Genomic DNA, 72,089 nt, shown 5'->3' with positions numbered 1-72,089 from the left:
AACAAACTGGCAATTAACTGAGATTATTGGATTGGGTTTACCAGCTATTTGTCTTCCCTTTAAATGGCTGGCTAAGTACGGCAGGATATCCACTTGGAAAGGTCAGTGAGGCTTGAGTTACAACCCAGCTTGTCCCAATGGTGCTTTTCTTATTCACTCCTCAGTTTCCACTCTCTTCCTCTCTTCTCTCTTGGCAAATTTAAATAAATGGGATCTCCCCCTTCTCTGCCTCTCCTGGACCTAGGCTGGAACATGCTGGGACATAGATCTCTTCATTTGTTTACTCTTTAGCGTCTTCTCTGGAACAATCCCAGACCTTCCTTATCAACTCGGAGATTAGAATCTCTGTATCTACCGGTATGTGTCTATATTTGTCATGTTAACTAAATCAGGAAGAACTCTTGGAGCTTTACAGGCATCAAGCATTTCAGAAAGACAACTCTTCCCTATTTTGCTTTTAAAAAAGCCTTTCCACTTTTTTTAAGCCCAGGGAGTGTCAAGAACTACAGCTAACACTTAATTTCCCCCCAGACTGGAGTGTTTTGGAGAAGAATATCATCTGCATTGAACATTTGATTATGTTCCTAATAAAAGCACACATTTGCTTTAAGCATCTGTACAGATGTTTCCATTGAGCCTCAGAAGCAGGTCTTGCCTGAATATTAACTTTAGTGCAAGTGAGGAGAGGAAATGCACTATCCGCCTACCAAAGTTCATCTTTCAGTGCAATAGGATTGTCATAGGAAGGAGCTGAGGCATCTGGTTGGAAAACAGGATGTTGGAATAGATAGGCCTTGAATCTGCTCCAGCAGGGCTCCTTATGTTTTAATTCATTTTCATTTTAAATTTGTATACCATCTACATTATTTTACAACCCACAGAAATGTCAAATGGTACAAGAAGAGCAGAAACATCTGGATATCTTGTAACAATTCAAACCATAACTAACAATTATAACCTTAATTCAAGAATCAATTATATACAATATCACTAGCAAACTTGTACCTGGCATAAAAAACCACCAGTGCAGTTTTGAAACCAGTGCCACCTTGGTTCAAAATGGCATCCAAATGTTTCCAAACATAATTGAAAATATGATTCGAGCCTACCATTTACCTCTATACCTCCAACACCTACCTTGACTACCTTTCAGAATTTGACCTCAACTCCACCTTCCAGTTTCACCTCACTCTTTTGACAGACAACTCAATCAAAACATCTCTGAAAAACACCTAACCCTGCAAAGATCCAGACAATGGGTAGGCAAACTAAGGCCCTGGGGCCGGATCCAGTCCAATCGTCTTCTAAATCCGACCCGCGGACGGTCTGGGAATCAGCGTGTTTTTTACATGAGTAGAATGTGTGCTTTTATTTAAAATGCATCTCTGGGTTATTTGTGGGGCATAGGAATTCGTTAATTTCTCTCTCTCCAAAATATAGTCCGCCCCCCCACAAGGTCTGAGGGACAGTGGACCGGCACCCTGCTGAAAAAGTTTGCTGACCCCTGATCCAGACCCGTCATCACCTGGGAGGCAAAGATGCTATATATGGGGGTGGTGAGGACCCTTTTCACCTGGGCAACCAGCAGCAGCCAGTGGGGCAGCATGGGTGGAACTGTGTTGCTGTCTTGGATTTGCAACACCATGTGTCACTGCCAAGAGGAGGGCAAGGTAGTGTGGAGCTCAGCAAGTGCAGTGGCACAGCCAACCCAACACTCCTGCCGCAGTGCCCACGCTATGCCAAACTACCACTGCCTTGCACCTCCCAGTAAGAGGCAGCAACACCCAGCATTCAGAAGCCAGGAGAGCAATGCAGCTTCACTTGTGTTGCCCACCCACGATGGTGGCCAGAGGCAGAGTCAAAGGTGAGCAGAGAAATAAATGTGCATTTTATTTTTGTATAGGCGGCTAGTTTCTACACGCACTCACCTGCCCTACTATCTTGGATCCAGGCAACCCAGAAGCATTATCAGAGTTCAAGGCCACATTCCAAAACACTCAAGGAGCTGAGCTGTGTGGCCTGGTGAGAGGGTGTGTGAGGGAGGAGGAGGGATGTGGCTGGGGACAGTCCCAAGGGCCAGGCAGAGAAGCCTGCGGGGCATATTTGGCCCCTAGCCTTGTGTTTCCTCACCCCTGCCATAAAAAGTGGACACAATAGATTTTCATTTACAATTCCAGCACTGAATTGAGATAAAAGCTTGACTGTTGAATATACTCTTTGACTTAGGCACATACAGTCATACCTCAGTTTAAGTACGCTTCGGTTTGAGTACTTGGAACAGATTAATCCACTTTCCATTACTTCCAATGGGAAAATTCGCTTCAGGTTAAGTCATAGCTGCCAAGTCTCCCGTATTCTCCGGGAATTCCCCGTTTTTCCAGCTGTTCTTAGCTGAAAAAAACGGATTTTTTTGTTTCCCCCCGGTTTATTCTGGCGCAGTGGCCATTTTGGAAGTGGGCGGAGCATGTTCAGAAGCGACTTTTGATGCTGCTCTGCCCAGTTCCAAAATGGCTGCAGTGCGACTTCTGGCGCGGTGGCCATTTTGGAACTGGGCAAAGCAGCATAAAAAGTCACTTCTGAGCATGCTCCGCCCAGTTCCAAAATGGCGGCAGCGCTACTTCTGGCCTGCTACTTATTTCTCGGACAGCAACTTGGCAGGTATGGGTTAAGTATGCTTCAGGTTAAGTACAGACTTCCGGAACCAATTGTGTACTTAAACCACTGTATTGCCTTGCTTGGGAGTGAGGATTGAGGAGAAATGGTGACCTAATTCACATTTCCTTTAAAAATTTTTTGGTTGCATTTATGATAGATTTCAATACAAGCAAAAAACAACCCCCCTCCCCCCAAAAAGGTGGTGGGAAATGACAATTACAATCAAAGTAAAAAGAATATAGTCATTGATGGACTTCCCTTCTTCTCCTTCCTCTCCTTCCATGGTTCCTTTCATCTTCTACTTCCTCTCGCATTTTCTTAGTTTCCCCAATCTTTCTCTGCTCCTCCCGTTAACTCTAGTTCTAACTTAAGCTGCTGAAATTATTACCATCCTGCTAGGCTAATTGTCTGTTTATAATAATTTTTCATATAATCAATAAATGATATCCGGTCCTCCTTATATCTTTTATCCCATTTGTTTCTTATTCTAGTGGTCATACCTGCTAACCCCCCATATTCTAACAGTTTGAGATGTCGCTCTTCTTTCATTGGTACATTATCGGCTTTCCATTTTTGTGCTAATAACACACACGTGGCAGTTGTCGCATACAGGAACAAATTTATCTGTTTTGGGGGGTGGTTTTTTGGGGGGTAACTTCTGTTGTGATTATCCCGAACACAAAGGATTCTGAGTTTTGGGGAAAGTTTTTTTTTTGAACATTTAAAAAAGTTCATTATAAATAATTTCTCAGTAGTCCTTCATTATGGTATACTGCAAGACCACCACATGTGGTAGAATGTTCCTTTTGCCTCCTTACATTTCCAACAATTACCCCTTATTGATTTTGACATCTTTGCTAATCTGTTTGGTGTTAAATACCACCTATACATCATCTGCATGAAGTTTTCCTTTAGTGTGTAGCAGGCATAGGCAAACCTGGCCCTCCAGATGTTTTGGGACTACAACTCCCATCATCCCTAGCTAACAGGACCAGTGGTCAGGGATGATGGGATTTGTAGTCCCAAAACATCTGGAGGGCTGAGTTTGCCTATGCCTGGTGTGTAGCATGCAGTAAACCTTAAATTAATTTCCCACAATTGCTCCCACCCATAAAGCAAAGTCAATATTGTGTCCCACATCTCTAGCTCAAGTTTTCATCAATGATTTCACCATTTCCTGAAACAATATGCAACTGCAGCTACCCTTCAAAATTCTCACTTCTTCGAATTTTGCGGTGCATTCGCCAACCAAGAACTGTGTACAAAAGTGTACCTGTTTGGAAACAGTGTGCATATTTGGTGCATATATTAATGAAAATATCATACAGAAGCGTGATGTGTTATGGGCTTGCAAAATTGTGTATACGAAGAGAAATGCACACTAAAATGCTAACAAACTTTTCTGAGGTTTTTTTTTAAAAAAAGATATCTCAAAGTGATATGGAAATCACAGAATCATGGAACTGTAGAGTTGGAATGGACCCCAAAGGTTGAACCCCTTGCAATATGGGAATCACAGCTAAAGAATATTTGACAGATGGCCATCCAACCTCCAAAGAAGGAGAGTTCAACACCTCCTGAGGCAGTCCATTCCACATCTCTTACTGTCAGAAGGTTTTTCCTAAAGTGTAGTCAGAATCGCCTTTCTTGTCATCTGAATCCACTGGTTTGGGTCCTACCCTCTGGAGCAGCAGAAATTTGATAAACGGAACCTCAAACGGAAATGAACAGAATCGTCCATCCCTACAGGAGCTGTGTGCACAAGTGGGTGCCAAAGGAGGCTGCCCTGCCTGTCCCTTTAATAGCAGGACTCAGGTGCATAGCTGCCAAGTTATCCCTTTTTTACAGGGATTTTCCCTTATGCTGAATAGGCTTCCTCGCGAGAAAAGGGAAAACTTGGCAGCTATGCTCAGGTGTGCAACAGGTAGAATGGAGCACGTAGAGTCAGCAGGCTACTCTGATACTAAGCAGCACTGAGTGAGTGAGGCACATTTTCAGAATCTGTGGCACAACTTGTCCCACAGTCCGATAAAATATTTTCAATTCAGGACCAAACTTGGGTATGCAATTTGAAATTGCTCTTGGAAAAAGCTGGCAAACTGGGCTTGCAATGCAGGAAATAAGCACAGGCAAGTTAAGTTAGCCCCCTTTCCCCCACCCCATCACTGACTTATGAAGCCTGTGTCAAATATTTCCTCATACTCATTTCAGAGGGAAAAAATGGTATCCCAATCCACTTTTGGCTTATATTACATATTATAGCTGACACATCAGAGTAATTCACAGCCAATGCTACTGTCGTTTTTCAAGAGTGTGAATAGCAAAGTCTCAGATCTGAAAGCTACTGGCTATATTACAGAATTAGCTGCTAGATTGTCTTGGATCTGCCAAGCAATTATGGTAACTGTTTGGTTCCTTTGAAAAGGCTGCTCGACAATGTGTTTAGGACCAACAGTTGAACTGACTTGAGATTACATACTAACAAGCAAAGGAGGCCCCTTTATTTTCAACGAATACATAGCTTCTGCTTGCTTGCTTCTTTCAAGTCTACTGAACAGTAAGAAATAGAATTTAAACCACACATGTGGTTGATTAATGTCTCTGCAATGCAACCATCTGGCCAGCAAAGCAGGCACAGGCCACATTCACACCATGCATTTAAAGCAGTACAGTAGCACTTTAAAAAGCCATGGCTTCTCCCAAAGAATTCTGGGAGCTGTAGTTTGTTAAAGGCATAGAGACTGCTCAGGAAGCCTCCTATTCCCCTCATAGAGCTACAATTCTCAGAAGAGGGACTGGTTTTTAAAACTACTTCATGAAATTGTAGCTCTCAGACGAGGGAATTGGGGTCTCCTAGCACTCTTAACAAACTACATCTCCCAGAATTCTCTGGGGGAAGTCATGACTGCTTAAAGTGGTATCAGGGCTTTAAATGTTTGGTGAGAATGTGGCCACAGATCAATTAACTATGTTGGTGTTTTGAATATGGGAGAAGTAGGCCAGGGCCAAGCTAGCTGGGATAGTAGTAGACTTTTTAAAAAAGAATTTGGTCTGCTAGCTATAAAGTAACTAAAGCATCCATGGCAGATGGCCATCCAAGCTCTGCTTAAAACCTCCAAGGAAGGAGAGTCAACAACCTCCTGAGGGAGTCCATTCCACTGAGAGCCAGTGTGGTGTAGCAGTTAAGAGTGGTAGTCTCATAATCTGGTGAACCGGGTTTGTGTCTCTGCTCCTCCACATGCAGCTGCTGGGTGACCTTGGGCTAGTCACACTTCTCTGAAGTCTCTCAGCCCCACCCACCTCACAGAGTGTTTGTTGTGGGGGAGGAAGGGAAAGGAGAAAGTTGGCCACTTTGAGACTCATTCGGGTAGTGATAAAGCGGGATATCAAATCCAAACTCTTCTTCTCTTCTTCTTCTTCCTGACGTTTAGTTAGAATCACCTTTCTTGTATTGAAACCATCGGGTCCAACCCTCCGGAGCAGGAAAAAACAATCTTGTTCCATCTTTCATGTGGTACCCCTTTAGATATCTGAAGATGGCTATCATATCTCCACTGGATCATGGCCACTGGTCCCATCACCTCCTGGCAAATAGAAGGGGAAGAAATGGAGGCTGTGAGAGATTTTACTTTCTTGGGCTCCATGATCACTGCAGATGGTGACACAAGCCACGAAATTAAAAGACGCCTGCTTCTTGGGAGAAAAACGATGACAAACCTAGACCGCATCTTAAAAAGCAGAGACAGAGGTCTGTATAGTGAAAGCTATGGTTTTCCCAGTTGTGATGTATGGAAGTGAGAACTGGACCATAAAGAAGGCTGGTCGCCAAAGAATTGATGCTTTTGAATTATGGTGCTGGAGGAGACTCTTGAGAGTCCCATGGACTGCAAGAAGATCAAACCTATTCATTCTGAAGGAAATCAGCCCTGAGTGCTCACTGGAAGGACAGATAATGAAGCTGAGGCTCCAATAGTTTGGCCACCTCATGAGAAGAGAAGACTCCCTGGAAAAGACCCTGATGTTGGGAAAGATTGCGGGCACAAGGAGAAGGGGATGACAGAGAACGAGATGGTTGGGCAGTGTTCTCGAAGTCACCAACATGAGTCTGACCAAACTGCGAGAGGCAGTGGAAGACAGGAGTGCCTGGCGTGTTCTGGTCCATGGGGTCACGAAGAGTCGGACATGACTAAACAACAAAATCATATATCCTCTCAGCCTCCTCTTTTCCAGGCTAAACATACCTAACTCCCTCTACCTTACCTTATAATGCTTCCTTTCCATATCCATGACCATCTTGGTTGCCCCCCTCTGCACAAATTCCAGCTTGTCAATATCCTTCTTAAAATCGGGGTGCCCAGAACTGGACACAGTACTCCAGGCCTTCCATTGATAAGGTCACTATACTTTCAATGATGCAGCCTAGAACAGCATTAACCTTTTTTTGTTGCTGCATCACACTGTTGAGTCATGTTAAGTGTGTGGTCTACTAAGATCCCTAGATTGAAGAACTGATGACAAGTAATGGGAGGAGGAAGTGACGGACCAAGGAACAATTAGGATAATTCAAGGAATGTTTTCTTTTCTTCTTCTTCTTCTTTAAAGATCTTGATAAAGCAGATGTTGTCTATGTAGATGCTGCTGAACATGTCTTATGGTTGGATAATCAGGACTTCTCTCATATGAGCGGCTTCGGTTCAGAGAAAATTGTTTATCTTGTAGAACCTTAAGACTCACACATCTATTTTTTCCTTAGGTTTGGTGAACTCGAGTCCACTTCTTCAGATGCATGAAGTGAAATCTTTCACGGCAGATATCTAAAGGAGAAAACTGTAAGGTGGAAGTTGAATGGCAATGGGATACAGGAATCATTGTATAATTAGTGCATAGATATATAATTAGAGTATAAATGTATGTTAAATAGGAAGACTTTTAACCCACTGCAGTAGCAGATTGGTGATAATTGCTGAGATTACTGTATTAGTACCTGTGGTGAGGAACAGAAATATTTGCAAGGAACAGTCATAGATAGCACTGGCATTGTTCTCCTTATTAACACGTGTTGGGTGATTAAGAACTATGAAACTGTTTAAAGAATTTGTGATTAGTTCTAATGGTTTCATTAAATTGCTTTTAATGACATTATATGTTTTATTGTTGTGCAATGCCCTGATGTTTTATATGGCAATATATGAATACTTATATAAAAAACAAACACACAAACAATATTTGGTCTCAAATTAGCCTACACTTGATGACACTGAACTTCTTAATGAGGTTCTCTTTTTGGAGGTTCACTGATGTGGCTTTCATGAGGTTGCCACCATTGTCAGAGATAGGACTGGCTCCTACAAGAAACATATTTTTTCTGCTGGTGGCGCTGTCTGTAGAACTCCCTTGCATCTGAAATAGGCCCTTAGTAGGCCCAAGGGACATGGGTGCTGCTGTGGTCTAAACCACAGAGTCTAGGGCTTGCTGAAGGTGGGCGGTTCGAATCCCTGTGACGGGGTGAGCTCCCATTGTTTTGTCCCAGCTCCTGCCCACCTAGCAGTTCGAAAGCATGTCAAGTGCAAGTAGATAAATAGGTACCGCTCCAGCAGGAAGGTAAACAGTGTTTCCGTGCGCTGCTCTGGTTCGCCAGAAGCGGCTTAGTCATGCTGGCCACATGACCCGGAAGCTGTCTGCGGACAAACGCCGGCTCCCTCGGCCAGTAAAGCGAGATGAGCACCGCAACCCCAGAGTCATCCACGACTGCACCTAATGGTCAGGGGTATCTTTACCTTTACCTTTAGGCCCTGTTAGGAGAGCTGTAAAGACTTCAGCCAGTAAGCAATCTTGGAACTTTCTTATCATCATGTATTCAGTTGGTTTATTGATCATATAATGCTTAATGTTTTGTTCTATGCACAGTCTATTTGTCCTTCTCTGCCTGAGACCCAGTTGCAAAGTAGTCTGAGTCTCTCTCTCTCTCTGTGTGTGTGTGTGTGTGTGCGCGCACACACACACACGCGTATATATGTATGATCCCTAAGTCAGTGTTCTTCAAGATGCCGGGGGGCTACAGCTCCCATCATCCCCAACCATTTTTCTGCATAGCTATCACATTAGGCCTGTATGTACAGTACCTGTGTGCCCTTTGATTCTTGAGTTCAAAAAACTTCATGTTGCTCCCCCTCAACTGGCAAATGCCCAAACATTGTTCTGTTAGTACCTGAAAACTTGGCCAGACCAAAGAGGGAAACATGAAGTGAACTTGCTGCAAGTTCTCCTTTCTCCTTGACGTAATCATTGTTCCAGATGGCATCTCCATCAATGTTCCTTAGGGGACAAGGAATCCATTTTATCCATTATTGAGTTCAATCCAAAAGTTTTATAATAAAAAGGCTTAAAGCTCAGCCCAGTGAGAACTCCTACTGGGACGGTTCATTAAACTACATGCTTGTCACCAAAAATGCACTCGTGCATCTCACTTCTCCTTCTAATTAAGGAAACAGGTGATATGGCATCATCCTGAAGTGTGCTTTTCTGGCTTCACCAATGGCAGCCAGTCAATAATGCAGATCAGGGCTGGGAAAAACACATAACGTGGCAACATTACACAGGTTTCCTTAACTCTGAGAGGCGGGGAAATGAGACTCGTGGGTGCAATTTCTGGAAGCAAAACTGCATCTTCGGTAATGTCTGGCTTGAGCTTAACTCTGAATCTCTATGGAAATAAGTTCTGAGGATAATAGGGATGGAGTGAATATTGCATTAATCGGAAGGAAGAACTAAACAATCAACATGCACCTTGGAAAAGATCACTTCCAATTTAAGTTGGGCACAGCTCCCCTTCAAGCAGAGCCCAATTCAAACTGGGGCTTCCATCCCATTTCCATTGCTGCCATGCTTTCCCTGCCAGTCCCTCCTTCCTTAAGGTGAAAAAAAAAGTTCTTGGGCAATAAAACTTCACACCCTTTTGTTAAGATTCCCCCCCTCTTATGTTCAGAAATAGTGTAACAGCATTCTGACTTTTCAGCTGTCTGCTATATTTCACAACACAGTGTGAGTCTGCTTCACCTGCCAATGGCTGCAGCTATGAAACAGAATTTTCAGTTGAGATCAGTGTTATTTTGCAGCATAGCGTTGGCTTGATCTGTAACACAGTTAAAGGGAAGAAGCAGGAATTGATTTAACTGTTTCATTTTCCCCAAGATGAGTCCCAATTATTTGGATGAAACTTACTTCCAAGTTTGGACCTTAGCACTGGAGCATAACTCAATTCTTCGATTGGGGAGGGAAAGGGGGGGAACCAAACATCCCCCCCCAACTTGCACAACTTTGCTTTGTTGAGTGTACAAATTCTTTTTTTCTATGAAGTGAAGGGAAAAAAAACAAGAAAGACCAGTCTGCAACTAGAAAGCAAAATGGTTTCTGTTATTGTTTCAAGGAATATAGTGAATTCAAGAACGGGTTCTGTAACTTTCCAATGGGTGTGAAATCTCACCTACCATAACCAGCTTTTTGAGGAAGCTATTATTACAAAACTGGGAAAAGAAGCACACAGTTTTAAAATATGTGTAAAGAGTGAACTGAAAATGCAAGAGCATATCAACACTTTCATTGAGGCAGAAGCATATTGTGCAGGATGTATTCTGCCCATAATAATAATAATAATAATAATAATAATAATAATAATAATAATAATAATGATAATAATAATAATTTATTGTTTATACCCCACCCAGAGTGGCTGGGTTTCCCCAGCCACTCTGCACGGCTTCCAACAAAATATTAAAATACAATGGTCTGTTAAACATTAAAAGTTTCCCTAAAGAGCTAGTGCTAAAGAGAAGATAAAGAGCAGTAGCTGGTGATCTATGGAGCTGTGGTCTCTGTTAACTGAAGCATTAGGATCATATACCTGCCCCATCTCTATAAAAGTTCAGATACTGACTTGGCTGAAATGGGTGCCAGTTTTAAATTAGACAATTGCTCCATACAAAGCTTTGAAAGGTTATCAGGAATTATCGCAGAACATTTCCTCAGGAAAGTATGGGAAATGAAAACTGTGATTAATAGTATAGTAATTTGACAGTAAATGGTTGGAAGGATAATTTAAAAGAATCCTAATATTTATGTTTGACACAAAACATCAGTTAATCCCCCCCTCTCTCTCTGAATTTTTAAACCACCCACCATTCAAAAATATCCTGGCTGTGTATGCGAAAATAAATAGAAAGGAAAATCAAAGTTAAAATAACAAGAAATACATTAAGCCCATCTATAAAACCAACATGAACAGTAGCCTAGAATACTTTCCTGAACAAACCCTGGATGAATAATAAATTCTTAAGGAGACGTCTTAAGAACAAATTGTAGGGGCTGTTCTAATTTCCAGAGGGAGTTTGTTCATTCAGTGAAGTTCCAGGGCATGTGGCACCTGCAAGAAGCCCTTACTTGATGACCTCAAGGCTTAGAATCATAGAATTGTAGAGTTGGAAGGGACCGCCAAGGGTCATCTAGTCCAACCCCCTGCAATGCAGGAATCTCAACTAAAGCATCCATGACAGATGGCCATCCAACCTCTGTTGAAAAACCTCCAAGGAAGGAGAGTCAACAACATCCTGAGGGAGTCGGTTTCACTATCAGACAGCTCTTCCTGTCAGAATGTTCTTCCTCAAGTTTAGTTGGAATCTCATTTCATGTAAATTGAAGCCATTGGTTCGAGCCCTGCTCTCCAGAGCTTGAGAAAACAAGCTCGCTCCTTCTTCCACATGACAGCCCTTTACATATTTGAGGATGGCTATAATATCTGCTCAGTCTCCTCTTTTCCAGGCCAAACATACCCAGCTCCCTCAACTGTTCCTCGTAAGGCCTGGTTTCCAGACCTTTTTACCATCTTGGTTGCCTTCCTCTGCACATGTTCCAGCTTATCAATACCCTTCTTAATTTGTGGCACCCAGAACTGGACAAAGTATTTCAGGGCTGGTCTGACCAAGGCAGAATAGGTGATCAGGGGAAAAATAAGTCTCTCAGGTCAGGTGGTCCTAGGCTGCTTGGGTCTTGATCTAACCCCACTAAAACCTTAAATTTGGTCTGATAGCTAAATTGCAGCCGGTGCAGATATGTTAACAGTGGTGGCAGTTAGTCACTCACAACTGCAGCCTAGCTGTAGCATTCTGCGCCAGCTGCAGCTTCCAGACCAACCTTAACAGAAGCCCCATGTAGAACATGTTGCAAGCATACCCAATTTTAATAAGGTTATGACATAGAAAAACCTATGGATATAAATAGTTGCTGAAGATGCAGTGCTAATCAAGCATCACTGAGGCTTATGTTATGAGTCTGCTGCCTGATTTTTCACCTTTCACGCAGCAGGTTTCCAACAACGGTAATATAATGTTAAATGTTAGGTGTACGTTTTCATTAAAGTATGCCCTTTTCCTGGAATATTTCCAGCTGCTTGAAAACTTGATTTAAAACAAGGAGTTTGGCTCAAGTATAGTTTTTAGAAGCGAAATAGAGATACAGCTGGCTGGCTGGCTGGCTGGCTGGAAGAGGGACCTGCAGAAAAATGTCGCAATCTCAAATGCCGCCCTCCACAATTCCAACTCTATCTCACCCCTCTTTCTATGGGTTATATCCTGTGCTAATCCTAACTCAGAGCAGGGATACTGAAATGAATGGACATGATTTACTGAGATTCATTAAATCCAATGGGTCTACTTTGAGTCTACTCATTGTGTTTCTCTCTCTTCTTTTTCTAACTGATCCATTCCATTTTCTTCATTGGGATGCCATTAGGATTCCCCTCCTTAAGATTGGTTGTACTTCTGAAAACCTTGGGCTTCCTCCAAGTCTGCTGCTGCCTCCCCTGTGATTGTGGGTGGTGAATAAGTCAAACACTCACTTCTGAGTGGACAGATTAAAAGTACTGTATTTCCATATGGCGGGTTCACGGATTTTTTAATACGGAACTTGGCAGCTATGTCCCTGTTTTTACACTGCACAATGGCATGACAGAAAGTGCTGAGTCAGCAAATGCTCACTTCTGGCTGGACCCTATTTCCCTCAAAGAATATGTTGTGGCCTCATGCTGGCAAAATGTGATATCCCCTCAACAGAAGAATTAGCTTGAGCAAAGATATCAAGATCACTTCCCCAGCATATAACTCACAAGTGCACATGGATTGCATGCACACACAGTGTGGAGGAAAGTCCTAGAGTCCAGCAGCCCTGGTGCGCATGTGAGGGCTGTGATGCTCACCCAAAGTACGGGAGGAGCAGAATCAGGGAGTGCTGCTTGTTCAATGCACCTAAGCATTTAAATAAGTATTAAAGGAAGAGTTCTGGACTGCAGCCACAATGTGCTGGCATAGGTAGTCATTATCTAGCTGATAATTATTTGTTGTTATGATGCAGAAAAAAAGAGGAACTGCTAAAAACACTCTAGAAAACCCCTCCATAGCTACCAAACATCCCCTTTTGGAAATACTGTAATGCTTACTGAAACAGTTGAAAATAAGACGAAATATAAACCGGGAAAGCTTTGTGGGGAAATCCCAATGAAACTATGATGAAAGGCCATTCTTAAGAAGCTGGCGCATGGCTGCAACAACATGCAATAATAAAAATATCAACATAATTCTGCTAATGATAATTGATAAAACACATTATGTTGAAATGGCAGGGTGATTAATTTGGACAGCAGGCGTGCAGGCAGACTTGTTACGAAAGAGCTACCCTAATTGTAGCTAATAATTTCCAACTCATTCTCTGAAGCCTGGTTTGGGGTTCACATCTAGGTATGGGGGCACAAACTGTGTGCAGGCTGTGGGCCTATGCACATTGCGCCTGCTCTAACATCCCCACAGGCACCTGGTTCTTCATGATGTCGTGTGACGCCACTCCCCCCCCCCCCTGATTCTTCTGGAGAAGCCAGTGTCTTGGAACTGTTTATAAGCTGCATAGTGATTTTTGGAATAAAGCCTTCAGAGATAATTGAGCCAAGTCCCAAGTTAGAGATGTAAAATTTCTGGAAATTTTGAAGCCACGAGAAAAAAAAACATTCTCTCCCCCATTTTTTTCTGGAAAAAAAATGGAAATTTTGGAAAAATCGAAAAAAAAGTTCAGTGTGGAGTAGCTTTACAAATTCTGTGAAACACAGTGTACAGTATATAAAAGTATTATGCTTGCAATAAAACAGGTAACCACCCCCCATTTCCCTCAAAAGCAACAAAAAAAGCAAGAAACCATCAACATAAAAAAATAATCAGATTTGCCCCTTAGCACCAACAGAAAATAAAGTTAATGCCCACCTCAATATTTTAGCTCCATAGAAGGTCTATGTTTGGAGTAGTGCTTTTTTAAAAACAAACAAACAAACAAACAAACAAAAAACAGAAGACACAACCTATACATGCACTTTATTCTATCTCATTTTCTGAACTACCACTATCATTTTCCATTTCTTCTTCCTCTTCCTCTTTGTCATTTTTCTCATGGACTTCTAAAAAACAGTTGTGGGGAAAAAAAATGGGGAAAAACCTGTTTTTCCCAGGGTTTTTTCCAGGCCTCTCCATCTCTACTTGAGGACAGCCGGGGCAAAGCGTAAGGCAAATATTTTGCATGCCAGGCCCAGAAGTAACCAACATCCAGTTACTGAATAGTATGTTGCACTAAGGCTCAAACTCTGTTTGAAAGGAAAAGGAGTGTGTGTGTTTTTAAAATCGAATTTATTATTATATATTATAAACCGCATGATGGTAAGAGAGCTTTCTAAACAGTTTACAAAAATATACAACAGAACATTAAAATGATTGATAAAACACAGTTAAAAGCAGGTATTTAAGAGTTTTCAAAAGAGTGGTTAAAAGAAAGCAGTGGTTAAAAGAAAGTAAATCGCATGCAGCTTCTACATGTTCAGATGGGCTGGCCCTAACGAAAATATTCTGAGCAGTTGCCAGAAAGAGTACAGTGAGAGCACCTGCCTGGTTTCCATTTCTTTCCAAAGCTATTCCCCCCCCCCCCGAAAAATTGAAAAAATAAAATAGTGTGTGGAATATTCAAAGGATATCAAACTATTTTTTCTTCAATTTTTCCGGGGGAAAAAACAGAAAAATCCTGGGTTTTTTCTACCTCCAATTTTCTGGTTTCCCCCCAGGCCTTCCCATCTCTAGTCCCAACACTATGACCATGAGTGGAAGCATGGACACCAGCTCCCCTTTCATAGGGTTATTTAGCTTTGGGCTTGACTTGAACTTTCAGATTGAGGCTCCCCCCCAAATATCAATAGTAACTTTGGGCACAGTCAGTTGGAAAACTTTCCTGTGCATGAGCTCCACTCCTGCCGTGCTTGCTCACTCAATGGAGCTTGCAGAGTTAAGCTGTAGAATTCACTCCCACAATATGTAGTAATTGCTACCAACCTGCATGGCTTTAAAGGCAGATTAGATCAATTCAGGGAGGATCATTCTCTTAATAGCTACTAATGATGGCAGCTCTGTTTCCCTTCCAGTATCAGAAGCAGTATGTCTCTGAATGCCAGTTCCTGGGAATCACAGGTGGGGACGGGGCTGTTGTGCTTAGGACTTGCTTGTGGACTTTCTGGGGGCACCTGGCTGTCCCCTGAGAAGAGGATGTTGGACTCAATGGGCTTTTGGTCTGATCACACTCTTCTTATGGTGTACAAAGAAACCTTTGTAGGGGTGGAGCTTCATGCTCCACCACTGGGGGCGGAGAGCAGGCGCACTGCCCCCAGGGATGTGGCACGCGTTCTGGGGGTGGGACGCACCACGCGCAGGGCAGGGCACGCGTTTTGGGGGTGGGGCATGTTGCACGCAGGAGCGTGCGTGCATTTTGGGGGGGCAGCCGCGATGGCGCCCCTGGGATCGCGCTGCCCAAGGCGTCCCGCCCCCACCGCCCCTATCTTCCTACGCCCCTGACCCTTTGAGACTCTCGCCACTGTCCGTTCCATGGAACCATTCTTGTTAGGACAATGGCTTCTTCATCAGGAAAGGAAATGTTGTAACTTAGCTGGGAATTGGGGAGGGAAAAAACTTCTTGAAGTTCAAGACTTTCTTAAAGTACCATATTTTACTTGTGCAGGAATCAATGTGCTTATACAAAATAGACCTGTATAAGCAAGTCAGCCTGTGGCAAAGGAGTACTGTAATCCATTTTATGTTGGGTGGTTTCTGTGGTGCAATAGACTGTTGGGCAAGGCTTTCTTTTTGGCAGTCCGTGCTAAAATCTAGGTCACGTTGTAAGTAAAACAAGTTTGCGAACCTCAGACAATAGAGGCCACCTTGCAAAGTGGCTTTGTGATGTGCAAGCTTGAAGAACATTAAAAAATAATAATAATGTAACGACGCGACGAGGAGACGAGGAGTGTCTCTGCCTTTGTTGCATCGAACCGATTGGAGGCAGGGCATGATGTAACTCTAACACTTATAGATGATGTAAATTACACTGTATATCTGATATTTCCCCACATGGCCTTTTCCAGCCTCCTGCAGTGTAAACAGTGCACCTATAATTATTTAGCACAGCTGCTAGTTCCTTTTAAGATGAGAGAGTTTCATAAGGGACACTAGGCAGTAGAAAACCAATTTACTACTAATCCGTTCTTTTGATGCTTGCTACAAATAGAGTTTGCAAAGCTCACTCCAGTTTTCATCGTCGGGCTGGTGCACATCGACAGATGTGTATCCGTCGATCTCTCAGCACTTAATTACTCATTGCTTTATGCCTTCCCAGTGAAATGTCTACACTCCCTCCATTGGCAAGTACTGAATTTTGGATCATGGTCAAGCTGCGATGGCTCATTCATACGTGCAAGTCATCACTTGATGCTACTTGTCAATGAGCAGACATTCGGGAAATGGCACTTAGCCTCACATCAACCCTGGGAAACAGTTATGAATACTTTGGAGCTCTAGACTGAAGGTGCACGATGCTAAAGCTAAGTAGATCTAGCTGGGGTCAAAATCTGGATAGGAAATTATTTCAGCTGGTGGATACATCTATCAACAGATAGGAACACTGATGGCTGTATGGATCTGTTGGGGAAAAAAAATCAGAGGTTAATACACCACCAAATAACTGTTTCTGGGAGCCAATGACACTGGGGGACTAACTGCCTTTTAAGTCCTGACTACGGACTTCCCAGAGGCACTTGGTGGTTAGCCATTAGGAGAAGCAGGACATTAGACATTTGATCTAATCTGCTATGGCTTTTTTGTGTGTATCCCTTCCTATGCCACCTTGAGTTACGTTGAAGAAAGGCAAGACGTACCTGCAGTAATGAATAAAGAAAGCAGCACATTATTGTACTCTACTCTCCCCCGCTTTAATAGGTGTTGGATAGCTTTGGCAGCAATTGGCCCCCAAAGTGTTAGGCATATAAATAAACAAATATTTAAGTAGATGGCTAACCCACTGAACACCACAGAGATTAGATTGTGGCCCTTTGATCTGGAAGATTTGGCTAATGACCTCCATGTGCCTGCTGTCATTGCATATCCTGGGAGAAGTCACCCTATGCCATCTAAGTTCCCTATCTGAAAATCTAAGCAACTTTAAGGTTGGCGTGAGCTCAAAATTTATGAAGTTTGTAAAGCATTTACAAAGGTCTTTGTGTGCAAGGAATGGTGGGAGTATTAGATGAAAAGGGGAAGTGGGAAGTCTTGCCTCAAATTAATCTAGTTTAGAAGTCAATCAATTGATTTAAATTATTTTGAGTGCAAGGAAGAATATTTAAGAATGGAGTGCAAGGGATTGGAACTTGTCTCTCAGCCATTCAGTGAAACAATGGACAGAGAGGATTATGAATTTGTATCTTTCAGCAGCACCAAGTCTAGCACACTGTGTTTTGTGCAATGCATGGGCCAGAATAATGCTTAAATGATGTGCAACACACAGCATTAGTACCCCTTGCAATTCTGCAAGGCTCCTTGAATCTTCATTCACTTTGAGTTGAGAATATCCTGCAATTAAGTGAACAAAGAAATTTTATTAATAAAATTAATGTAAATGGGAAAATTACAGATAAGACGAAGGGAATAAGAGATGCATTTGTGAAATATTTCTCAGAATTGTATAAAAAAGGAAATTAAAAATTTCCCAAAATAGAGCAATATATAAAAAATGCTAAACTGCCAAAAATAAAAGAGGAACAATTAGTGATTCTAAATACCCAAATAACTGCTCAATAGCCAATCAGAGATCACAGCGATTATGTCATGGGGGTGAATTGTAATTGGCTATGTTCTTGGTAATTTGTATTGTTTAAAAATTCTTTTTCTTCAATAAAAAATATTTCTTTAAAAAAGAGAATATCCTGCAATTTTCCTGAAATGCATATCATCTCTTAACTCCTGTTAACGTGCAAGTTAATTTCCAGGAAGAGGCATCTGCTATGCAAATCATCCACGCTACTGCAGTTCTGACATGCCTGACCTACAACACACCCATCCCGCCAGCGCCTGCTTGGCAGTATCTATAAATTTGGTGTGCACATGAAGAAAACATTATATCTAGGCCCTTTCTGGTATAGGGAGGGTTCACTGAGAAAGCTACAACCCTACATTGCATTTTTCACAAAATGCATTTCTAAAAGCCTCCTATTTGTGCTTCGTCTCCACATGGAGATTGTGTTTGTTTGTTTGTTTGTTTGTTTGTGTGTAACCTGTAGTCCTCCAGGTTTTGCAGAGCTACAGGAATAATCACAATGAGTGTGCAATGTGTGTGCCTGTATATAAACTGTATGAACTTCTGGCTGTTGTGAGAAGAGAATGCTGGACTAGATAGGCCCTTGGCCGGATCCAGTAAACTCTTCTTATGTACACTCATACATGTAGTGTTCAATGAGTGTGCAGTCTGTGTACAAAATAGTTGAGTTGTACCAATCTACAAGTGTATGCTGTTTCACACAAACACTAGCACACGTGTAGAAACTGCTTGCATGCATGTTCAGAGTAATATGTGAGCAAGCCTTACAGCTCCCCGTTTGTGGGATGCTGTCCCCAGGGAGGCTCACCTGGCACCTTTGTTATATATCTTCAGGTGCCTATATAAATGGATTTTTGGCTGCTTAACATACTATGGCTCTTTAAATGTGTTTGTGGGAGTGGGGGCGATTGGTTTGTTTTTGTTTTGTTATGCATTTTGTGTTCTCATTTTGAATTTTTATGTTGTGAATCGCCCTGATCTTCAGGTAATAATTTAATAAACAAACAAACAAACAACGATTTTGACTGCAAACAAATCCACATAACTGAAAAGGAGCACACTGAAAATCAAGGATACTGAAAACAGATTAAAGTCAGTAGCAGGCAACATGATTGGATGGTAGTACTCATTTGCCCTCCCAACATTTGCACTGCTGCTGTCTACTATGCTGTGAGGCAACGGAGAGGTTGATGCAGTGCAAATGCATTGGCAGGAGTGCTGGACTGGCTACACTAGTCCATTTGCATCACCATGACCTTCCCACTACCTCACGCCTCTCCCTCTTGGTATGCAGCTGCAACACAGCTGTGGGAAGGTCAGGTGAGCGCTGTTGTCCCACTCTACTATCTGCTTAAAGCAAGCATCCCCAAACTGTGGCCCTCCAGATGTTTTGGCCTACAGCTCCCATGATCCCTAGCTAACAGGACCAGTGGTTGGGGAAGATGGGAATTGTAGTCCAAAACATCTGGAGGGCCGAAGTTTGGGGATGCCTGGCTTAAAGTTTCTTATACTTAGGTTCAAATGAGGAATGTCTCTGACAGCATGGGGGTACTTAAGGAAATTGTACAACAATTATGAATGCAGGGGTGGGAGTTATAGCCTCTGAGCATATTGAAACTGCTCGCTTGTCTATTTTTAATTTGCATAATTTATCCTGAGTAAAGAATTAGAGTTGTACAGTATGTGTGTATGCACAAATTCTATAACAGATACACACAATATAAGTTTCCTGTTCAGATATTGACATTTCCTCCCCTTTCCCTCCTCTCTTAGCATTATTAGGAAAATATGAAAGGCAGTATTTTCATGTGCCTTTTAAGGAAAGTGTTTTTTTAAAAAAAGAAAAGAAAAAAGAGCAATGAAGCATTGAGAAAGAAATGTGTCAAAAATATTTCATGTTAAGCGTTTTAATATATCACGCTTTATTGAGACATTTGGCATATTTTCTCTAGCAATATTCCCCCAAAGACTTTGGCATGCCAACTCCTTTCCTTCTCCCAAAGTACTGCTGTGAGCGTTAATTAATCGCTTTTTAGATTTTAAGGTAGCTGGAGGCAAACTTGCTTTAACTGGGGGAAGGAAGGAAAAAAACCAACCTCGTATATATTGACACACCTTCAAGGCAGCCAACTTAGCTTCGTATTAATATTGATAAGAGACTCATTAATTAGGCAGCTGCCAAGAGAGGGTGGGGTGGGGAGAAGACAAGTTTTATGAAATTAAAAAAAGAAATAGTGCCATGAAAGTTGCACATTGTTCAGGATAGGGGGACGCCCGGGGCAAAAGCTATGAAGTTAATTCTGTGTATTAACTCTGGAAGTCTCTAGCCACTGGAGCAAGAACATCCTGCCAGGCCTAGAGTTCCATTTGTTCAGGTAGCAAACAAATTAGCATACCCGTTTACCTTGGCTATGACGCTTGCCATCCTTTTAATTACTGTTTTATGGGACTCCCTGGCCCAGTTACTACTTATTTTACCACACATCTGTAGTTCCACCCAGTGGGGGCCACCCCGTGTTTCTTCTTGTGCCAGCTTTAATTTCTGCTTCTGCCTCTCCCTCTGACTTCGAAGCATTTATAGGTTGTCCTCACTTGAATCTCTTCAGACAAATAAAGGTTCAGTTACCTACAGTAAGACTTCAATGTCAGGTACATAGCTACAAGGGAGGGAGAATAAAAGTTAGGAGAGTTGATTAGCTTCTTCTTCTTCAGGGGAAATTCATAGTCTGGGATAGCCAATCAGAGATCACAGTGATTATGTCATTTTTTTGGGGGGGGGGAATCCTATACAGGACAATGCTTCTTGAATAGGTAAACATTTTCATTCCCTTTTATAGCAATTTCTCCCAAAATTGCCCAAAGGGGAGTTTAAGTACAGTGGCACCTCAACTTACGAAGACGATCCGTTCCGCGGTGCTCTTCGTAAGTCGAGGTTTTCAGATGTCGAAGCGCCCATTCTGCGCATGTGTGAAGCACGATTTTGGGCTTCTGCGCAGGTGCAGAACGCGCACGCGGGGCGCGCGGGGTGAAAAGACTTCCGGGGTTGTCGACTTCGTAAGTCGAAACCTTCAGAAGTCGAAGCATTCGTATGTTGAGTTACCACTGTACACTTTCCCCAAAAAGCTCGAAGCTTTTCTACTAGGTTTAATGGGAGATGAAATAGCAAAGGGGAATCAGAGGCTGTTTATGTATGCTACAACTTCGGCGAGGACTTTACTAGCCCCAAAGTGGAAACTACAGGAGAAACCGACTATTGAGGAGTGGCAAACGAAGATGATGGACTATGCTCAAGTGGCAAAGTTGACCTGCGGGAACCGAAACCAGGGAGAGACAAAGTTGCAGAAGGAATGGAGTAAATTTATTGACTATATTGAGATGAACTGTGGAAGTTTGAAGACACTTGCGGGACTGAAATAAATCCTACAATATGAACTTACGGTATTCATTTTTTTTTTAAAAAAAGGGAACTGCGAGATGAGAGTGAGCAAAAAAGCTGAATGGCGGGAGGGAGGGAAGTCATAAGCTCAGCAGAGCGGAAAGACTGAGAATGGTGAATTTAAGATGAAATGTAATTTGTTTTGTTTATTGGAAAATTTAATAAAAATTATTTTCAAAAAAACCAAAATTGCCCAAAGGGGAGCAGGCACCCTTTGGGCTTAGGGAAATGTTCACCACACACCCACCCTTTTCATCTGTGCCCCAAAATATACCTGTTTCAGAACCCTGTTGATGTAGACTGCAGGTAGTGGGAGAAGGACTGTTTGAATGAATACCTGAATACAAAATTCCCTGTAGCTACAAAATTAGTATGTCTCAAAGAATGTCCTAGCCCAGGGATAGCCAATGGGCTGCCCTCCAGATGCTCCCATTATTTCAGACCATTGGCCATGCTGGCAACATGAGAGATGGGATGAAACAACATCTGCAGGGCACCATGTTGGTTCCATTTGCTATAATCACTCAATTTATTTGGGAAGCAAAAATTGAAGTTGCTGGTAGAGGAAGAACCCTTCTTCCTTCCTTCCTTCCTTCCTTCCTTCCTTCCTTCCTTCCTTCCTTCCTTCCTTCCTTCCTTCCTCAGTATCAAACATGAGGAATAATTCTCCACAATGCATAAACAAACTCACTCATTTGTGATTATTTAGTTGGTCCCAATAAAAGCAGAACTTTCTCTTTCTCCAGTGCACTGACATGCCTGTCTGCATCATTTTTTTGGCCTTGTGTGTGCATATGACACACTCAACCACTCGGCCGAGGATGGTGTTCCATACTATGGAGAGAAAAAAGGTTTCTATATGTCAGCATTGCCCTCACTTCTGTTCCACAGTTATATCTGTTCAATGGGGCATTTGTCTTCATGAGGTAATGAAGAGGCTTGTAAAAAGATTAGCTTTCTAGCACCAATTTCAAAAGCAGGCAGAGCGGTGAGTCTCTGCTTCAGGTGCCCAGTGTGCCTCCTTTGAAGATGCTGGTTTGCCTTCTACTCAGTGGGTGTTTTCTGGTTGACTCAGCTGCACATGGGCACCTGAACTGTCCAGCCAAATAAATTAAAAGGCATTCCTGTGGGTTGCCTATAGGGCCATAGCAAGAGTTTACTTTGCCTCTGCTGTGCATACAGTCCTTAATATCAATTTTCGTTAATGTATTTTTAGCCTGGGCTGAGGAGAAACACATGGGCGATGTCTGCTAAAGGCTCTGAGCCTGAATGGAGGAAGACCCTTTTGGAAGTTGCAGATTTACAATCTAACCTGCCCCTCTGTGTTCCCCCCACTCCTGACGCTTCTCATGTTCTGTTTTCCCTAGTGTCATGCCACAAATCTCTTCCACTAAAAAACCCCCCAATTCTCCACCAGTTAATAAGAAAAGAAAAAAATACCAAAGGATGGCAAAATATCAATATTGTACAATGATTTCTAGGTATACAGTAGGCAAAAGGGACAACTTCACTTTTGTTTTCTTAGCGATTCACCTAATTGCAATCTGATAGTTGCATAGTCTGGTAAAGAATAAACAAAAGCCTAACTCAAAAAAATCTTCCCAGGATATTAGCACCGTCCTGCTTCTTCAGCTGATGACTGAAGACAGGAGGAGACTGGAGAGATTTAACTTATGAGCCTGTTGAGGACTTGGTAGGACTTGCCTTTGCCTCTTTCGTTTCCTGTCTTATCCCACAGGAAGAGACAGGTGGCAGAACAGGCATGAAATGTTTGACTTCAAGCTTGCATCAGAACTTGCTTGCATCTAGTTAAGTTCTATTGAACTTTTCTAATTTTCCACTGAAATGACTCCTTCCTTTGGGAGATGGTGGACTATCTTTCAATGGAAGCTTTAAAGCAGAAGTTGGATGGCCATCTGTCATGGATGATTTAATTGAGATCCCTGCATTGCAGGAGGTTGGCCTAGATGACCCTCAGTGTCCCTTCCAGCTCTACAATTGTATGGTTCTATGAACGGTGACAGAAAAAGATGGGGAAAGGGACCCTAACATAGCAGGAGAACACACGTGTTCTCTGCAGATGGCCTTAGATTTATTTTAGATACCTATAATATCATTTCATCCTTTATATATCTGACTAATCACTGTGTTATGCAGGAGAGGACCTTCTGCAGATACCATCTCATCAAGAGGTCAGTTCTGTATGCTATAGGAATTGGGCCTTTCGAGTGGTGGAACATACCCCTTGGAACTCCCTCCCATTACCTATCAGGAAAGCACTATCTCTATTGTATTTTCAGCACCTCTTTCCTCTTTCAATAAGCCCTTTAAATGGAGGGTTTCTCCCCCCCTTGAGCAATTGTTTTATATAAGTTTTAATTGTTCTGTGAAATTGCTTTGAAACGCTTTATAAGCAGCAGTTCATCAATGAATCATCATGAATCAGTTACACTTTTATTCTGCCCCTCCTCCAAGGAGTTCAAGGAAGCGCACAAGGTTTCTCTTTCCACCCTCCATTTTATCATCCTGAAAACCAGGTCCATGCAGAGCTTGTCTGAGGCCTGGGACATGGCAGCGTAAGTCCGACAGGCTCCTGACACTCCCTCCCCCCAGCTGACTTATCCCTCTGAGGCCCAGAGCAAGTTGCACCCCGCCACTCTGCAAGGGTCTGACATAAGCCCTTTCAGATAGCTAAGGCTGAAAGAGAGGTAGACTGGCCCAAGGTCACTTAGTGGGTTTCATGGCTGCAGTGGGGATTTAAAGCCATGCCTTTCATATCTCAGTTGAACATTTCCTAGGAAGAAGGAAGCCTTGCTTTCTATGACACATCCAGGTAATGTTGTTTGAGAGACCATGGTGCGTAAGTAAAAGTAACTTTACATACAGATCCTCCAGCTTTAGTGTCTCTTTAAACATAGCATAGCCAACCAGGAATAATTTAATCAGGGTAACCCTGCTGTATTCTGAGTTCCCCCAGGCCTTTCAGTGGTGTGAGAGACAAGGGCAGGCCTTTCTAGCTTCCCTCGTCTCTGCAAAAGTTATGCCTCCCACTCCTTGTTTGCTGTAAGTCTGTCTAGTCCTCGTCAAATATGTATTGCCGCCAGAATAAATTGTGTTTAACATAACATTAAACATGCTCATTTTCTATTTTGCGAAATTTATTCAAGCACAACATTGTGAATTCATCGGAGACAGTCACTGAATTCAGTGGGGCTTACTGTCAGCAAGTGGGGATGAGATTACAGCCTTAGCTGATCTTCCAGAATTGCTTAGTAGTTGTCCAGAACTGCCTGGTAGTTTCATAAGTAAGCAGGATTTAATTGCTGCTGGATAGCATGGTGAGGAAAGACCACTGCTTGAGACCTAGGGGAGCTTCTGTCCGTCAAAGCAAACAATGCAATGCTAGATGGACACATAACGAGACAGTTTCTCATGCTTGTATACGGGTATGAGTGAGAGTTAGTGAGGAGACAAGATGTGAGTCAGCATTATGTGTATATTACTCTCTCTCCAACATAGGTATCCTGGCCACACTCTTCCCCTTAGGAAATAAGCAGCTAAACTAGTCCAACCAGTCTTCTAGCCCAAAGCAACAAATTGCTTTCTGTCCATAATATTGTAGAGAATGAATCACTAATCAAGCACTATGCTCACTATGTGCTTTCAGCTTTAATTTCTAACAGCAGCTGTATTGCCCATTAAAAACCACAATGCCCTTTGCAGTGGTGCCAAAAAGGGACATTAGCTCACAGTTAATTTCCAAATATAAACCAAGGTGATGGCTTTCATTTGGGGTATGCACGGACCACAAGGTTCAGTTGGGAGTTGGAATTTGCATTTCGGGATGCAGCCTAACATGGTTTGAGGTGCTTTGCAGGCTGCCTGACTCAGTTCAGGGCCTGCCCAAATGCACTCATATCCCCACTTCATGATTTGATGATGACGACAATAGCTATACAATAGCCTTTTTTTGGACAAAAGTGAGTAAAAATACTCCCTGGATAAAACAATGACCCCTGATTACAGGTTATACCTGTCAGTCATGAAGAAGTTCTGCATCCTGCTGGTATTTTCCATACGTTTCAATTTTTCAAGGATGCCCCTTCTACCTGTTGCTCTCATACCCTGGTGTTTCTCTTCAACAATAAGCTTAGATACATAATTTAGCTTTTCTGCAGCATTTTTTTGACATGGATTGCTGGGGCACTGTGAAGCACTTCAGTGTTGCCTGCTTTGACTCATTCATCCACATCTGTGGCACACCCCTAGTTTTTACTTTACTGCCTTCTCACTTTCCAATCTATGCATCTGCAGTCATACCTCATGTTGCGTCCGCTTCAGGTTATGTCTTTTCAAGTTGCGTCCCGCGGCAACACAGAAGTACTGGAATGGTTATTTCCGGGTTTCGCCGCTTACGCATGTGCAGAAGCGCTAAATTGTGCCACGCATGTGTGCAGATGTGGAGCTTCTGGATGTGAACGCTTCGAGTTGCAGACGTGCCTCCTGGATGGATTACGTCCGCAACTTGAGGTTCCACTGTATTGGGATAATCTAAAAAAAGCCCTGCTCTAAATCTTGTCCCTGCTTGCAGTTAGGTTGCTGGGGACCAAGGGGCCTTTCTTAGTATTAGTGCCCAGTCAATGGGAAGGCTCATCAGACTGGTCACATATTCACCTTTGACAATGTTGTTTTATTTATGCAGGCATTTGGATCAGAGGTGGATTTTATCTGCACTGACTGTTCTAGTTATTTCCAATGGTATCTTGTAATCTGTCATTTTATTAGTTGTAACTTGAATTAATTATTGGAAACACTGTTTTGCAAGTTGATTTTTACCCTTTTAATCATGTAAACTTCCCTGGTGCTCCATTTGAACCATTTGATGGGGCTTTATGTAGAATAACTACTTAGAATGTATTTAGTTCTGTAGTTCTGATTAAATCAGTGGGATTTTGTCACTTGATGTCAACAGATTCCATCCTTCTGTTTCAATTAGTGGTGGGCAAATCTGTCAATTTTGATTTCCCATTTTTCCTGATTTTAAGTTCAGTTCTCTTCTTTCCATATCCACCTGCAATTTTCTTTTGAAATTTTGTGTTTTTGTGCAAATTCCTCCTAATATACATGGGCTTCTACGCAATTTGGCTAATATACTCCTCCCACCAATCAGTTATCCCTAATATAATTCACTTTTGTGTTGTTTTCACTAATATATGCATTTTATATACACCTTTGTTGTTGTTGTTGTTGTTTAGTCGTGTCCGACTCTTCGTGACCCCATGGACCAGAGCACGCCAGGCACTCCTGTCTTGCACTGCCTCCCGCAGTTTGGTCAGACTCATGTTCGTAGCTTCGAGAACACTGATCCCCTTCATGGATCAATGCCTTGTCGTGGCGAAGGGGCTTGAATAACTCAGAGAAGCTATGAGCTATGCCATGCAGGGCCACCCAAGATGGACAGGTCATAGTGGAGAGTTTTGACTCTACGTGATCCACCTGGAGAAGGAACTGGCAAGCCACTCCAGTATCCCTGCCAAGAAAACTCCATGGACAAAGACAACAGGCATATACACACCTTACCTTAGTATATACATATTTTGTACACACCAGTTCTCTGGAGAATTTAGACAACTCCAAATTTTGAAGGATGGCAGCAGTTTGGTCCATGAATTATTTTGGAAAATGCAATTTACGACAGTTCATCTTTAAACGTGAAGTGAATCAAATCTCCACCCCCTCCATTCCCAACTCTGATATAATGAAGTATAACAGTTTCTGATTTTTGATAAAGTCAGCCAGGAACCTTTCCTTGCATAGCCCCCATTATGATAAATAGGGATTACTCAAGAGTGTAAATGACTGTTTGTATCTGTTATATCCATCGTGCCTGCAGCAACCTCCAATGGTGTCCCATTTTAATATGTATTAGCAATCACTTTTAGTCTTGATTTATGCATTATTATGTAGCAGTGCCATTAATAATGATAATAGTAATAGCATTGTCATTGATATCATGGGACTGAATAATTTTCACTTTCAAAGTACATTTTTATTCTAGTTCCCCCCCCCCCCCAGTGAGGAAATCAGCACCCAAATAGAGCAGCAAAGAGAGATGTCATTATCCAAATTAATACATAATGCCCGCATTCCAGAACACTGTAAGCAGATCAGTCAAGCTTAGACTGCTGGCCATGGCAGATGGAACTCTGCCAATGCACAGGCTACACTTCCTTGCTACTGCCAGTAAATTAAAATCCCACAGAAGCATCAGCGGAGATGAGGAGGACCTGATCCTCACCATGCTGGCCACTCCATCTCTGAGCTCCTTTCAACATTTTTTTTTCCAGCTCAGCTAGCTAATATGATACCAGGATTGAACCCTAACTGCTGGCACTGTGAACAAGCCAAGGGATGGTTCTCCCTTTTGTATTGGGAATGCCCAGAAGTAGGGGGATTTTGGAATAAAATCATTAAGGTTATTAATGAAGTTTTTAAAGTGAAGTAACTATAGACTTCAATCTTATGGCAATGGGTATACTGTACTAGGAAACACGGCCATAGAGAAAGGTGACCAGCACACCTTCAAAGCAATGATACTAGCAGGAAAGGCAACAATAGCTTTACGTAGGTTGGAAAGATAGAGAAAAATGGACAGTAGAGATCTGGACTAATTATTTGTTTGAATTTATTCATTCAGACATCGTGGCAGTAACGTCACAGGACATAATATGGAAGGCCAAGTCTACTATGATAAGGACCAGATGGAACTCCTATCTTCAATGGATAACAACTACTGGACCAGAAGACATTCAGTGGAAATTAAAGACATTGTGCCCGTGGCTGAGGACAACTGTTTGAATCCTTCCAATGGATTATGGGTGGGGGAGGGGGTGAGAAGGGAAAGGAAAAATGGTACGGGAAATTAAAAATTGGAAGGAGAGAATATAATGTATGTAAAAATTCTCGTACTTCAATAAAAATCTTTTTAAAAAGAGCTCCTTTCAACATTAAGAGAAATGTTGCTAAGAAATTAATGACAAATGGAGTGGGAAACCCAGTTATTGCAACTGCCTAGCAGATTGACATATTAATTAAAGATCATTTGTTATTGTTTCATAACTGATGATTGATTAACAAGATGGCTCTCAGGTGAAATTGCAAACCCAATATCCTTGAGGCTATACAAAAGAAACTCAAGTCTATTGTCCTACACACACATATTTGGGGGGGCACATTCTAAATAACTCAGTGGGATTAGGTTCCACTATTCATGCATAGAGTTGGGCTGGGTGCAGTGCTTTTTTCTGGTGGAACATACTGGAATGCAGTTCTGGGACCTTTTTTGGTCAGATTCTGCTAACTTTCTCTGGTGGGTGCATCTATGTTTCTGAGCGAAACCCTCTTCTCCCAGCCTCTAAGGTGGATCGGGGGCAAATCCGCACACCAGAGCAAGGGCAAAGAGAGGGCCGGGCCGCTGCTGCTGAGCATGCCCTTGGCCAGGGGTCTCCAGACTACGGCCCCCGGGCCGGATGCGGCCCAATTGGCCTCCCAATCCGGCCCGCGATGACCCCCGCCACCCGCTGCTGCCGCCCGCTCTTGCGGCGCGCTGCGCGGTGGTGCACTTCCAGATCTGGAAAAAATCACCGAAAATCGTTTCTGCGCATGCATATGGGCCTCTCCCGACCCAGAAGAGGTCATTTCCGGTGCACGTCCGGGTCGGGGGGAGGCCCATACGCATGCGCACAAACAATTTTCGACGATTTTTCCGGCCAGTAAATGGGTGTGCGCATGCGCACTGGCGCGCACTCCCCCACCCTCCAGCCCACTGCGCGTGCACTCCCCCACCCTCCGGCCCTCCGGCGGGTAAGTCTGGGGACCCCTGCCCTTGGCCATCCAGCTCAACTCTCAGTGCCCCCTGAGTGGTGCTGGAACTGAGTTCCAGTGAGTTCCATCTGAAAAAGCCCTGTCTATCTATCCATCTATCTAATCCTCAAGCTCACCATCAAGGAAGCATGTCCTATCGAACCCAGTATGACTTACATTTAAGTCAACATGCTTAAATTAGGCTGAAAGTGCTAGTTTGGGTTACTTAAAAAGAAAATCTTCTCATGTGACTGACAAGATGAATAATGGATAGTTGTCAGAACTGGGTGAGGCCTATGTATCCCAACCCCTCTGTTCTCAGTTCATAGTTAATGGCAACTACTTCACTGCAATGACCTGCAGCCTCTGCCATTCTGTACCCTTGCATGTGATAAGCCTGTCCCCACTTGCCCTCATGCTTAGAAAGAAGGCACGACCTTCAAAGAGCCATATCTTTTGGAACATACATATTTAAAATAGTCAGGCCATACTAATGCTCTACCAGAGCCACACTTCTATTAGCATGGAAATAGGGTTTCAAACCTCATGTATGAAACACCCACAGTCGATGGCAAAACTGCTATTGACTTTAATGGAGCTCAACGGCGCCCTTTCACTGTTCACCATGATAGCCAAGATGCCTGAAGTCAGATAAAATAAATTTTAAATGCTATTAAATGACAAGGATAGAGTGGGCAGCATGGCAATCGGGGAGGGGACCTACATGAAAACCAAAGCAAGCAAGCAGACAAAAATCTGATATGAACTTTTAATTAGGGTAAACCAAAGTGTGGGTTGGCAGACTGGCAAACAGATCTTATGCTTATGAACACAGAATGAATTAAGAGTTTTTCATGTATGCAACCATGTATAAAGCCAATAAAGTGGTAGCTTGAAATGATATAAAAGGGGTGGGGACACTCTGGCCCCCAGTTGTGATTCTGGGTCCGAAATGTAGTATGTTCCAAAAAGGATCTTTATTGGACTTGCACAATGCTATATCAGATCAATGGGCTTAATATAACCTTGCCACCTTCTTTGTGCCTAAAAAGGAGATGTGAATACACGTGGCCATGAGTTCATCATAGGCCTCATGAACCCTGATGATCCTGGAGTTAATAACATTCAAGGGGGATACAGAGCACTAAGGACAGACTATCTGATTGAGAGTGGGTTTGCAGTCTAGCTCCTGGCTTAATCAAGATGAACACATACATTTGGCTGTTAAAAATGCCGTATATTGTTCACCCCTGTCCTACCTTTCACAGGTGGGGAGGATCTATATCACAGTTTGACTACCATGGTTTTTCTGGTAGAGCTGCAGCTATGCAGATGATTTTATGGCTTCCTCCAAATTTACCACACCTAAAAATAGTAATTGAAACCCTAGGAGAACAGATTTCCCAACAGGACTTCCTGATTTTCTCTTGGTTTGTCATTACTGTGAGAAGTCTGTGTGGTTGTTATCTCCATACTTCTGCTTCTGGGACCTCCAGAACTAGGAAGTCAAGAAGTATGTGAACTTGCAAACAGTAGAAGGAATCTCTGGACTCCTCTTGTTAAAAATCTATGCATTTTAAGGTGCTGTTTATTTAAGCTTCCCAAGGCCACTCTTGCTGTGAACAATATCCTAGAGAAGAACATAAGCTTCTTGGTTTGTCAATGCCATGTATCACCCACCCAACAATCAGAAGCAAATGAGCTTGGCGCTCTTGAATCACACAACGAATTCAACCCCTTTTGCCAAAATCTGGGATCAAGGACCTATTGGACCTTCTTGGCCTGAAGAAATGTGGGTTAGGGAAGAGATTTGACCCAGTTCTTCCAAGGACAAGTTAAGGAGCTTCCTGCACCATTGCCTGAGCACCTAGGTGTTCACTCTTCCAGCAGAGGCCACAAGGAAGAGATATTGAAATCATAATGTTGAAGGGGAGCTAGGAGGTCATCTGGTTTGATTCCCTAGATGTTGAGATTCCAGTATTCCTGACAGATGACTGTCCAGCTCTGCTTAAACACCTCCAGTGAAGAAGATCCCACCACCACCATGTGACCCAATCTATTCTGCTGTCAAATAGTTCTTAACATTACAAAGTCCCATCTCCTTGGGATTAAACTGAAAGATGCTTCCCTGCAATTTACACCCATTACATCTAGTCCTGCCCTCCAATGCAAAAGCGGACAAGTCAGCTACCTGAAGGCAGCTTTCATGTCTCCCTTTAATCTTCTCTCCAGGCTGAAGGACAGAAACCAGCATTTTCAACTGCTCTTCTTGAGCCTTAGTTTCCAGACCCTTCGCCATCCTGGTCACTTGGACAGTTTGTGACACAACACACTAGTTGCATTTTCTGGACAACCTCTGAGCATTCATACTGATTTACTTGCACATGATTTAGGGTGAGGATAGACTATGAGTCTTTATTGCGCATTCGCTCCGATTTGTTTGTGGTCAGTTATATATCAAAGAACATTCATCCTGGTTTGCTTGCACATTTTTGTCTTCCTGTCAATCATTTGTTCATCCCACACTTTTGAGTACATTGCCCCACCACTTTTCTAATTGCAAAAGTCTGTTTTTGTTTAAAAAATAAATACATGTAAAAAGCACCAGAACAACAGAGCACTTTAATGCACTTTAATTGCACAAACTCTGCTATGCACTTGAATCCCTCCTGCAAAATACTGACAGTCTGGAGGTGGAACACCTTCCTTCTTCCATCTGAGACCTGCTAAGGAAGCCTACCTGCTAATAGCATTGAACATATAAATAAAAGCTGAGAACAATTATAAACCACACACACACACACACTTCTACTCCCTGCACTCCTGCATTTATTTACTTATCTACATTTTGCTGTTATGTTGCAATCAGGCTAGGAGGGATGCTAGAAATGTCTCTATTTTCACATTTTCTACAGCGCCCTTCTACCTTTTTTGTGGTTTAATCAGATTTGGCTTCTCCGAAGAACCCTTCCTTTCATTTAATAATTGTCTTAGGAGGAAATGCAGTTGCTGTGCATTTCCCCTTTTGTGGTCTCACTTAAATCTTACAAGCCTCACTAGGCTATGGGTTTCCGTTGCTTAAATGCTATCTCCTCTTTATAGCTCATTGCTTGATTTATTATTGATTCCACTTACAGCCCACTTCTGGCAACAAGTCTTTGAGGTGTTCCAGTTTACGGCTTGCACAGCTGAAGTCTCTGATTACCCGCATTTGTTCCCTTGCACCTTACTGACTTCTTATTAATGTGGACTCTTGCCTTGCTTTTTGGTTGATTTGTATTTCTGCTATGGTGTGTCCATAACTTCAGTTCACTCTTTAAAGACAACAACAATGTAAGCAGGATCTAGAGGTGGAAAAAGGAAAATCAAAATCTAGAACGCCGTTTGCTCATATATATATATATGTTAGAAATTTGAAAAATCTCTATAGACCAGCCTTCCCAAACCTGATACGCCCATACATTTTGGATCACAATAACCATCAGTCCCGGAAGGCTGAGAAGTATACACAGTGTAGGTCTTCTTTAAACCCCTTCCCAGTAGTCCTTGTTATGGATGATGCTGAATATAGATGCTTTAGAGAAAGCAGTATATTGAATATAGCAAGTGGATATCACCACCACCAAATACAAATATCCCTGAAAGTAGATAAGGGCCAAAGTGCCTCCTTATCTTTACAGGCCTATTCTCTCACTGCAGATGTAGGCTGCCAACTTTCTAAAGTTCTTGGGGGCTGGTCAGAAAGGGGACATATTTCAAAGTGCTGGTAGCAGATGTTTCTCTCCCCTATTTTTCTTTTTATTTATTTTTTGGTATTCCTAGTATGTTCCAGTATGCTCCCCATCACAGTGTTCCCTTTGGTTACATACAGGGCCGTCTTAAGCCCATCCAGCGCCCTGGCGCTAGGTCCCTCCAGCGGCCCCCTCCAGAGCCTCTCCAAGGGCCCGGGAGTGCCAAGCGGACCGCGGCAGCAGTGGGAGGCCACCTCTGAGGACTCTACGCTGCGCCTCCTTCTCTTTCCCCCAGCGCTGGGTTCCTCTCAGTCAAGCTTCGCCACCAGCGCACACACTGCGGGACCAGCAAGAGCTGCTTGGGTGCTGTGCGCGTGCTGGTGGCGAAGCTCAACTGAGCGGAACCCAGCGCTGGGGAAACAAGAAGGAGGCGCAGCGCAGAGTCCTCGGAGAAGGAGCGCAGTCCTGGCCAGATCGCCGGAACCCTGCGCTCACTTGGCGCCCTTCCAGCGCCCTCCAGCGCCGTGGTTCTCCGCACCACTAGCCTCTATGGCTAGGACGGGCCTGGTTACATACTTAATTTGTTCTGGAGGTCCGTTCTTAACCTGAAACTGTCCTTAACCTGAGGTACCACTTTAGCTAATGGGCCTCTTGGTGCCGCTGTGCGGGCATCGCACGATTTCTGTTCTCATCCTGAGGTAAATTTCTTAACCCGAGGTACTACTTCTGGGTTAGCAGAGTCTGTAACATGAAGTGTTTGTAACCCGAGGTGTTTGTAACCCGAGGTACCACTTATAAGGGTTTTGTGGAAGAACACCAAATCAATTCCACAGGCACCAGTTTATCGAATGACTGGTGATACCATAACATAGTACAGCAAGCAAAAATGCCTGGAAAAAATAGGATGCCGTTCCAGGCTGCATTTCACTGATTGCGAAAGGGAGGAGCTTGATGTGTGAGGGTTCGTGAAGCAACACCTCGCTCAACGCTCATTGAGTTAATTGACACATAGGTGTCGTGGGGTGTTTCTTATTGTTATCAATGTTTATTTTTAATATTGCCCATCATTTCTGGCCCTGTCTTGTTATCATTTAGTTATTGTGTCTTTTGCTCTGGGATTATTCATGACCTGTTGTGAGTTGTCCCAGCAGGCAGCCCTCCGGCAAATTGTTTGAAATTGTGTCGCCCGGTGCGGTTTGATCTTCCCTAACACCCACGTCAGGTGTGGAATGAAGTTGCATCTTTGCAAATCTCCATCAAAGCAAGAAGAAAGGAAAAGAAGGCACACCCAGTAAAGGGAGGCAATGAGTAACAGACTCACCTAAGGTGAGGGCATTGGCCTTAGCATTTTTTTTTCTGGGAACAGCTGCATTCAAGAAATGGATCTTGTGAGAAGAGAGACTGGAGACTCCTATGGGGCCCTCATTGCAAGGGTTTGAGGGAAACACACAAATAAATAAATATGAGGGGTGTGTTGTAGACAAAGCTAGTGATTTGGTGTGGCATTTGAGGGAATGGGAAAAGGGCATGATGTCTGAAGCTGGCTCCAAACCCATCCCCTACACATAGGTAGTGTGGGGACAGAAAAAGAAAATGGCTGAAAGGGGGAAAAACATTTTCAGTGAACATTTATGGCTGCTTCCAGATAATCTGCTTAGTGAACATTTATCCTAATTTGTCGGCACAAAGTTTATGGGGAGGTTAGACAACACTGAAAATGTATTAAGCATTCATTCTGATTTGTTTGCAAGGTTGCATCAAACAAGTCTTACCCCACACTGCCCGCTGCATTTTCATGTGACTTACCTCATTGCAAAAGAGCACCAAATCAACCTTAGCTGTATGATTTGATTTTGCCAGGATATAATTGAATCCCACCTGGAAATAGCAACTGTCTGGACATACCTTACTCTGATAACTTGCATGGGCAAAATGAGTGGGAGCAGGGGGATGGGGGTTGGAAACAAGCCCAGTTTGTATGCAGAAATTAGGCATAGCCAGTGGCGAAGCTACCTGCTCCAGTACTGAGAGCGGCGTACATCCGGGGACATGGCTGGCGCATGTGTCAGGGGGCGCGATGCGCGGGTCGGGGGTGCACCACCTGAGGGGGGGGCGAGGCATGCATCAGGAGGGTGCGCAGCGAGTGCTGAGCATCCTGGGGTGCACGGCGAGCGCTGAGCGTCCCGGGGATGCGCAACGAGTGCCGAGCGTCCTGGGGGGCAGGGAAGGCCATGATGTCACCCCTGGATGGCACCCGGGGCGGACCGCCCCCCCCGCCCCCACCTTTGGCTGCGAGTGGGCATAGCATGCCAATGTTGACCCAGCTGCAGTTGAGGGCACTGGAAGTTCTTCAATACTGAGGGGGCTTAGAAGAGGCAAATTGCATCTTTTTGTGTTTGCCATTCCTTCAATTGAGTACAGGGGTCGAGCAATCAGACTGGGCTCAGAGGCACTGGAGATAATGATGATGGCAACTGCATCTGCCTGGCCTGGCACTTCTCTTTATAACATCAACCCTTTCAAAAATTACTACAGAGTGGCTGGCTGGCTCAGCTTTCAGAGTCAACATGCTGGCTCCTGCTATAGCTCCCTGATGCCTATCCCCCAGTAACCAGGGTGCTTGCCACCCTCCCACCAAACCTGGTGTCAGTTTTGATTGATTCTTTTTTGGGGGGGCAGGTTAGTCATATAAAACTTTGTTGTGTGGTGCTTAAACCCAGTTCTTTAATGCAGAGATGAGGAACCCTTGTCCTTCCAGACATTGTTGGACTCTTAACTTTCATCAGCCCGAGCCAACATGGCCAATGGTCAGGGAAGATGGGAGTTACAGGACACATTCACACTACACATGAAAAGCACTCTGAAACCATTTTAAACAGAATGTTTTCCTCAAGGAATTATGGGAGCTGTACTTTGTAAAGGGTGCTGAGAGTTGTTAGGAGGTGCTACAATTCCCAGAGTGGCTGAATAATCCATCCCTCTTCACAGGGAACTCTGGAAACTGTAGATCTGTGAGGGGAACAGGGGTCTTCTAACAACTCTCAGCACCCTTAACAAACTATACCTCCCATGAGGCTTTGGGGTTTAAAGTGGCATCATAGTGCTTTAATTGCATGGTGGGAATTTGTCCATAGTTCAACAACATTTGGAAGGCCATGTTTCTCATCCCTGATTTAATGTTTCAGATTGTTTCTAGCTCTGCTCTGTCTGTTTCTAGCTCTGCAATCCAAAATTGCATAAGTGGAGATGTTGGAAGTCAAACCATGGGTTGGATAAATGACAATTCAATGTGGTGCCCCCAAGCTTGGCAATTGGCTAACATTCAAAATTTCTCAAAACCCAATTTGCTGTAAAACCAGCCCCAGTTCGGGGCAAACCACTGCCCACTCATTTGAGAGTATCTGCAGGTGTTTACAATCTGGGGTGTGTGCATGGATTGTGTTCTACAAAGTACATATTTGTGTGTGTGTGTGCAGCAGATAATTTGTACCCTTCTCAAATTCACAGGGTACTTTGTGTAGGGTGGACTCATTGGGATTGCCTTAAATTGCTCATTCTGCAAATTTTCTTAGCTTCTTCCTGCCAAAAAAGCAAACCACTTCCTAGCAAAATAACAAAACAGGTGTAAGGGCTTAAGGAACAATGACATATTTTTGGAGAGCAGACGTAAACCATCCTTACTCTTCACATACATGACAAGCATGCTCGAAACACACCCACTCAGTTTATATAAGCCAGCTGCTATGTTAATGATATAATCACTCAATTGTTGTCTCCAGTAGCTTAATTAAAATGAATGAGGGAGCATGTTGAAGCACTGTTTGGTGCAAATCACCAACAAATTTACTCCAGAGTAATTGTACTCCAGTCAATGAAGCAAATAAATTATGGTATAAAGCTCCCAAACCTTTAAGAAGTACCATTTCCAAGTGAAAGTCCTCCTCCTAAAAATAACTGATAAAATGGTGTGTGTGTGTGTGTGTGTGTGTGTGTGTGTGTGTGTGTGTGTGTGTGTGTAAGACAAGGGAACTGATCTAAGATTTTCAAAAGATTGGAATGGAAATTATCCAGCCTTTTCTATCTCTGGAATCATGGATTTTGCCTCCTTTAAACTTGATCTGTTCACTTTAGATGTAGGTGCCATGGATTCAATAGGACTTCTTCCCAATAAAGTGTTCATGGAAATGTATCCTTTATCAATGACATTAGGGACAGGGAACCTGTGTCTCTCCATATGTCATTGGACTCCAACTTCTATCAGTCCCAATGTGGAACCTCTCCTGTGCTCCCAGCATGCACTTTCAGCTGAGCTGTGAGTTCTGGAACACGTGGTTTTGGGTTTTTTTACCTGGCCCAGGTGCAACATCTGTCTATGCAAATGGTATGGGGTCACTCTCATATTCACATGGGATGTTGTGTCCAAATTTGAACACAAGTGGTCAAGCGGTTTTGGAGAAAAGTGGAGACACACACACATGCCCAGTTTACATTTTTATATAAAGAGAGAGTAATGGATTTGTGAGCCATCACGTATTGGTCATTCAATGTAGAAAAGTTCATATATATCATGCATGGTGTGGTTACCTTTCTTACTTCCCCTTTTCATAGGGTTGGATTGAGGAGTCTTCCTCTGATTCCACTCAATCTTCATCAGCTTGTAAAGAACAAATTTGTTGCCATGTTTCCCCCAACACTTAGCAACTGTAAAATATGCAGCAATTCAACCAGTGCAGATTTCTCCATAACCACCTCCCATGCCAAGAAATGCAGACTCGTTGAATTTCTCCTTGTATAAAGGCACAGATTGCAGGCATGCTAAGCAAACACTTTGCATCGCTCTTAATTGTGGAAGATTCTGTAGAGAGATCTACCTGTGGACTAAATGCCGTTGGCCATGTTGACTGGAGCTGCTGGGAGTCACAGCATTTGTAAGGCCATAGGTTCTGTATCCCTGCTCTAACCTCTACACCACATTGGACATTGTTCTAGATTAGAAGGTGAAATCCTAAGCTGCATCTTACAGATGGTGATGCTCCCTGGGAGACAGAAAAAGTGGTTGAGTACACAATGTTGCAGCATGGTTTCAAATACTCAGATATGAGTAAATGTAGGGGAGAATAGAGCAGCTCTACCAATTGCTTTACTACATGCCTGAGAAATGTGCTTTTTGGTGATTTAGTGATCGCACTAAATCTTTTCTAACAAGGCAAAATAGTAGCTTTGCATAGAACCAATACCTGGATGATGACTCCTACAATTAGGGAAGGGATGGGTAAATATGTCAAATTCAGTTTCTCCCAGTTTCTCAGTTTTCCAATCTTAATTTTACTTCTCCATGTTTCCACATCAGTTTGCAGTTTATAAAAAAAAGTCTTCATGAAGATTCACCAGAATTTTACTCTGAATTCTCACAATTTTAAAATAACATTTCCCCTAATATACACATTTTTTTAAAAAAGCCAATATCCCCATCCTATATAATAAAGTCCAAGTGTCTCTGCGTCCAGTCCCTGTGTCCATGGGTTTGCGCTACTGCGCATGTGCCCCATGGGCAGCCGTTGGGACTTGGAGCGCAGAGACACGAGGCATTCGGCTCCCTCCCTCCCTCAGTTCAGTCAATCAGTCCATCAGTGCTTGAGAGTCGTGTGTTGTTCGTTGGCGGCGGCAGCGGAGCAGGACGGGACGGTATGCTCTGGCCGGTTGGTCGGTCGGTGTTGGATGGAGGGTCCCGTCCGCCTCGCCTGCTCTCTCTGGAATGTACTGGGGGGCGGCTGCCAAGTGGGAGCGAGGACTCTATGGCCGCAGGCTGCCGCTGAGGAGAGGTGAGAAGGAGAGAAGCCTGGCGGGCGGGGTGGGGGGTGGGGGTGGGTTGGCTGTGGTGGGTGTGTTAAAAGCCGGTAAGGGGATGAAGAGAGGCCAAAGAAGTGCCAGGGCTTCGGGGAGGGAACACACACATGCATCCGCTCTCCCGCGTGAGCCAGCAAGCAACAGGCGCGCGCGCGGCTCCGCTCGCGAGGGTTTTTACAAATGTTTGACAGCATATGTTCTAGCGCCCATTTATTTAATGGGCTCAATGACACTAGTATATGATAATTCTGTATGCTGCTTTTACATTTGTATGCACACTTTACATTTTTCTACACAGCACTTGACTGGAGAAATGCATTGCAAAATTCAGTGAGGAGCAAATTTCAAAGGATGGCTATTTTTCAGTTCACATTTTGCTCCTGCCAACCTAGCAGTTTGAAAGCACATCAAAAAGTAGATAATAGGTACCACTCCGGTGGGAAGGTAAACGGTGTTTCCGTGCACTGCTCTGGTTCGCCAGAAGTGGCTTAGTCATACTGACCACATGACCCGGAAGATGTCTGTGGACAAACGCTGGCTCCATCTGCCTATAGAGCAAGATGAGCACGCAACCCCAGAGTTGTCCGTGACTGGACCTAATGGTCAGGGGTACCTTTACCTTTTTATTGCTTTGAAAAGAGTGAATTTGGAGATACGAACTGAATCAAATTTATTCTCCCATACCTAGATCTCTGAAGTGCATAGGTAGAGCCTGGTCATGCTCAACGATAATGTTTGGGCGAAATTTCTTCTGTAATGTTTATTGAAAACAATTAGATCATGTATTGCATCTCCTGGAGGGATTTTAGAAGACTCCAGAGAACTGACTTTGGAACAGACACAAACTCTGCTTCATGTGCCTTTTTGTGCATGTGCCACCAGCGCCGACTCTGATGAACCCAGTAGCCTGTCTGAATTTCAAGCAAATTGCAGGTGTTTTAAGCAGACCTTTGCTGAAAGGCGGCACGGAGAGATAATTGGCGTTTTCTATCCCTCCAGGTTCTTTTGTGGCTGTAGAGACTCCTCCTTAAACTTGTCTGCAGAACCTGTCGGCTGATGCTATAATTTGTAGGACGGGGTCACCTCCCCCCCCCCACAAGCTTGTCAGGCAGGTTTAGTAACCAAGCCGAAGCTGAGATGATATATCTGTTCAAAGGCTGTTCAAAAGTGATGCAAGATTAATCGTGTTAGTGTATTTCCCTTGCAGCCTCCAATCTATACTGCTGCCCTTACATCAGTGTAAATTGAGAATTACCACTGTAAGGAAGAGAACAATTAAAACTGGTTTTTGAGAGTATCTAGTATAATCACACACAAATGTCTAAGGCTGCCTCTTCTAATATCACATAAGTGAAAAGCACAAGAGATGGCTTTCAGCGGGTCTTGGGCAATGCTGTTTGGCTTCTGACTTTCTTCTTCCCTTCAGGAGGTTCTACTTCAGGTATAGCTAACATGTTACCCTCATGATGTTTGGGACTGCAACTTTTATCATCCTTGGCTGTTGGCTATGCTTGCTGGGGCTGATGGGAGTTGTAGTCCACAGCATGCAGACCTGTTACCACCTTGGCTGGTAATCTGTGTCACCCCATCTGTTGCAATGATAGTGGTCTCAAAAATAAGGACCATGCCTCTAAAAGGGGCCTGTGTGCCATTCCCACTCAAGTCTCTCCTGGTGGTTCCTGAGGACCTTCTGCAATTTGATTCTATGGTGGTGGAGGATCCTGATTGTGACACTGGAGTGGTGGAGAGTTGGAAATCTCTCCATCCACCTTAGTGTCACAATCAGCATTGAGATTGCTTCCTCTCCCTGCTCACTAGATTGATCATCTGTTGAAAGGACAGAGGTAGGATCTGTATTTCATGTGAGTATCTCTTTCTGTGCATCTCTATGTGGTGTTTTTTTTGTGTGTGTGCGTGTGCGCACGCGCACATGCCAGCTGTCGGATGGCCACACTAAATTTGGTCATGCTGGTGTGCGGTCTCTAGAGTGGTTGGAAGGTGCTGATGTGTCCCTCAAAGCTCATAGAGGTTGTAAGAAGCAGCTAGATGAGGGACAATTATCTGCTTGATATGTGGGGAACTTGTAGCCCTCTAGATATTGCTGGACTACAACTCCCATCAACCCCAGCCAGCATGGCCAAGGAGCAGAAATGAAGCGAATTATAGTCCCAAAACATCCAGAGGGCACCTGGTTGAGGAAGGCTGCCCTAGATTGTGAATCTGTCTAGGAGACTCTATCAGTTTCTCATTCCCCCCCCCAATCTCTCTCCCACCACCACCACCACCTGTGATTTTTTTTAAAGTCCTCATAAAAATTCATCAGCATTTTAGTGCAAATTGCTCCTGATATATGCATTTTTGTCTAATATACATTTTTTTGGCAAAGCAATTCTCATAACATAATGCATTGTGTGGAATGCCATTTTCAAGAATATATGCATGTTTTAAAATTTACACTTCAGTACCGTAGATGTATTTTTCTAGATCATGCTGGAGAACTGCATTGCAAAATGTGGAGAGCTGTGAATTCTGAAGGAGTGCTGTGTTTTGGTTCACATATTATTTTGGAAAGTTTAAATTAGGTAGGCTCACCTTCATCTGCTGCCTGAATCAGAATCCTTCCCCTTTGCTATCATGACACCATAGTTGTAACCCTTATTCCAGACAGTGATGTGTTCCCCCTTGCCCCTCACCTCTTTGTTTTATGTTTCAGACTCATGATTCCATTTGTTAAAACTTTACTGAAAAATTAAGCAAGCTGAAGCGTGACAGGACCATAGAGGCCTGATAAAAAGAGAAGGGAAATCGATGGTAGGAAAGACTCCGATTGACTTCTGGACCCCAGTGGGTTAGCTCTTTAATGCCTCGACTGCACTCTCTCAACTCTGCCCGAGCCAATGCAACATGGCAGCAAGGGGTGTTTCACAGAGGAGAGAGGAGGTTACAAATTGAAGGCAAAAACATGGCTGCAGGCAATTTTTATATATGGGAAAGCAATCTGATTCATGGGCTGCCTCTTAAGGCTTAAGAAAACAACAATAAGGACTGTGCAAAAGAAAAAGGAAAGAATCTGCCCGAACTCCCTAAGTCAGGTTTTGTATACACCACACAAGATGACTCACTGTCTGGTTTTCACTTTGTTCAACTCTGCTGGCAGACACAACTCTGCTGTGCAGCTGTGTGGCAGTGACTGTAGACTTGCCCGTGCCACTCCTCCCTTTGCTGTGAGGCTTTTCACTCTGGTCATTGTCTCCCAATTTCCTCTTGATGACAGGAGTTTGCTTCCACCGCCCATAACAAAAGTGACAAATCACCCTGGCCAGATCGATTAGTTTTCCTTTTGCAGTTGGTTCAGAGTGATTCTCCTGGTGTCAACATGGACCACCGGTGCTGGAAATTCTGGAGCACATAGTATCCAGAAGTGCTTGTTGGGTGTGGTGGAGCTGCTACGTTAGCTTCACAGCAGGATGCATTAATTGTAATTGCTCACAGTGCCCCAGAGTGACATACCGGTAGCATCACTGCAGGACATTATTGGCAATTGCTGAGAAAATTTCCTGGCTCTGTCGTGGTTCCTTATTTAACCTCTGAGAAGCCATTCATTCTCAGCCTCAGTTTCCCTTTTCTAGAATGGGAATAATAATGAGCTATCTCACAGGCTTATTGTGAGAGTCAACATGGTAGTGGACATTTTTTTAAAAAAGAAAGAATGTATGAGACACATTTGCAAAGGATATGCCTACCAGTGCCTGTTAGCCACTGGAGGAGAGGCAGATAGTGACTGAAGAGAAGGCATTCTTTGTTCTGGCTCTCCACTTGTGTTACTCCCCGGGAAATATTGCCTGGTACCTACATTGTTATCTCTTTGATGTCATTGTTATCTCTTTGATGACCAAGGGTTTGGAAACCAAACCTCATGAGGAACGGTTGAAGGATCTTGGTATGTTTAGCTTGGAAAAGAGAAAAGAGGAGATATGATAACGATCTTTAAATATCCAAGGGCTGTCATATGGAGGATGGAGTAAGCTTATTTTTTTCCTGCTCTGGAGGGCAGGACCCGAACCAATGGATTCAGGTTATAAGGAAGGAGATTCTGATTAATCATCAGGAAGGGGTTTCTGACAGTAGGAGCTGTTCAACAGTGGAACAGACTTTCACAAAAGGTCGTGGACTCTCCTTCCTTACAGGTTTTTAAGCAGAGGTTGTATGGCTGTCTGCCATGGATGCTTTAGTTGTGATTCCTCCATTGCAGGGGGTTGGATTCAATGACTCTTCCCTTCCAACTCTACAAATCTATGATATGTAGTATTTTCCTAGGCAGTCCTTCTTCCTGCTTTCAGAAATGAGCCCGTCATCTCTAAAGGGCACCCATGCATCAATCCGAGTGGTCCTGAGGCTGCCTGAGACCCCAGGGAACAAAAGAACTCTCAGCAGTGACGTAGTTTGACTTTCTCTTTCCTTTGCTCCATTCCAAGAAGGGCTTGGCCAGCCTGAGGATGTGGCACTTGGTGTTCTTGCTTCCCTAAGGCCAGATCATTAAATTGAATTATTTATGAATTCACAATTTGCCATTCATCTCATTCCTAAGCCAGTCTGGCAGTCGAGTTCTTAGAGTGTGAACCGGAATTTAGAGACTTCCCACACTGTTCACCGGAGACCACAAAACACCTTTCACTTCCTCTGAAGAGGTTACTTGTTGAGCCGCAGCTGTCATAGGCTTAATGGCTGTACCATTCAGAAGCAAAAGCAGATAATCTCCATAGAGCCAAAGTGCCTGATAATGTGGTGTTTGTGGACTGCTGTGAGAGTGCACTCTTCAATCTCTTATACCAGAACATAATGCATTGTCATTTGCTACAGACAAAATAATAATAATAATAATAATAATAATAATAATAATAATAATGCTTTAAAATGTTGCAGCATGGAATGCTTCTTTCCATCTGATGTCTGCTGCTATCACATAACAAGTGGTTCTCAGAAGCTGATACTGAAGGCTGGATGGCAGGGATAGAAAACCTCAGGCCTGGGGGCCAAGCATTGTACCCTCACCAGCCCAAACCGCTCGCCAGCCCTGCTTTTCACCCTCCTTGAGTATTTTTGCCTGACTGGGACTCTGAAAATGCCTTTTGCTTGTCTGGATGGAGCGCAGAAAGAGGTGTGGGAGTATGTGCAGAAACAAAGGTAAAATTCACGTTCATGTGGGAATCCCTTGCAGACAACCATAGTGCCTGGAGACAGACAGTCAGGTCATGTATCCACAATAGTGAACAGAGGAGGAATGACCGCCGGGAGAAACACAGAGAGAAGAAACTCCATGGTGCACCTGCAACAGCACAACTGCATGCCTTCATGTGCCCCCAGCTGCAACAAAACATGTCTTTCTTGCATCAGTCTCTACAGCCACAGCAGCTGCTGCAACCTTCCCACAGTTTGACTTCAGTTTGATTCTCCTGTTTAGTTCCAAGTTGTTAAATTAGCTCAGTTTATTCCTATTGTTTTTGTATGGATTTATTTTCAGTATTTAATGAGATGATTATTTCTCAGGGTTCTTTTTTTTAAATGGTTCATTTTTATATGTTGAGAGCCACCCTGAGCAACTTTGTGTAAAAGTGGCATACAATAAACCAATGATGAGGATCCATAGAGTACACAGGAAACTAGAATTTTCAATCAGTTGCTTTATTTTGGATGAATATCAATACATCACCATTCTCTCACTAAATAAGCAGATTTTTTTGAAAAAAGAAAGGGGATTCCCCCCCACCCCGCTTTAAAATTTGCTCTCATAAGGAGCCAGTGAAATCCAGAGTGTGCAGGGCAAGACAGATAAGTACACCCTACTGAGATTTAATGCCGGATCACAAATTAGTCCAAGCGAGGAAGGCATTGTTTAAGAGAGTAGCTCCCACTCCAGCTTGCTAATTAATCAAGCACAAAAGGCTCATCAAGGAACAGCCCAACGACAAGAGGCAGATTAAGACAAGGTTGCCTTGAAGGTTAAAGATACACAGGTTTTAAAAATTAAATAATGAACGTTTTAAAAAATCCTGGCATCTACCTGCATTTATATGTAATACTGAAAGTTTGAATGACACCAGCAGAAGTTGGGAGTTACAGGAGGGTTGTCTGATACTTTGTCCTTCATTCATCCTGGCACAGAAAGATGAAAGTGCACCGATAGTTCTTCAGGGTGGGGTATCAGTTTTAAGCTTTGTTGACAAATCTGCCACACACCCCTATAAGAACAAAGGGTTCTTTCCGATGATGCTGAAAAATTACTTAAGGGCCACTAAATGCTACCAAGAGCATGCCAAATTTGAGACAGGGATTAGTCCTGCTGTCTACTTCAATGACATTATTCAGACCTTGCGCAGTGATAGTAGAGTACTCTGAGCTTGCAAATAGTACATTTTGCTACCGATGAATTTTGACCACCACCCATTTGGAATTATGGAGAGGGATTTCCAGACACAAAAGGATGAAACTGAAAGGCAGATTGGAGACCTGGCAACTCTTCATGTAAAAATTAATGGTTATTCCAGAGTGTCATTAGGGATAAATGTCTACCTCTGCATGTTCCCAGTGCAGTGTCTTTTAAATCCCAAATTCATAAGTCTAGATCCAGTCACCCCACTTATGTAGATGGAAGCAGTGGTGCCATCGTGGCTGGACTTGGAGCCTAGGTTCATGGCTCTACTCACCAGAAGTTCAATGGATCCCAATCGGCAGAATCAGCAGGAGAGTCCAACTTAAATAACCGAAGCAATGCCCATTACTATCTAAACAGCTACTCTAAAGAAGGTGACAGTAATAGAACCATAGAATTATAGAGTTAGACAAGACAAGGGTAATCTAGTCCTTTGCAATTCATGAATCTTTTGCCCAGTTTGGAGCTCAAACCCACGACCCTGAGATTAAGAGACTCATACTCTAACTGAATGAGCTGTTTCAGCAGAGGTTGAATGGCCATCTGTCATGTAGTTGAGATTCCTGCATCACATGGGTTGGACTAGATGACCCCCGGGTCTCTTCCAACTCTACAATTCTATGATTCCATGAAATGGTTGGGTAAGGCTGATTTGTTCCCCCCTGATGTAGATCTTCACTCACCTCTTCTTCCCTGGTGGGAGGGGGCATTATGTGGTTCACCTCATGTGCCAAAATGTCTTGGGCCAGCCCTGCTTGCCTGTTTGCTATGACTGAAACGCAAAACTCTCCTGCTAGGGATGTGTAAATTTGTCAGTTTTGCAATCTCTCTCTCTCCCCCCCCCCCCGGTGAAATCCAGAGCTACCATGCCACTCGCAGAATGACCTATAATTTAGTGGAGACATTGGCAAGTGTAAAATGGGGGTGGGGAAATTGAAGCCTCTGGGTCAAATGTGTCCCTCTAAACCTTGCACCTGTCTCTTCACCTTTTGCTTGCAGAGACTGGAGTTGTGATGATGACAATGGTTAGAATTCTTATTGCAATTTATTACCCACTGTGGGTTACAACAAGTAACAGGCAACATTAGCTTGTATATGGACAGCTCCCATAGCCTGTCTCCTATATTTGAGTCCTTAATGGTGCAGATTTAGCAAATGCTGTTTACTAAAAAAGGGGAGAGGATTCTTAGAGTATGATTCCTGCACCAAACAGAAAAAAGAGACCTGGGAAGATGAAAGCAGATTATAAGTGGTCTGAGAAAAGGTCTAGTAACAAAGGCGAGCACGTCATCATATCTGGGGAAAGTTACATATAATAGAGGTCTTACCAAGAATGGAGGTAACCCAAGGTAAATATAGCAGTAAGTGAAAGAGTTCAAAGGTGTATCTAGAGTATTGAAACAATAAGAGATTTTACACTCCACACAGTCTTGGTTTAAAATGGAGTATATTTACAGTCTTGAACTCTGAACTCCCTTGAAAGGGGTTGCTTCCGTACCTGCCATTTCACTCTCAGCTCAGCTTGACTCAATCAATGGCAGCTCTGTAGATTTTGTTTTGCAAGAGAGACAGAGAGGCTTCTACAGATACTTTTGGATACCACTCATTGATGCCGTAGCACCCATCATGGGGCAGACATGATGCCAGTGTTGTAACACTGTGGCTATCTCACCACCATGTTATGCTGGGGAATGTCACTTGTAGTAGCTTCACACAAACAATTTTTTCTCCTAGAGGTTTGTTTGTTTGTTTGTTTGTTTTTAAAGAAAGAAGAAAAATGTTCAGGTGTGTGTTGTCCTTTGCAGCAAGGCCCTTTTGGGAAGTGTGTAATCCTCTGGAGGTAAGAAAACCCATCCCTTGTACAGCAAAACAGAGATCCTTCATCCTCTCTTGGAAACTTACTTGCAGTGTGCTGTGCCATGTGCCCCATGAAGCTCCATGTCTCTTGGCAGATCGAACAGATAGATAATTTACAGGGATATGTGGAACCCAGTTTGCCACCTGTCACATGCCAACTGGGAAACAGCACTGCTTAGAAATCAGCTGGGTTGGCGCATGAAGTAGATTTTAACCATTCATGTAGGCAGAAGTTAGGCTGAGAGGCAGTGATTGGCCTAAGGTCACTTAGTGAGCTTCGTGGCCAAGTCTGGCTTTATGCAACCAAAGCTGCAACATAAACAATGAAGCATATACATTGTGTACATTGTTTTTGTCTATGCCGTGTTCACTGAGCAGTTATCAATGCTATCTGGTATAATTTCATCACATTTCGGCAAGAAAATAACTTGGAGATCTATTTCATTGGAGATGATGGGCTTAATGAGGGACGACGACGACGACGGCGACTACTACTACTAGTTGTTTTCAGCTGGGGAGGGATAAAAAAATAAAGCCTCATTCTTCAGTTACAATTTTCTTTCCAACCAGTGAACCAGAAGGATTGTAGGAGGCCCGCCTACTTTCTTTCAGCAGACCTATATTTATAGCAGAAGCAGCTGTAAATAGAGGTGGGAAATAAAAAGGCAATTGTGACATTTGTATCAGTGCAATACCCCCCTGCCCTACTATATATTTCCTAAGGTAAAAGGGACCCCTGGCCATTAGGTCCAGTCGTGACCGACTCTGGGGTTGCGCGCTCATCTCGCATTATTGGCCGAGGGAGCCGGCGTACAGCTTCCAGGTCATGTGGCCAGCATGACAAAGCCGCTTCTGGCAAACCAGAGCAGCACACGGAAACACCGTTTATCTTCCCGCTGTAGCGGTTCCTATTTATCTACTTGCATTTTGACGTGCTTTCGAACTGCTAGGTTGGCAGGAGCTGGGACCAAGCAACGGGAGCTCACCCCATCGCAGGGATTCGAACCGCCGACCTTCTGATCAGCAAGCCCTAGGCTCAGTGGTTTAACCCACAGCGCCACCTGGGTCCCCATATATTTCCTAGCCCAATAAATAAGGACACCTGGTAAGCCCTGCTCCAATACATATCAGTTGCCTTGTGACAGCAAATATGCTTAATGTTGTGATGGCTGCAGAGCAGTTCCAGAGCATGTGCATTTTCACAAAGGGATTAGGCATCTTGCTCTAACATGGCAGGTTTTAACATTTGCTACTAGTTGTTGGTTTTTAACATATCTCAGTAGGATTTAAGTCTTAGGTTTAATGTTCATGATAAGTTGTTTACCATATTACTACAAGATCGCCAGATAAAATCTGACATAAACTTGGCAAATTGTGTCGTGCTTTCCCTGTTTTTGAGAGCGAGTGAGCACAACCATTTTTAAAAATCAAATTAAGACACTTGGAAACTTACCTGAGGGGAGAGAGATCCAGTCCAACACCATCGAGGTCACAAGTGACCTCTGCAACAACAAAACAAAAGAATCCAGTTGTGCAACATATAGATTTGAGCAGGTTTTACACAGTGACGATGCACCTTCAATCCAAGAAAGGACTCCTCTAACTATGGGTTCCGGCATGTTTTGGGGCAGGTTGTGCAATGAAATACATATTTTTGACATGCTTAAATTCTATTCAAATACATACTGCCTGTGCACATAAAATGAAGGATAAAATATAAACTACACCAGTAGTGCAAACAGTGATGTTCTGGCACCTTTTGTTGGGGGAGAGTAGGACTTGAAAGGAGTAGCAAGTTTACAGAAGGACAAAAGAAAAGTCCTTTTGGGTACTCCTACAGGGGTCAGCCAAATGCCTATGAGGAAGCTCATGTGTGTCTAACTTCAAAACATATGAGAAACACAGATTTAAGAACAAAAATATTTGTATAGTTTATATCAATAGAGCATCTTCAGGCAGAACTGGCACATTGAGTCAGTTTGGGTGTAATGCTAAACCATGAATGAGCTACAATGAGCTGCAGGCTCAGCACACTCCATCTGTCAGGGATTTTTTTAAATCTGTGATTCCTGCATTGCATGGAATTGGACTAGATGACCGTTGGTGTCCTTTCCACCTCTATAATTTTATGATTATATGGTTCCACTAAGCTAGAGTCCCTGGAAGGAAGGAAATGGCTTATCAGAATGGCCAGACCAGCCATGATTCTGGGGAGAGAGAGCACTTTGTTGTTGATCTTAAAATTATGATAGCACCTGAGCAGTAAGGAAATGGATCCTTGTTGAAGGCTTACAATCTACGACGACAACCGAAAAGAGAAAAATGAGGAAGGGGAGAAGACACTGCATAACCTTTCACTGCATCACCCTTGTGGAATGCCAAAAGTCCAAACAAAAGGAGATATTTGACCTTTATGGAATTGTCTGGTCTACTCTTTTAAACGCCATGCTTCAGTAGAGGAGCTGAGGGAGTAATAATTAAGCAATAAGCTCATCCACATGACAAGTTTGCTTCCCATTGACAGGCGCTGTGCTCATGTGATAAGAAAGCTTAGTCTCTGATGGCTTGATCTGAGATGTCTGTTTCATATATAGACAAACTCTATTGTAGTGTTTGGCAGTTTGTCATTCCCCACTTTTTATTGTAAACTAAAAACATACAATATAGACCGTAAATAGAAAAAAAATGCTATTCATTTTGCCAATAACCATTAACTTTACCCAATAATGTATCCAACAAGGAAATGATTTAATAGAACTGTTGTAATACCTAATTAATTGGCATCCTATAATCGATATGTTTATCAGAAAGGAATTACATCAATGAGAATAAAGAATGAGATTTGAACATTTTGAACTTGTATAGTCCACAAAACTATTATTATTATAAAAGTTATAAAATTTCCCCCCAATAAATTTCCTATATCATCAGTCTCATCTGTTAGACTGCAATCCTACGCACACTTACCTGGGTGTAAGGACCTGTCAATTCTTGTTTCTTCCAGTTTCTATATTTCCCTGTGTCAGTTTGCACTTAAAATAAGAAAAAAAAGACCTCAGAACAATTTGCCAGCATTTTAGTGCATTTCCTCTGATATATATAAACCTCGGTGTCCACAGGCAACTTGAGCTTTCAATAATGATGGCTCTGCAGAGGGGAGGTTCTGCCAGAACTCCAAGCCTCACTAAAAAAAAAAAAAAAGTGTGATCACGACAATGGGAGTTATAGAATCGCTACTTCATGTTCCAGGCAAAGATAAGCTCTGTTGGATCTGGCCAGTGACCCATCTAGTCCACAAGCAGGACCCAAGCCACAAGAGCCCTCTCCCCTCCTGTAGTTTCCTGCAACTGGTGTCCAGTACTACTCTTACTGTGGAGACAGAGCATAGCCATCATGGCTAGTAGCCACTGATAGCTTTATGTTCAATGAGAGGCCATCTGAAATTACCTTCAACAGCTCATACAGGGATGTTGCTGGGTGGTCCACACACTAACAACGCCCCCCTCTTGTCTTTGATAAAGGATGCTTTCCAGAGCCTTTAAAATTTGCCACCTGTTTCCTAGTGCAATGTGATGACCCACATGGTAGTGATGGCTGTGGATGAAAACTATAATACAGTGGTACCTCGGTTTAAAAGCAGCCCTGTTTATGAACTATTTGGTAGATGAACGCCGCAAAACTGGAAGTAGTGTTCCGGTTAGCAAACTTTAGCTCAGTCTGCGAACGGAAGCCAAGCAGTGGAAGGGAACCGGCAGCAGGAGTCCTCATTAGGGAAAGCGCGCCTCGGTTTAAGAACTGTTTCGGTTTAAGAACGGACTTCTGGAATGGATTAAGTTCGTAAACTGAGGTACCACTGTATGCCATTTGGACACACAATGGCCTGCCCGTGGTAATTCAGTCCCATGGAGTGATCACCACATTCAGAACTGCTTTTTTAGCTTAAATGTGACAGCAGGTGATCCCGTTTTTAGTAGTTTCAGTGGGGGAGGGCTCATTTATGATCAGAATAAGAGAACCCCCCCCCCCCTACTTGAGGCTGCTATTTGTTTGCCCTCTTGGGTCCATTGCGGTTCTGATGTGCCATTTCAATGCTCATTTATAGCGGTTTGCAGTGGTGGTATAAAAGCCCCATCTTGTTGTCTCAATGGAAAGGCGGCTGTTGCATCAAGCTATTCATCATCATTCATTATTTACGCTGCCACTATAACTGTACTAGGCACCATGCAAGAATTTAAAAGATATGGTCCTGCCCGCAGACTTATAATCTAATTTTGGGCAGATTTCCAAAGTCTACTAGGAGCTCAACACTTGAGTACATTATCCCTCAGTGTGGAAAGTTTTCTAGCTTGACAAGTAGATGGTTAGAATACGGGACTACCTGTTTCTTTCTGTACAAGATTCAATTTCTTATTTATGTTATGTAGAGAAGTATTGGCAAGCCCTAGACTCTTCAATGTCCAGGAGTTTGTATAGAAAATTATAAATTTGATTCCTCCCCCATGGAGCACAACAAGGAAAATACTTTTGGCCAGGCCTTTTAGATTTTTGACATGTGGGAGGGGGGATATTGAACTACATGCTGTCCATAAACTTGACCCATGTACCAAGTTTTGTAGTAAAAGAAGGAGGCTTCTGTCTCATTAGGGGCCTCTTTGGGGCAGTGTCCAGTGGTGGAGTGTGTGATGGCTGAGTTGGTTAGCCCGTGCTAGGGAAAAATAAAAATAAAAAATGATAACTTTAATGAGCGGTCTCCTGATTTCCATTCCCAGTCTTTCCTTTAAACCCCAGGAAGATTATCCCAAATGTTCATGTTGGGTTAGGAAGCAAATGTTTTCTGTCAGGGATAGAACAGGGATATTGTGCAGACTCTAAAGTTTCGGAAGAACAAGTGACCTTAAATCCTTAAGGTCTTTTCTACCCACATTAGTTTCTCATTGCACTGATAATTCTTATCTACAAAAAGACATAATGAGAGTGATTATGATGGGAGAAATACTTTCATAATCCATGAATGACTAGAAGTATTACCACGCGACAAGATGAACTAAAGGGAAGCAGGAAGCTGCAGTTGACAAATCAAAATTGGAAAGAAAATGAATATTCCCCTCACTCCAGACAATCCATTCATAATAACATACATACATACATACATACATACATACATACATACATACATACATACATATTGTACATACATACTCCTCTCTCTCTCTCTCTCTCTCTCTCTCTCTCTCTCTCTCTCTCTCTCTCTTTCTCTGTGTGTATTTGTGATGATACTCAGAGTACAGAGTCCTGGCACCTCTCTTTTTTGCTGCTTAGTCATGCTGGCCACATGACCCGGAAGCTGTATACCAGCTCCCTTGGCCAGTAAAGCGAGATGAGCACTGCAACCCCAGAGTCATCCATGACTGGACCTAACGGTCAGGGGTCCCTTGACCTTGACCTTTACTTAACTTGATTACTTGGGAAGGAAAGGAGAAGTAGTCCTTTTTAGCTACAGTAAGAACTGTATACTGGGGGTATAACATTCCATTCCACAGTAGCCGAAAGAATATTTTCTGGGGTGCTCCTCTCACAAGCAGTATCTTCATCTTAAACTAAGCAGATAATTGCTTGTCAAACTGATTGATGTTCTGTAGAAGTGTCTTTTCCAGGAATCACCCCCTGCCTGCAAAAGACAATTTGATTTTGTATTAGGCTTTTCTCTCCCCCCCTCCTTCTCCAAGAGCTGTAACTTTTTCCTCTGCTTAAAAGTAGTAATTATTTAATGAATAGCCATCCACATTTCCTTGTCAGTTGTTCGCTGCAACAATCAGCTGGTTTTGTCTGCCTCGGGTTGCAACGGAAAATATTAAAATAATAATAACAATAAAAAGAATGTTCTTTACTCTAACAGATACTACGCCACATGTCCTGTGGAGTTCATTGTTTGGATAAGTAGACTTTAAAAAAATGCAGGCAGCCATGTTAGTCCATAGAAAAAAATCCAAGGAGAGAAGGGGATTATATTTAACTGTTTTACACTAGATCATAGTTTTGCACATTTCATTGGAGTTTTGCTTATCCTTCTTCATCTTACTACTTTCTCCATGTGCTGTCCCCAAGCACAGAATCTGAGAATATTTTAAAGGGGGGAGGGTTGGCAGAGGGGGGGATACCCTTGTTTGTTTCCTCCTCTGGCAAAGACTCACCCCTCCACAAAAGCCAAATCCATAAACCTCTGTTGAGCTCTCAGAATTGAGGTCAGGGCTTTTACAAGCTTGAGTTTGTATCATGAACCAGTGCCCAGAGTTAATTGTACACAAAGAGACATTGTTTTTTTTTCCATTAGGGGTTGCAATACGACTGCATTTTAATTATTTGGTAACATTTCACCCATTATGTTACTCACTCCTCTTCTCCCTTTCTCACCAAGGAAGAAAATTTGAGCCTCACAATGTGCCACAACCAACACTCAGGGCGGCCATGTGTCCTTTTTTTAAATAGATGGCAGTCATCTGTCTGAAGGGCTGTGAGTGGAAAGTCCTCTGTTTGAAGGAGTCATCTCTTGGAAGAGCGTTCTGAACCAAGAAAGAAAGGAAGGAAGGAAGGAAGGAAGGAAGGAAGGGAGGGAGGGAGGGAGATCAGGGACCTTGGCATATGAACTTAAGAAGAGCTCTGCTGGATTAGGCCAAAGGCCCATCCAGTCCAGCATTCTGTACACATCGTGGCCAACCAGATGCCCACAAGCAAAATTTGAGTGCAAATGACACCAGTGTAGGATAGGATTTATGCACAAGCTAAGAAAACTACAGTGCAGAACCTCCAAGTATGGTAAAGGTAAAGGGACCCCTGACCATTAGGTCCAGTCTTGACCGACTCTGGGGTTGCGTGCTCATCTTGCATTATTGGCCAAGGGAGCCGGCGTATAACTTCCAGGTCATGTGGCCAGCATGACAAAGCCGCTTCTGGCAAACCAGAGCAGCACATGGAAACGCCGTTTACCTTCCCGCTGTAGCGGTTCCTATTTATCTACTTGCATTTTGACGTGCTTTCGAACTGCTAGGTTGGCAGGAGCTGGGACCAAGCAACGGGAGCTCACCCCGTCACAGGGATTCGAACCGCCAACCTTCTGATCAGCAAGCCCTAGGCTCAGTGGTTTAACCGCAGCGCCACCTGGGTCCCCTCCAAGTATGAGGGACTGCTAAATGCAAAAAACAAACAAAGCACTAGATTTCAAATTTTACAAACTGCTTGCAAGATATATGTTTCCACCAGGGCGGTAGTTTTTAGTTACATCCTCTCCTGTGTACCTATGTATGTGCAAATATAACATTTTTAAATTTCTGATTTTTACTGTGCATTCTGTAGAATAATGCACATATTTTTAGTAAGGCTATGAGGCCCCTGAAGCTGAACATAGTTTAGGGTTTCAGCATATCTTAACCCAGCCCACAACAAGATTCCCAGCAAATGGTGTTCAGAGTTTTACTGCCTCCAACAGGGGAGATAGAACATAGCTATTTTGACTAGTGGCTGTTGATAGGAATTGGCATTGTCCATCAACAGTTAGCATCAGGACAGCAGAAAACAGCTCCTTCAAAATGGCTGCCTTGGTGCCGCAGATGCTCCTGGATGTGGAGGCTGTTGACAACTGACTCTTTGGTGCCTCCAGTGTTAACATTACTGTAGAAGAAAAGAAAGCAGTGACTACTACCAGGGTCACTACTACTGATAGGCAAATCTGCCAATTTGGGGTCCTGTCAGTTTCATCTCCCCAGCCCCGAAATTTTAAGTTCAGTTCTCCACATTTCCACAACAGTTTGTGATTTTTAAATAAGTTCCTAAAAATTCCTTTGCATTTTAGTTCATTTTCTCCTAATAGACATATATTTTATACAGTTTTGCCTAATATACCCATTTTTGCAGAACAATTTCCCCTAATACAATGCATTTTTAAGTTATTTCCACCAATATATGCATTTTTATGCACACTTGACTTCAGTATATACTTTTTTGTACATCTTATTTGGCTGAAGAACAGTTTTGCAAAAATCAGAGAAATTTTGGTGGTTGGCCATGCTTCAGTTCTCATATTGTTTTGGACAGTGTGAATTAGGTAGGTTCACCTTTAAATGTGAATCAAATTTCTTCATCACCCTTACTTACTACCACCCTACTTCCTACAATCGTCCTCTCTCTATCTCTAAAAATATCATCAAAGTAGGAGTCTTGGTATGATGTTCTGCACTGGGAAGCCACTGGGAAGCTGTCCATTTTATGCTGAAATTCCCTCTACTATGCAACAATGAAAGGAACAGAAGCCCTCTTCATTTTTTCACCTGGCCAGTTCCACTAACTGAAGGAATGCCTCTAATTAATCAATTTAGAACTTTTGACTGATAATCAGCCCAAGAAACTGATTAACGTTTGGAGACCTAGTTGCCACTCCTTTATAGTTTGAACAAATTGTTCAGGAGCTCCGCTTGCAAGAAGCAGAAAACGTAATATGGGCAGAGCATGTCCATATTTCTGTCTGTGGAGACAGAATATAGCTTCTGAGAAAACTCATGACTCCTACCTATGTTCTGTTCAGCATGCATAACTTGAATTAGCTTGAGATGATTGAAATAGCCCTAAGGTGCAATGGGGAAAATGATGCATGCAGTCAATATTTTTTCAATTCAATTAATGGTATTGATAGTTTGGTGTGGTGATATACCTTTAAGAGAACTCAGACTTAATCACATCACAGAAATGCATTAACCTAGGGTTTGGAAGGAACTTGTAAGAAGGGAATACGGAGTTGGCGGAAGCAGTTAGCAGAGAGGAATATACAGTATGTATTGGTGTTGCCAAAGCTTGCAGTTCCTTGGTTTGAAATCTGAATGTCAGTGACTCATAATGCTTTGTTACAGAGTAAGCTTCATGGTCCTGAAAGCTCTGTTCTAACTACTTACTTACTTAGAACACAGATTAGACAAGCTGTATAAGGGACTGTGAGGAGCTGAGGTCAAGTTGTTAAAAATGATTAGGGGTTATATGCCACCTCTCCTCCTGCCCCACTGTCTCTGCCAGGTACCAGGGGCCCAGGTGAGATCTGCTCTCAGGATAAGGAGTCAACTCAAAGTTAGAAGCAGTGGCTAGTTGCTTTTCTTTCTTTTTTTCCCTCTGTCACCACAGGTGCAAAAGCAGGGTTCTTTTGTTGATTTGTCAACCATTTTGTTTCCGCCGTAATGCCCTGGACATAGTTTTGTTCTGGGGTGTTGAGGAAATTAAAAATAGCCACACACAAAAGAAGTAAATGAGGAATTGGAGAAGGGCCATAGCTCAGTAGTAGAGCAACTGCTTTGCATGTAGAAGGCCCCAAGTTATAATCCCCAGCATCTCCAGGTAGGGCTGGAGGAGACTCATGTTTGCAACCCTGGAGAGCCACTACCAGTCAGTGGAGACAGTGCTGAGGTAGGTGGACCAATGATCCGACTCAATGATGTGCTCAGGTCCTTCTCATGGATTTCCACTTGTGGTTGGCCACTTGTGATGACAGGATGATGGATGAGCCCCTGGCTTGTTTCAGCAGGCTCTTCTCATGTTCTTATCATGTTTTGTCATGTGTGACAAAATAACACCATGGAGCTCAACTTCAGGACCATGCTCTTCAAGAAGATTGAAAGAAAGAAAGAAAGAAAGAAAGAAAGAAAAAAGTTGAAGAAAAGTGCATTTTATCATTTTTCCATGTAAACCAAGGATAATCAAAAACATATGAATAATTTTGGTTCAGCCCTAGTTTCCTGTGTATACAAGTTCCAGCCTTTCAGAGTCCTTAATCATAACAAACTATATGTCAGGCTTCCCTTTTCTGGCTGCTCTTCCTCATCCTCTGCCCAACTTTTATTCTAGCCATGATAACCCCGATGTGACAAAACGACATGAGATCGCTGTGCAATCTTCTGTTGTTGCCCTGCATTCATTTGTGCCGCTTGTTCTCCCTGTAAAAATGTGAAGACTTCTTCTGTTCAAATAAACATTTTGTGGGAGACAGGGAAAACATTTCAGGGTAGAAATAATAGAGTGCAGCAGCAGCTTGTGACATAGGTGCCAAGTTCTGGATTGGAAAATCCGGGATCAGCAGCGCCGTGGCACCAGAAGTCGCTTCTATGCACTTCCGGACATGCGTAGAAGCGACTTCCGATGCCGCTGTGCCCATTTCCAAAATGTCTGCAGTGCCAGAAGTCGCTTCTACGCACTTCTGGACATGCATAGAAGTGACTTCTGGCGCTGCGGACATTTTTGAAATGGGCACAGCAGCATCAGAAGTTGCTTCTACGCATGTCCGGAAGTGCATAGAAGCAACTTCCACTGCCGGCACAGCACCAGAAGAACATGGAAGGAGCTCTGTAATTTGGGGGAATATGGGGTATTTTGCCATTCGGGACACCTGTGGGAAATGGTAAGAAAATACGGGGGGTTTCCCGGGGAAAACGGGGTACTTGGCAGCTATGGCTTATGAGGGTGTGGTCAGAGGCAATGGAGTCTTCCTGGTGGCAGCAGTTCTGTGCTGATTAGGATGGGCTGCAGTGAGATGGTAGTAGGAAAGTTGGGGGAGCTCCCGGTTGACAGTGGTGGACCCTCTGGGCTGCTACCACCACCTATGCAGGACTTGCCTGAGCCATCACCCAACCCTTCTCATAGCCACCTCTTCTAAGTATTTGACTGAACCCTGAACTACTTATCAATGAAAACAAAGCTTGAGGATGTGCATCTGCGTTTGCCCTGCCTCTCTTCTCCTGAATTTGGATTGTAATCACTTTAGGGACAGGAACCGGTCTTTTTACCAATAATATCCTATAAAGGCAACAAAGACACTATAAGGCTGCAAGCCTATGCACACTTAATTTGGAGTAAACTCTATTACCCGTTGCATGTTAGGCATTCAGATGTTCCACCCAGAGGTTTTAAAGATTATTTATGAAATTCTACATGAAGAAAGGGGAGACATAAAACTTCATGAAATCCACTAAAAGTAGAGGTTTCGATGCTTGCAAAAAGGGGGTGGGGTGGAATATTAAGATTATGTATGTAAAATGTGTCGACCTAATTTGTACAAACACAATTGCTGCAAATATTTCTAAAATAGTTTTTTAATTAAATATTTTCTTGGATTACAAATATACGTGCATTGTCTCTATTTTCATGTCCTAGAGTTATTTTCTACAGATTAGTTACATTCTAGGTGAGACATTAATGTTGCAATTGCTGCAAATGTTTAGCTTCTAGCCCTTTTGGTAGGAAATGAAAACCAGGATCCTAATCTGATAAACTACCATGAAGAAAAGAGACTTGGTTTACTTTGGCATTGAGATTAAATGCTATGCATATGACACAGTTAGATTCTCAAATACGCCAAAGGGGCCAATCCAAGAATCCAAGATCCAACTCAGTTGGTTTTTTGCTTTGTTTCCCCCCCCATTGTTTTTCCATTGTTTCATTCATTGTTTTTTTCATTCATTGACTGTCTTTCATTCATTTCTGCTCTGGATGGAACAGAGAAAACAGCAAAGAACCACAGCTCAGTGGCACAGTATCTGCTTTGCACGCAGAAGGCCCCAGGTTCAATCGATGGTATCTCCAGATAGGGCTGGGAACACCTCCTGTCTGAACCTCCAGGAGTCAGTGTAAACAATACAGCCATACCACATGTTACGTTTGCTTCATGTTACGTTTTTTCAGGTTGCATCCCGCGGCGACCTGGAAGTACTGGAAATGGTTACTTCCGGGTTTTGCCGCCCGCGCATGCGCAGTAGTGCTAAATCGCGCTTCGTGCATGCACACAAGCACCAAATCGCATCACGCACCTGTGCAGATACAGCACTTAAGGTTGCGGGCTTTTCACGTTGTAAACGGCCCTCCGGAACGGATCCCATTTGCAACCAGAGGTACCACTGTACTAAACTAGGTTGGCCAAAGGCGGCTACATTGCACATTGCATATGGCAGGGGCAGCCAAAATGACGTTGGACTCCAGCTTCCATCATATATCCTATTAAGGGAAACCCATCACTGCTTAAATCTGCTCATTTTATATTATTATATTATTCAGACAGACTTTTAAGGATCACTTTGGTATTATTGGGGACTGGCTTCTATCTGATAGTTTTATTAGCTTTTCTGCTTACCCCCAGCCCCTTAACATTTAGAGTTATGTTGCGAGTTGGCTTGAACTGTATGTTCAGGAAAGACGGAGCGTCTCCTCTCCCATCGTTCTGCCCGGACACAGGTCCAGCGCCGAGGGCCTTCTGGCGGTTCCCTCGCTACGAGAAGCCAAGTTACAGGGAACCAGGCAGAGGGCCTTCTCGGTAGTGGCGCCCACCCTGTGGAATGCCCTCCCACCAGAGGTCAAAGAGAATAACAATTACCAGACCTTTAGAAGGCATCTTAAGGCAGCCCTGTTTAGGGAAGCTTTTAATGTTTGATGGATTTCTGTATTTTAATATTTTGTTGGAAGCCGCCCAGAGTGGCTGGGGGAACCCGGCCAGATGGGTGGGGTATAAATAATAAATTATTATTATTATTATTATTATTATTATTATTATTATTATTATTAAGAGGCAACAATAAAAGAAACCCATCTAATAATTCCACTGGATGGCCTGGTCTTTCTTAATACCAGACTTTTAAAAAATGAAAAGTATACAAACATCTAAATAAATTAATGAATAAACAACCCATCTCAAAATGCAGTGTTTTACTGCTTTAATGAAGTCTCCGATAAAGTGTGGTGACACCTCAAAGACTGTCTCCTTTATTGTGGTAATGGATTCCTTTGTCAGATATCTGAAGAAGAATGAGGAAATCTACATTTGTGTAGGTAACGATATTATGGAAGAGAAGTGAAGTTAATATGGAGAAGAGGAATACAAGAATGACAGAATCCAAGTGCATTTTGTCTTTTGATAGCAAATCTACACAACCCCCAAATCCACACATTTGTAAATATTTCTTTGCCGAGTTTGATTTTGTCTGCATTTGCTGATCATGCTGAGAGGAAATATTCAAGGCATTACTTCCCATTTATTGACCATTATATTAACATGAAAATCAAGGAAGATTGCAGTGAAAGACTATCCAGTACAGAAGATCATGGTGACTTAAGAGACCTGAAAAGGCCAAGGGGTGCATTGCTTCTTCCATTTCCCCTTTGTATATTTTATCAAGTGCACAGGACCGGCTGTGCTGGAAAGGCTGGTGCCCCTAATTAGAGTAATAATATAACAAAGGATAAATCAGCATGTCCGGTAAAATCCCCAGGGTCTTCAAGGCCTATGCACAACATAGATGTAAGACAAGGGGAAGGAAGGCAGGGAAGTCCTACAGATTAATCAGATAATAAAGGAAATTCCTTCACTCTTAGGCCTTCAGTCCTTCCCCACAACTCGCCTCTTCAGAATGCACAGAAGCTGTGTAGATGCCTCAGACTTGAGGTGGAGATAACATTGATGCCTTGGCCATGGCAAGTCACACAACAAACACAACTTTATCTCTCATCGCCACATGGAGCCCCAGAATCAATAAGCACTCATCACTCTGACATTGTGCAGGAAAGTGTTGTAAGTGGCTCATCTTCCTGCCCCCCTTTCCCTTTTCTATGAGTTCAAAGTTCATGCAAACATGGCCTTGGCAGAAACAGGAAATACATGAATATTGGTAGAAGTGTAGGTTTTGGCAGCCGCAGTGTTGCAAAAGGCAGAAAGGGAAAATGCTGGCTTTGTAGGATATTTGTTTTTTTCTTATTTGTTGGGGCGCCCCTCTGTGAAGATACACATCTCTCTCTCTCTCTCTCTCTCTCTCTCTCTCTCTCTCTCTCTCTCTCTCTCTCTCTCTCTCTGTGTGTGTGTGTGTGTGTGTGTGTGTGTGTGTGTGTGTGTAAAGGGGGGAGGTGTATTTTCCTGTAGGCCTGGCAGGAAAGAGCAAGACGAAAGAAAAGAGAAGAAATCCTGGTACTGGAAACATCTGGATTTTTATATGTGCCTAGCATCTCTAGAGAGCTTGCTTTGTTTGTCCTTCTTGCCAACAAATTCAATAGTTTTCACTGAAATATACGGGAGCAGGAAATATATATATATATATATTAAAGGTTAAGTATTCCTATTTTAGCTCAGTCTTGGGCTATTAAGAATGCCATCAATATGAGCAGACAATGGACTATGTACATCTCCAAAACAGAACAAAATTAATTCTGACTTACATAGGTCCAGAATAATTAAATAATACTAAAAATCAGAGTAAGTGACCAAGTAAGCAGAATTATTAGTGGGTAGATCTTTCTCATAGGCAAGGTTCATGCTGCTACTATGTTCTCAGACTGGAATCAGCCCTACTCCTTATGCTGCCTGTATTATTTTACAGCATGGGCGTGTGTCTTCTTCACAAACCTCCCAAGAAATATTTCAGCAGAGCAACACTTATTGTTGTCTTCAAAAGTGCCGAAAAACCTACCTTGTGTGATGCCCTGGAAGTGTGCAGGTTACCTAATTTGTGGCCAAACCCACCAGTCCATTGTATGTTCTCCTGCAAAGTAGCTTGAGATGGTGATGTGAAGAAGGCATTGTAGAAGAGAGAAAGGGGTGGAGGGGCACAACTCGGCAGGTCCAAGAAATTTCAAAAATGTAATATCCAGGCAAAAACTTCAAGGATCAGCTGGTTTTTATTGGATTTTACAAATCTTGTTGTGACACTGTCTCTTGAATAGTTTAAAGATGGCAGTATTCCAGTTCAGTTGCCATATTAGTTCACATATTGGGTCTATTGGCCGGGGACAATTTAAGCCACTGTGCGACTCTGAGGCTTCCTCATTCAGCCTCGCACTGCAGATCTCCCACCCTCTCACCCTTTTTCAGGTTGTGTCATTGGCCTTGCTATGGACTTTGGTTGGTCGCTGTTGAGGGGCCTGGTAGGACTTTTTCCACTTGGCAAATTGGCACCAGCCACTTGGCTTTGACCTACCATGTAGCAATTGTCACAACCTTGTAAGGTTTTGGCGGTTAGGCATTGGAATAGTGATGTGGGGGAGGGGAGGTGCGGCCATCACTTGCCCCTCCATGATTAAGGGTATTCTGTTAAAGGAATCCGGGGGTGTGGATCACACCCAAAGGCCAGGGAGGGGCTAGGGCCATGCCACAACCCCAGCAGGAACCCAGGAGTGCTCAAGTTGATCCACATTGGCAGGGCTCTGCCTATTGGTGGTTTACCCTCACCAGACTTCCTGCAAGGCAGGCAGGAGTCAGATATAGTCTGTGGGTGCCAATGCCTAAGCCAATGCCGCTCACATTCCGTAACCAATAAAGTTGTGGCCTAAATTCTGCCCATTAACATTAACCTAAAATCTGTATCTTTGTGTCTTTATTCTCCTGAGGTGGCTTGGGGTCCTTGACACGCAAACGGAGAACAATTTATAAGCACTAACTGGTGCTGCAATTGTTTGAAACCTTGATGGCTTTTCTGCTTCTCCCATTTTAGACAGCCTATACTCATTCAATGAGGTATAGGCTGTCTAAAATGAGGGTGAAAGAGGAGAGCGCAAAATATGGTCTGAAGCTCAACATCAAAAAAACCAAGATCATGGCCATTGGTCCCATCACCTCCTGGCAAATAGAAGGGGAAGAAATGGAGGCAGTGAGAGATTTTACTTTCTTGAGCTCCTTGATCACTGCAGATGGTGACAGCAGTCACGAAATTAAAAGACGCCTGCTTCTTGGGAGAAAAGCAATGACAAACCTAGACAGCATCTTAAAAAGCAGAGACATCACCTTGCCGACAAAGGTCCGTATAGTTAAAGCTATGGTTTTCCCAGTAGTGATGTATGGAAGTGAGAGCTGGACCATAAAGAAGGCTGATCGCCAAAGAATTGATGCTTTTGAATTATGGTGCTGGAGGAGACTCTTGAGAGTCCCATGGACTGCAAGAAGATCAAACCTATCCATTCTTAAGGAAATCAGCCCTGAGTGCTCCCTGGAAGGACGGATCGTGAAGCTGAGGCTCCAATACTTTGGCCACCTCATGAGAAGAGAAGAATCCTTGGAAAAGACCCTGATGTTGGGAAAGATTGAGGGCACTAGGAGAAGGGGACAACAGAGGACGAGATGGTTGGACAGTGTTCTCGAAACTACGAACATGAGTTTGACCAAACTGCGGGAGGCAGTGCAAGACAGGAGTGCCTGGCGTGCTATGGTCCATGGGGTCACGAAGAGTCGGACACGACTAAACGACTAAACAACAACAATACTCATTCAAATGGAGGTGTGCATACCTGGATTTCAGGAACATAGGCAATTTGGCAATTACCTCCATGTGTACAAACAACCCAGGAGGGGGTGAAGCAACAAGTGGGCCTAGATTAAACTAGGAGGGCACAGGACATAATTCATCATTTATATAGCTTCTAAATCAAATCTGCTTTCAGTTCTGGAAAAGGTAATTATTCTCCATGAGTCGATGCACTGTAAAGATCCCAGTTCTAAATCCAATCAGACTTTTTCATGTTATAATGATTCCTGAGTTTTCCCAGATGGAATTTACAAAAGATCTTCTTGATCATTCCAATAGTTCAACCACTACTTTTCAACTGGAAACAAACAATTTTGTTTTGAAAGAGAGTTTAAAGTGGCATAACAGAAGATGGCACAACAGGAGGAAGGGGAGGAAATTTAATTAAAACTGAAGCACAATTGAATTGAAGCACAACCGACCTTTGAAATTTGTATTTATCTGAATTTTGCAATGCAATTCGCCAACCAAACTATGTTTACAAAATGTATTTATAGGGGGAAGTGTGCAACCAAAGGAATATATTTGTGAAAATAACACACAAAACCAAATTATATTAGGGGGAACTTCTTGGAAAAAAAATGTGTACATTGGACAGAACTGAAGGTAAAAAAGGTGTTATTAAAAGAAATTCATATGAAAATTCTGATTAATTTTCATGAATTCTTTTTATTAACAAAATTTGTGCATTGCTGCAGAAATGTGGATGTTGTGACGTGGGGTTTGTGATTTCAGCTCTCTTGACATAATATGCTGGAGGCAGTTCTCTAGTAACAGCTCTTTATTAAAGTGAACAAGACTGACTGTGAGGGCAGGAAGGCTACATTTATAGGGACAGGGAACTAGCTAGGAAGGGATACATTTTGGAGGGAACAATATCAGGCAATCACAGTGCTGCCTTTTGGAGGGAACCAATAAGACAGAGGATCCAAATACAGCAGCTTAAATGAACCAATAGTAGCTGTACCCTCTGGAACCAAAAGGCAGTTACTTTATCCTAATGCAAATACAGACAATAATAATACAGATATAAAATCCTTTGACTCAATACACAACACCCCCCCCCCTAGTGAGCACAGCAGACGTAATCCCTCAGGTACTGTGGGGTCCTACAACTTCTACTTGATCTCCTGACAACAGGTGTTGCAGGTTCTGGATTGGGTGTTACCTGTGGTGGAGGGGCTGCTATAGGGGTTTCGTCAGGAACAGATGGAGTCCCAGACATCTCAGGGTCCCCTACCTGTACCTCGTCATCCTGAGGACTCGCAGACCCTGGTTCATTTGCTGAAGCCCCTGGTGACTGCACCTCTGGGCCATCTTCACTCTGGTCTCGCAGCTGTGCGTCATTAGCCAGGGATGAATTATCTGATACAATGGTCTCAGGTAACCCGTGGGTTGGAAACAGCTGCCTCAACACCTTGATTACGGCAGCTGATGCCATGCTAGGGACAATCGCCACTTCTAACCATTTGGAATATGCATCAACGATAACCAAAAAGACCTTCCCTTGGAATGGCCCAGCAAAATCTATGTGCAGCCGGCTCCAGGGAGTCCTGGACTGCTCCCACCAGTGGACTGGTGCTCTGGCCACTTCTGGCCGCACCTCTTGGCATGCCTTGCATGTTCTTACCCATTGTTCTATGTTCTGGTCCATTCCAGGCCACCACACATAACATCGGGCTAGCGACTTCATCCTGACCATTCCCGGGTGTCCCATGTGAAGCGTCTCAAGAACCCTGTTTCTCAGTGGTGCTGGGATGATCACCCTATCTCCCCATAGGAGACAACCCTTGTCGCATAAGGCCTGAATTTTTCTTCATGCGGACCACCTGGCCACCCCCTCCCCACCCAAGTGAGCACACGGGAGAGAACAGCATCTTTCCTAGTTTTCTCAGCTATATCAGTAGCTGTTACAGGAGCCCCCGGAAGTGTTTCTAGCATCATAATGTGCTCCGCTGGAGCAGGATCCTCATTGCTCCCGCCAGGAAGGGGCAATTGACTCAGCGCATCAGCGTGGCACAACTGTTTCCCCGGCACATGGGTCAAGGTGTACTGGAACCCATTCAGGAATATTGACCAACGCAACATTCTGGGGGAGAGAATTTGTGGCGTTTGTTTGTTTGGGTTGAACAACCCTAACAGTGGTTTGTGGTCCGTTTCAATGGAGAAATGGCGACTGTACAAATAACCATAGAACCTTTTGATTCCTGACACAATTGCTAGTGCCTCTTTATCAATTTGAGCATAGTTGCGCTCCGTGGGTGACAACGTACGGGAATAGAAAGAGATGGGCTTTTCCGACCCATCCGGTTCCCTATGACTCAGCACAGCCCCCAGGCCGTATTGAGAGGCATCACATGCCAGGACCAGCGGCTTCGACTCATCATAATGAGCAAGGACGCTCCTGCTACTCAGCATTTCTCGCAAGGAGTCAAAAGCCTTCTGCTGCTCCCGCCCCCATCGCCACACATTCTTTTTCTGCAAAAGTCTATGTAATGGTTCAGCTACCGAAGCTTTCTGGGGTAAGAACGAATGATAAAAGTTAATAAGTCCCAGGAATGACTGCAACTCCGTCTTGTTCTGTGGTCGTGGTGCCTCGATGATGGCCTTAATCTTAGCATCTGTGGGGTGGATGACTGATGCATCAATTTTAAACCCCAAGAAATCCACAGTTGGCACCCCAAAACTGCATTTTTCTTTTTTCAGTTGCAACCCCACCTCCTTGAACTTGAGCAACACTGCACGGACACGTGCAACCAGTTCCTGTGGGTCTTTTCCAGCAATCAAAACGTCATCAAAAAATGGCAAGACCCCCGGCAGACCTCTTAACAGGCGTTCCATGAGCCCTTGAAAAATCCCTGGGGCCACACAAACTCCGAACTGTAATCTGTTAACTCTGAACGCCCCTTTATGTGTGACAATAGTCTGTGCTTCCGCTGATTGTGGGGTTACTGGCAGCTGTTGGTAAGCTTGTGCCAGGTCAATTTTGGCGAACACCTTGCCCCCAGCCAGTTTAGCCAACAGATGTGATATGACTGGAATGGGGTATGAGTTTCCCCTGAGTGCCTTATTGATAGTACATTTGTAATCTGCACATATCCTGACTTCCCCATTTGCTTTAAGGGGCGTGACGATTGGAGTCTCCCACTTAGCAGAGTCCATGGGTGAGAGAACTCCCTGCTTGACCAATTTATCCAGCTCTGCCTCGATCTTGGGTTGCAGTGCAAATGGCACTCGCCTTGGTTTGAGTCGGATTGGGGCCACCCCGGGATCCAACTCGAAGTCAACTGGGGGCCCTTTATAACAACCCAGTTTTCCATTAAAGAGACCAGCAAATTCCTTGCATAATGCCTCGCTCATCTCAGGGCAGGTTTGGATTGAATTTAGCCCTGAAATACTCAGTCCCAGGGCGGGGAACCAGTCAGTGCCCAGGAGACTGGGGCGACTGCCCTTCGCAATCACCAGTTTGAGTACAGCCTGTTTGTCCCGGAACTGTACTCTCACGGCACACATTTCCATAACATGTATGCAGCCTGCTGAGTACGACTGCAAGGTTGCCGGAAAGGGCTCCAGAGGGGGCAACTTACCCCTGGGGAAGAATGTCTTCGCGGTCTGGTCCGACACGATGGTGAATGCAGATCCGGAGTCCACCTCCATGTCGCACTGCTGACCCTCAATCTTCACCTTGACGTGTGCCTTGCCTTGCGCTGGAAACTGCATGGCCCTCCCGTTGATCTCCGTTACGTAGTGGCAGTCCTTTAGAAAACGAGGTGCTGTGGGCGGTCTGCGATGCTCCAGTCTAGGTGCTCCTGTCGCTCCCGACACCGCCGATCTACAGACCCTGGCGATGTGACCCGTCTTTCCGCACGTCCGGCACATAGAATCCCTGAAACGACAACTCTTCTGCTCATGGTTTCCGCCACAACCTGGGCAACTGCCTCGGCGATCTTTGTGCACTGTGCAGGCCTGACGCACCAACTCGACCCCACGGACTGGGCTCTGGCTCGGAGTAGCCTCTAGCTCGTCCATGGCATGCGCAACTTCTATCTGTGGCTTAGTGGCCTTGCGACTGGCATCAAGCTCCTCTCTTTCATAATTCTCCGTGGCGGTGGCCTCCTTCAAGGCTGAAGCAAGGGTAACCTCTTCTTTAGCCACGATGCGTCTTCTGGCTTTCTTGCTGCTCAGACCACCAATAAACCGATCCAGGAGAGTCTCTTCCAAATTTTGGAAGCCGCAGTGCTGAGCGAGCTTCCGGAGTTCAGCCAGAAATGCGGATACAGACTCCCCAGCACGCTGCTGCCTCTTATGGAACTCCATCCGCCGGGCCATCTTGGTCTCAGTAGGCGCCAAGTGGCTTGTTAGGCAGGCAAGAATATCTTCGAGAGATGTCTCACTCAGCTTCGCTGGAGCAAGGAATGCCTTGGCCAGCTTGAAGGTCTCGGGCCCACAGTAGCTCAGGAATGTGGCCCTTCTTTTGCTGGCATCGGTGATCCCTTGAGCCACTGCAAAGAATTCAAAGCGTTCGACGTAGTCTTCCCACGTGTGGGGCTCTGATGGCGGGAAGGACTCCAATACCCTTGGACTCTCCATTGTCCTAGCGGGCAGGGTCGTCTTCTCAGCTGGCCAGTGAGTCTTGTTCTACGCTGCAATCCGGACTCTGAGGCAGGGCTGTGTTTAACCGCTCCTCAGCATTCCGGATCCCACCTTCGTTGCCAGTTGTTGTGACGTGGGGTTTGTGATTTCAGCTCTCTTGACATAATATGCTGGAGGCAGTTCTCTAGTAACAGCTCTTTATTAAAGTGAACAAGACTGACTGTGAGGGCAGGAAGGCTACATTTATAGGGACAGGGAACTAGCTAGGAAGGGATACATTTTGGAGGGAACAATATCAGGCAATCACAGTGCTGCCTTTTGGAGGGAACCAATAAGACAGAGGATCCAAATACAGCAGCTTAAATGAACCAATAGTAGCTGTACCCTCTGGAACCAAAAGGCAGTTACTTTATCCTAATGCAAATACAGACAATAATAATACAGATATAAAATCCTTTGACTCAATACACAACATGGAGAACTGCGTTTAAGATTGAAAAAATAAGAAACTCAGAGAACAAAATCTGACAGATTCTTCCATCCCTAATGCTGTTTCTTTGGTGTCACTGTTGCCTCTGGTCAGGCAGGCGTTCCAGTTATCTGAAGCACTAAACAAAAACATACAGAATCTATCTGCTCAAGAAATAAACTGAGATGAGTATATCCACCAAAAGTGATGATAACAACTTTTTAAAACACCTTCAGGTCTGTAGCTGTTGTCATTTATCATAGACCTTTGTGTGTGTGAGAGTATCCAAAAACTGCACAGCCAAAATGGATATTCATGCTTACATTCTGTCTAGCTAGCATAGGTTGACAAAGGATTTGAAATAATGCACAAAAGCTAAAAAAAGAAAAAAAAGCCATTCCTACAAGCATAGAGGTAAAAAAATTCTGGAAATAAACTGGGCGCTGAGCCATAAAAATCATGTCTCATGGGTCGAGGGGTTACTGTCAAATAGTTCAAAGTGTATAGCCCCAGCATAGCTAAACATGTAGATTCTAGAAGTTCTGGTCCTTATCCAAAGTTTATTATCTTGTCTTCCTTAGTCACTAATGCTTTAATCTGATCCATGGGCAACTGAAAGTCATGGGAACTTCACCATTGATTTGAGATAATCTATGTTCACATATTCATACATCACTCTTTAGACATCTGGCAATTGGGATTTGTAAGCAATGTGTAAGCTTGAAATGTACAGTCAAATGTTAACAAAAATCCTGCTGATTTCAGATCAGGGTTAAGGCTATTCAATTTGGCTCAAGTTCTACAAATGCCTACCCAGAAAGTTGAGGTAATTTCTATCTGTTTTAGTAATTTAACTATTTTATGTTTTAAAGTTTGGTTATAAATGTTTCCTGGTTTTATTGTTTTATCTATGTTGTAAACTGCTTTATTGTCCTCGTTCTGTATTACATCATGAAGCACTGCAGCCTTACGGTCAGGCACTCGCTAGACAAAGAGGACTGCTGGGAGGCACCTGCTGGGGAACCCCCAAGGGAAATCTCAGAAGAAGAAGTCTCAGAGCCTGGCAGGGCCATCTCTAAGCCTGGGCTGGGTGGCGCAAGGTGCCAGGGCGCCTGGCCACCAGGGGTGCGGAAGGGGAGCTGAACGGCTGGTGTCTGGGAGCAGCTGCTGCCGGCGCCCCCCCCCCCCACCCTCACGGTGGCAGAAGTGTGCGGCCATTGAGCTTCCTCCATGAAGCAGAATCAGCGAGACTCCTGCCTAGAGTGGCACCACGTGCCTGTTGCCACTCTAGGCAGGAGTTTTGCTGATTCTGCTTCATGGAGGAAGCTCAATGGCCGCACGCCATCACATGTCCTGGAGCGGCCACTGGAGGGAGGCGCCAAGGAGGGGCCGGTCCAGGGCGGGAGGCCAAGCAGCCCTCTCTGCGGGAGGTGGGCTCTGCACCCAGGCCAGCCCCCTGCAAGGTGGTACACACCGTCCAGGCTCCACCATTCTCCATCTCCGCCCCTCAGCAGCGCGCTACTGCCGCCGTGGGGGGGGGCGCTGGAGATTCTTGAACCACAGCGCTGGATACCCTTAAGACGTTACTGTAGCCTGGGGATTAGTGGTGAGACACAGCGGAGAGGTCAGAGGGAGAAGGCTGGGAGGAGGTACTCAATGTCGAAGGGGAAGCAGAGTTTAGTGAGCCGTAAGAGCCTGTGACAGGGAGCAGTTCAGACTCTGAGACTGAAGCAGAGGAGGTGGGCCAAGAGGATGCTGAAAATTCGCAGGAGTCTCCCTCTCCTGCTGCAACAAGCTCCACTCCCCCCTGGTCTCCAAGAATGTGCAGAATAATGAGAGAAGCCAGAGGCACGCAGACACAGTTTGAGACTGCTTGGAAAACATCCAGGAGAGGAGGAGCCTTAGCAGGGTTGGAAGGCAGGGGCCTTCAGTCCTGGAAACTGCTCCATAGGAGCAAGACTTGCTGGGAAGTGTTGCTGAGTTGTATGCCATTTCCTTGAACAAAGAGTCAATTTCACTGACAATAGAGCTCTGCTTCTTTTGTGCTGACCTGTGTCTGACTCCAGCCCTGACACTTACTCTGTGTGGGCTGTGTTTGTGTGTGTGTTCAGTGTGTGGACATGTCTTGTGAGGGCAACTTTAACACATACATACATACATACATACATACATACATACATATTTTTATTTGTATGCCACCTTTCCACAGTCCAAACCATGTTCAGGGTGGCTTAAAACATGAAAAATACATAACTACAAAATAACATAAACAATAAATAAAATATTTTTTTAAATGAACAAACCGAACATTTCCCACATAAAGCACGAGTTTTAAAATATATAAAAACCCAACAACAACAACAACCCACCTCAAACAACACCCCCTGCCTCAGCTTTTGTAGCTGGAGTCAGTTAGGGCCCCACCTTTCCAGGCCAGGTGGAAAATGGTCTTCAAGGTAGGGAACAGGTCTTCCAGGACTCACAATCAAGATGGCCTTTTTTTGAATAACTTTTGAACTGCTGCTCAGTAATTCACCAACTCAGTGAAAGTGTGTGTGGTCCTCAACAAGCAAGAATAAAGTATACCTGTGGTTTTCATCAAAATTAGAAAGAATTATACAATATCCCTGTATAAAAATTGCAATAAAAGGGGTCAATGTGTCAATTTTCAGCACATTTTCACTTGTGCCAATTTCCATTGGATTAGTATGAAATTTGGTACATTTGTAGACCCCATCGACTAGACCATGTGTGCCAAGTTTCGTGTTATTAGCTCAGCAGGTGTCTTTTTTATAAGCTATAGAATCATGAGCCTTATAAAGGTGGGATTTTTCTTCTTGCTACACACTTAACTAAATACATGTGTAAACTCTATTTCCTTGATTTGCAATGCTTAGGCTGACATGACTCATGCACAAAAGGGAGGTGGCAGCACACACAGGGAAACCCCAAGTAGTGCAGTAGTAAAGAAAAAATATTTAGGTAAAGCACCTGGGGAGGATACTGCAAAACTGCTCAATGAGGCTTCAACCTGCTCAGTAGTTATGGGATGCAAAATTTGCTATGCCCAATAATCAATGCCCCAAAATGCCATAGAAAATTAATCAGGGCCCCAGTGTACCATAAATCATAATCAGTGCCTGATGTAAATAATAATTAATAATGAGGGCCCAATGTCATCCTCGTCATTATAAAAATAACTTTGAGTTTGGGCTGCCTTGATTACTGGGAATGGGCAAAACTCTGACTCCCTTATTAGGACACCTGTATGGTTTCATGTGTGTTGCTCCCATCAAGTGAACTTATAAAATTTCCTCATATTGAATCAACCCATTGATTAATACATCTACCTCAATCTCCTGACCAGGCCGGCAGGAGGCCACAGGCAGGCCGCAGGCAGGAGCAGCAGCAGCAAACACGCGCTCCGAGCCTGCAAGCCTTTTCTGCTGCTGGGCGGGAAGAAGTGCGCCCGTGTTTTTTTTTAAAAAACTCCGCCCCCGCCCCCCGTGAGCCTATTGGCTGCAGAAATGCAGCGGGGAGGGGCTGATGCAGGGAGGGGGCTGCTAACATCACCTTGAGTCCTTTTTGCACAGCGCACAACGGAGTTGTGGACTCCGGCGGGCGCCGTGCGGGGCGCAGGCGCACAGCGCGCCGCCGCAGCTGTGTGCTCCGGCGGCGGTGGGCACCGCGCGAGTGT

Source organism: Zootoca vivipara, chromosome 7, assembly GCF_965207765.1.
Source record: "Zootoca vivipara chromosome 7, rZooViv2.hap1.1, whole genome shotgun sequence".
NCBI classification, from domain to species: Eukaryota; Metazoa; Chordata; class Lepidosauria; order Squamata; family Lacertidae; genus Zootoca; species Zootoca vivipara.
The sequence above is the reverse complement of the archived record's forward strand: the minus strand, read 5'-3'. Positions refer to the sequence as shown.